Source organism: Amblyomma americanum, chromosome 1 (genome assembly GCF_052857255.1).
Source record: "Amblyomma americanum isolate KBUSLIRL-KWMA chromosome 1, ASM5285725v1, whole genome shotgun sequence".
In the NCBI taxonomy this organism is placed as follows: Eukaryota; Metazoa; Arthropoda; class Arachnida; order Ixodida; family Ixodidae; genus Amblyomma; species Amblyomma americanum.
Window position 1 is genome coordinate 541,843,661 of NC_135497.1, and position 71,894 is coordinate 541,915,554.

At 47.3% G+C, this 71,894-nt stretch overlaps 2 protein-coding genes across 2 annotated transcripts; both read left to right on the forward strand.

Annotated features, from left to right (window-relative positions):
* The first annotated feature begins 1,876 nt into the window (after window positions 1–1,876).
* On the forward strand, window positions 1,877–44,069 carry LOC144116304 (protein GPR107). The gene is made up of 7 exons (XM_077651042.1): window positions 1,877–1,996; window positions 17,606–17,723; window positions 26,172–26,302; window positions 31,759–31,852; window positions 32,094–32,141; window positions 32,435–32,589; window positions 43,193–44,069. Exons 2-7 carry the CDS (start codon window positions 17,703–17,705, stop codon window positions 43,305–43,307), a joined length of 564 nt encoding a protein of 187 aa, XP_077507168.1. The 5' UTR covers window positions 1,877–1,996; window positions 17,606–17,702; the 3' UTR covers window positions 43,308–44,069.
* Window positions 44,070–50,739: 6,670 nt separating this feature from the next.
* Window positions 50,740–52,545, forward strand: LOC144116303 (uncharacterized). Its single transcript, XM_077651041.1, has one exon. The coding sequence runs from the start codon at window positions 50,887–50,889 to the stop codon at window positions 52,396–52,398; it is 1,512 nt and encodes a 503-aa protein (XP_077507167.1). The 5' UTR covers window positions 50,740–50,886; the 3' UTR covers window positions 52,399–52,545.
* The last annotated feature ends 19,349 nt before the right edge of the window (window positions 52,546–71,894 follow it).

Sequence of the window (71,894 nt, forward strand, 5' to 3'; positions counted from 1 at the left end):
TCAGAAAAAATTGCGAGCCCGAGGGGGGCCGTGTCGATTGGAATTGCCCTGTCGACTCATAATTTCGGTCTCAGCTTTGTTACCAGCCAGCGATGATATCGGCTATCGGCCGCGTCTCAGGGAGCCAAGGTCAGCTGCGCGCTAGATTGGACGCTGATTTGGGCATTAGTGATCTTTTTTTTTTCTTTTTAGGCATCGTGGTGTTGTGATGCAAATGTGCGTTTCCTTCGCCTCCCTCTGCGTGGTCGTGTGCCGAAAAAGTGCGGTCATCAAAAGCTGCTCGCTGTGTGGTTGCTACACCGCTACTGCGTCGCACCTGTGAAAGCGGCCACAGAAGGCCTTACTATTTTGGAGCAGTTTTTTTTAAAATATTTATGACAGTGACCAAGCAGCCCAGCATGGCGTAATTGCAAAAAATTGTCATTGCTGTACAGCTTTCATTAAAGCAGACGACTATTGCTTATGTTTTCATTAGTTAAATTTGCTGCGCTGCAAAATTTTTCTGAGAGGTTTTTGTAGCCATTCAGCCGTCAGAACTTCGGATAATTCGGACCTTTTTTCCAGTCCCTTGAGGTGCCATTTAATAAGGTGTTACTTTACTGGGAAACCAATGCATTTTTGGTAACTTTTTTCAACCATACAAACAGTCGGAGACTGCTGGTTGAGTGAAGACATCAATGCCTTTCACCCATGTTTTATATTGTGCTAAAGAATTTAGCTGCGTTTTCATGTATAGATGTCCATAAAGCAAGTCACATTTAATCTTGGATCATATTAAGGTGCACTTCTGATAATTCAAGCAAAAATCTATTGATCCCTTGAAGTTTGAATTAGTCTACTGTATTTGTGTGGGCTAAAACCTGTACATGTCCATGACCATGCTTTGTGAAAGTTTTGTTTTTAATTGAAACTATCATTTCATGTTGCAAATGTGCACAAATGTTTGATCCAAATAACCAGCCAGTTTTCATTACTCATATTAATTTTGCTGGCAAAACAATTTGATAATTACGCGCCACTTCTGATTTGAAATCGTACAAACCATTTCGAAATGGTTGCCCCTTGCCCCGAAGAGTGCCAGCTTTTGGGACCTGCAGGAAAAGAATCGAGAAATTTTCCTGCTGGGCATGGTTGAAAAAACTGAATTTAAAGAAGCATAAAGTTGTGAGCCATTTTAATGTAATAGCGTTAAGGCTGTCGTTCTCCAGAAAATCTGGTGGCATTGATGTCATTGGTGTCGTAGATGTTGTGAGCGGAAAAGCAGCTGGAAACCTGCCCATGGGATTGTGAGCAAACTGCCTACTGTGGCAGGTGACAGTTAAATTAACAATTGGTTGCAAGTGGTTACTCGAAAAGAGCAACTTGGTCTCACAAGCCGCACCAGTGACTATGTTTGAAACAGCCGCCTGCTCGAACAGTGGTGCATCGCTTAAACGCTGCACTGCTGTACCAGGAGTGGTATGAGGACTCCCCGAGATCTGTGAAATCAAAGTAGAGTATGATGAATTTCGCCTATATGGGCATGTAGGCACAACCTAGGCGACAGAGGAGGAGTACTTTAGCAGGAGAGATCTCTAATGCTATCGCATTGTACCCTTAAGGAAAAGTTGTGCGACGGGGAAAGAAAGAACAGCATCCGTGTCTGCGAAGTGATATGCAAAGAGGACCCCAGGCTGCTGAAGGGACCCTTTAACGCTAGCGTGTCATACCCTTAAGGCAGAGCTTAGGTGTCCCATCAAGTTCTGTTTGTTTAGCGCTTTTTACATAGCGCATGGTGGCTGTTTTTGTGCTGGGGGATGCCAGCATTGCTCCCAAGTGTGCACCATTTCCTGGTTAGAGGTGATTGCTACTAGTCGCATCCCCCTTCCCCCCCCACCACCCCAGCATTTGCATAATGTGTGCTCCTTTTCCATGCGGTGCAGATCAACTACCACTTCATCTCCAAGGATGGGTCTCCCATTGAAGCATGGGCCGTGCTCTTTTACATCACCCACCTGTGAGTGCAACCACTTCTTTTTCTAGGCTTCATTTTGAGGGGCCAAATTAGCTACAAGAGCTCAGCTGCATTTGAAAGGTGTTTTTTCTGCTTAAAGGGACACTGAGGACAAATTCAAGTTGGCCTGTGCGTCAATTGTGCCACGTTATATTGGCAGAAAGACTATGCTCACTGAAAACGAAGCTTTTACAATCTGGAGAACAAAAAATGAGATGCACATATCACCAACACCGGCGGCTGCTTCCATAAGAAAAGTGCGGTGACAGCAAGCCAGTTTTTTGTGTGCGAATCCGGAATCTGGGCTACACTACCATTCAGTTCCAAACAGTGGTCACAGAGTTCTTCTTGATCTCGACATCAATTGAGGGCCGGTCTTCCGCCACTCATAGGGTATGACCACTTTGCTCATACCGTCAAACACATTTACAGCATAGACCGCTTATAACGTAGGCCGTGGGAGTCGGGAAAATCCGCATTATAAGCGGTACTGCACTATATCAAATACACCATTTTTAGACTCTTATTCACATGCAAATATGGTCAACCCACCTTTTATTATGTATTTTACAACTTAATGCAAAATAAAGCACCAGAATTGGACACTAAACAAGACGTTTTTTTTTTCATCAATGAAAAAATGCCGTTATCTTCGTCTGGCGCTGAGCCTTCACGGCATTATGCACCATCTCATCTTCAACAGCGATCAGATGCTGGGAAGCTTTCTCGCTCAAGCCCTTCTGCGCGCAGTACATCCTGAGCTTGCTTATGTAATCCAGTGCATCTCTGTGCGAAAGTTCCGGGTGTGCTGTCTCCTTCGTTGTCGTCATCGTCCGATACACTCTCATCGCGGTCACGCACTTCTGCTACAATTGCTTCGTCTGTGTCTGCTTCTTCGCAGACAAAGTCATCGCAATCCTCGTTCACGAAGCCTTCGAACGTGTCATCCTGTCTAACAATGTTCTTTTTCACCAGATCCGACCACACATCATCCGCGTTGAGGCCTTCGTCGACATCGTCGACACAGTGGCTATCGTCGCTCCTCACATCAGGATCGCTGACCACGGCGTTGCGCACAAACCCCGCCTTTGCGAAACACTTGGCGATGGTTGATGCTTTTATCTGCCACCAAGATGCCGTGATCATGTCGATAGCACTCCGCAGGTTTACCTTCATTGCTTCGTTTCGCTGAAGGTTAATTAGCACTCTTTCGCATATGCGCCTTTTATAATGCGCTTTCACTGCAGCGATTACGCCTTGGTCCATCGGCTGGCTCTTGGCTGTTGTATTTGCGGGCAAGAACTTGAGGCTCACTGCACTGAGCTTTAAACTTACATGATGGGCACTGCAGTTGTCAAGAACTAGGACAACTTGTCGCTTTTCTGACACCATGTCCTCGTCAAATTTTTGAAGCCAAGTTGCAAATAGCTCCCGAGTCATCCATGACTTCCTGTTGGCCTTATATGTAATCGGCAGGCACTCTCTTTTTTTGAAACAGCGCGGCCGCGCCGACCTTCCGATTACAAATGAGCGCCTCTTGTTGCTACCATCCATATTGGCGCAGAAGAGAGCGGTAAACCGCTCCTTCGAAGCCTTTCTACCGGAGCAGCGTTCGTGGGACAGTGCGAGTGTGCGGTTTGGGAGCAAATTGTAAAACACGCCAGCCTCATCCGCATTGTAAATGTCCCGCTCCGCGTACTTCGCCAGCATGGTCTCCATGTTTATACTGAGCCAGGCCTGAACAGTAGAATCATCAACTTGTGCGCTCTCCCCGGAGATAACACGGCAGCTTATTCCGTGCCGGTCCTTAAACCGCTGAATCCACCCATTTAATGGGTTGAAACTATCGTGGCCCAACAAGTTTGCAAATGACCTGGCCTTTGCTTGCAGAATCGGACCATTCACGGCCACATTCTGGGCTCGCACCTCGCAGAACCACTTGAATAAAGCGGCGTCGACATCTTCATACATTGATGAACGTATCCGCTTCCTTGTTAGTGATCCACAATTTTCTTGCAGTTGCTGTTTCACCTTGTCCCTGTTTTTCCAAATCGCCGACACTGTTGTGTTGGCGATGCCGTACTTCTGCGCGACGGAAACTTTCTTTAGGCCACTTTCCACGTCTTTAATAATGCTTTGCTTCGTCTCCAGGGATAAAGCTTGCCGTTTTCTTGAGTTGGAAGGATCAGGTGGCATGGCAACTTAGCCCAGCGCGACAAAAGTAGCGCGACACAAACGCAAGACAAGGAAACACGTTTTCCGGTAGCTAGGCCTACGACGCTGACAGCGCACTTCGGTATCACAAGACGACGACGACTCGTGCGCACCCACACAGGAAAAAAGGCAGAAGAGTGTTGCATGTGCAAAGCCAGCCTGTCAAACGGCCACCCCCAGCAAATGGGCCTCCCCAACGTTTCCCCTTCTCGCCCTCTGAATGGGACCCACCCCGTTAAGACGGCGGCGCGGGTGCTCGGTCTGGCTCGGCCCCGCCATGGCCCCGCCATCGCGGCGCTGCACAAAGAAAAGCAAAAGATAAGGCCGGTAGCTGCACTTCTTTCTTCGCACGCTGTACAGTCTCTCTCTCTCCTCTATTTTTCTCCCCTCTTGCGATGGGTTTCGTGGCTTTCTTCTCCCTTTTTGTAGAGGGTGCCGGCATCGCGGTGCCGGGGGGGTGCGCTCTCTTCTCTTCGGGGAAACCGCACTATACCCGGTCTTCCGTGGTGCGCGACCGCGCACTAAGCGGTACGCTGACACATTAAACTCTATGGGAACCATACTGGTGGTCACATAAAGCCGCATTATATGCGGTCCCGCACTATAGGCGGTTACGTTATAAATGGTCTATGCTGTATAACAATACCAGTTATACCATTATATCGGATATAACAATGCCATCAGCTTTACCATGTGTTCTATGGTAAAGTAAACCACTTGTAGCAGTGCTGTGACGGTACATTATCTGTTATAACAATTAAAACTGGTCATTGAGAGTCAACCTTAAAAGAAACAAAAACGGGGAAATGTTACAACCACACCAGCCAAATCACACAGCACCAAAGCACGCATGTGTCGAGCTTACCGATGGACCGAGCCGCTGTAGCGACGCAGCGAAATCAAAAGAACCCATGACACGCACTCGGAGGCACCTGGCGTGCCGAGGATCTTGCATGACGCCAGGGAAGAGAAAAGACAGATGCGTTCCTGTGTGCAGAAGGCCCAGGCAGAGAAGAAACTAAGGAGCCTTGATGGAGCAGTGGAACGGCTACATTTTCAACTCCCGTTGTCCATTACATTCCGTCCACCAAGCCTACAGGACATTCATAGGTGCCCTAGTGAGGCTCAGAGGAGTTTAAAAATTCTCGTGTTGTTATTTTAAGTATTACTTCCAATATTGTTAACTGAAGCAGTAGTAACTGCAAATGGTTTTTTTAAATTATCTCCTACAATAGCGACATTGTGAAGTCACAAGATTGTTAGTCTGGGAGGGTTTCTCGATTGCAGTGGGCCAGGGGGGGCTCTAAAACTTTGTTTGTTTTGAGAAAAAGGAAAGGCGCATAGCTAGTTCACTTTGTTGGTGGACACCTCAAACGTACCATACCTAGTTCACTTTGTCGGTGGACACCTCAAGTGCATCATGGACTAAAAGTTTGCTGCCTCAGTGTTATTTGAGTTGGTGGTGTGCTTGAGGGGTCCATTTTTTTTCTTTTCTCAAAACCAGAGAGGTTTTATATCGCAAATAAGATTAGACTGGGTTTTGAGAAAAGGAAAGGCGCATAGCTAGTTCGGATTGTTGGTGGACATCTCAAATGCACCACAAACGCCGACTAAAAGTTTGATACCTCAGTGTTTTAGTGGATGTTTGTGGCACACTTTAGGCATGCCATGAGGCGTGCCACGAGTCAAGAATTCTTGCACTCTGACGATGCAGTTACGACAAATGAAGACCTCAGGTGATTGTGGCAGCCGTCACGGGCACAGACAACAACGAACAGGAACCTATGCAAGTTGGGGTGTATAATAAAAGCTCGTTAATTCGGCCTACATTAATTCGGAAATCAGGATAATTCGAACTGTCAGCCATGTCCTGGCCAATGTCCATGTAAGTCTATGGTGTTGTACACTCGCTAATTCGGACGCTACGGGTCTCGCACTGGTTAATTCGGACGGGCTCCCAAAGTGAGGCTGTGTCCATGTATGACTGGCGCGGCAAGTGATCCAAATAGCCCTGCTCAAACCTGAACTCTGTGCTGCACAGTCATCCGTACACCTCAGATGTGCATGCAATGGCAGGCATGACAACCATACGGCCATGTCTCGAGATCAGTCAGACCGCGTAGTTTTGGTTTCGCTTTCCTGAGCATCAGCCAAGCTTGTATCAGCCAGCTAACTGAGCCCACCTGCACGCCGTTTCGGGCGCTGACTGGTGCGAGTGCTTTTTTCCGCGTTAGTTTTTTCTCTTCAGTTGTTCCACTGCATCAAAACTGCACGCTCGTCACGTGCCGTTTACTGCTTGTGCGGTGAAGCCTCCTCACACGCGACGCTGCCGCTTGTGAGGGTGCGACGCAGTAGTGGTGGAGCTCCAGCAGCACCACTTTGCGCCGTGAAGGTTGCCGAAGAGGCCCTTGCCATGTTTGGGCAGTTCTACTTCGAGGCCCCTGAGAGTATGCATGTAACAAAGCATTTGTGAAAATGTGAAAAATAATCATGTTGTGCTGTTGTTGGTGAAATATTTATTGACAAAAGTAAAAGAAAATCATAAAAGGAACGGTTGATCAAGCAAGCCCAGGCTTGCTTGATCAGCTTTCGCTGAATGGCAAGGTCCGAGCTGGGCAGAGTGGCCTCCCATTGCTCCTTCGTTCTAGTGAATTTTAGTTGTAGTGGTTTTGGTCCGACGCACCCACTTATAATGTGGTATGTTGTGGGGCATTCTTGCAACCATTGCCCAGTCTTTCACCAACTAAATATGCCGTAATGCAAGCGGTTCCTGTTAGTTTTTTCGAATCATTCGATAATTCGAACATTTTTTCTGGTCCCTTAAGTTTGAATGGCCACGAGCTTTTATAATCATTAGACCGCTCAAGCTTATCTGGTTCTTTCGATCCTCTCATTAAATGCTCTAAAGTCCGTCATGCTTTCTTTTTTTCGGCACAACCCAGTTATAACAATGGCATTTTCATGGCACTTCAGTATTGTTTTAAGTGGATTCCACTGTGCATAGTAGTCACTTAAGCCAGAAAGGGGAGGACTAGAGTTCTAATTTGCAGAAGCCCGTGACATCAGAAGCACCATGGTAGACTCGTCTGTTAGCTAGGAGTAAAACAGGCCGGTTCTTCTCTCTCTCTCTTTTTTTTTTTCTGCAGTAAGTTGGCGGGCATTGTAGCAGACTGCTTCTACCTGGTTATGATGGATGGGCAACAGACAGTAATTATGAAGGACAGAAAACTCAACTTTTAAAACTTGCTACAATGATGCAAACAAGATGTGCATACTATGGGAACAAGCAACACACAGCTGCAGTAGCTAACAGAGCTCACAGCTCACTCACTGTGGCATCATCGTGCTCAGAGCAAAGAGCTGAGGTTTGTCTACTCCACTGCTTGAAGCCTGATTGAAAAAAATCTCAACATGCCACAGTTACTTTTGCCACAGCGCATCTGGCCTCCACAGCACATGCAAAGCTATGTCCCTTTCCTGGTGCGTGCTTCTTACCCTTTTTCCGGTGGGCACTTCAAAAACACTGTCCATTGACACAAGCAGTCTTGCACTAAGTCGGGCATCAGCAGCTCAGACGTTGCACATCACAAACTTTGCAACTTCGCATTGTTAGAATACCGTAAAATGCCGCATATCATACGAGGTTTTTTTCCATAGTAAGCGTCCTAAATTTCTGCCCCGTACTATTTGCGGATCCGAACAAAAATTTACGAAGTTGCTCGAAGTTTTGGTTTCGTTATTGCTGCGTGGCTATGGCTTGGATTCGTTACTCTCGACAAATTGGATTTGTTACTCTCGATGTCGTTTCTTTGTTGTTGATCCTTTGGGTGTGCCGGGGGGCTGTGGTGTGCCGTGTGCCTGTTGATAATGCACGTGCTCACATGCAAGCCACGCTTCGTGAAGTGGATGTTTTTTTTGGGAGCAAGATGTCAGGGTCTCGAAATCAGCACTCAGATGCTTTCAAGCGAAAAGTGATTTAGCTGCGGAGAACATCGGCAACAGTGTGGTCGGGAGGCAGTTTGCTGTCGTTGAGGGAAGCATTCATGGATGGCGACGACAGAAAGAAGCCCTTTTCGCATGCAGCGGAATGCGACGAAGCTTTTGCGGCCCGAATAATGGCGCATTCCCGGAAAATGAACTTGGCCTGACGGAGTTACGGCAACAGCGAGCCGCACATCTAGCTATGAGCGTGGAGCTTATGCAGGCAAAATCTAGGGAGCTTGCAAAAGAAAAAGGGAGACCGCGCTCTGCCTTCAAAGCGAGCAAGCACTGGGTCCATCGCGACATGTGCCGTGCTGGCTTTTCACTACGCCGGCGGACCTCGATTTCACAGAAGCTGCCTGAAGCGTTCAAAGAGCTGCTTGTGAGTTTTCAGCGCCATGCTATTTCTTTGTGCGAGTCAGAGAACTTTCTGTTGGGCCAAATAGCCAACGCCGATCAGATGCCGATTTACCTGGACGTGCCATCGCCCCTCAACGTGCACGAGAAGGGGTCTAGACAAGTTAGTGTCCGGGCCACTGGCAACGACAAGTTGCTAGTTATAGTCACGTTTCAGTGCACAGCAGATGGCCGCAAGCTCCTTCCTTTCGTGATCTTCAAGAGGAAAACACTGCCAAAAAGTGAGGTGCTGCCGAAAAATGTTATCGTGAAATGTCATGAGAAAGGGTGGATGAATGAGGATCTAGTCTCGGACTGGGTAAAGTCCGTGTGCTGTAGGCGACCTGGTGCACCGTTGTCTCTGCCATCCGTCCTTGTGCTGGATGCGTTTTGTTTCCATTTGGCCGACTCGGTCAAGAGGCTGCTACAGTAATCCCTCGTTATAACGAGATCGATTTACTCGAAATATCGTTTTATTCTAAATTTCTTCCGGTCTCGACCCATACGCATGCATTTTGGGTCGCATTACTCGAAACGCACGAAGAGCTTGACCCGCTTAGAGCGAAGTGGCGAGCGGAGGCATCGCCGCCGCGTTGGCGACCCTTTTGCGCATGCAGTGTCAAGTTAATACAGCCAACGAATTAGTCTCAGGCAGGCACAGAACAGGCCACAAAAGTACCAAACCTACGACCGATGACCTGCCTAGTAACGAGTAAGCGAGTGCCGATTGCCCCCAGCTGTTTACAGTGGATGCGAGCAGAAGCGCACCCGAACCGGTCGCAGTCGCGTCGCTGGTGTCCCCCGTGATAGAATCAAAACGAAAATAAAATTTTCATGATGCTTTGCGATGCCAGAAAACCGCGGTCTCTTGGATGCCGAAAAGTGGCCAAAAGACCGCGGGCAGACTTGCAATGTAGCATTCCATGGGGTGTGCTCGGTGAGCAAAATTTTACCACTCTAAAGAACATTTCTGGCGCTGAAACGTGCCAAAAAGCACAAAAGAAGTGTCCCTGCGATTATGAGCCCATTCACGCTTGCGAGTAGCGAGCGAAGTGAGCTTTCGGGAACGAACGTGGCTGCTCCCTGGCTGTCGTAGTCGTCACTAAGCCTAACCGTTTCAGATCGGCCAAAGCGCTGACAAAACTCTTGAAAGCGCGCGAAAACGTCATTCCCGAGCGTTTTCGGTTCAAGCAAGAAGGCTACCCGCAGGTCGTGCTTGCAAGTAGGAACAACGGTGTCGTCGAGCTCCTGTCTGGTCGCATGCTCTTTGCCGTGTTCAACGCGACGAGCTACGTTAACAAATCGGGCAGGCGACTTTGACGAAGCCGGTCTAGAAATCTGCTTGCCGCTCGTCATAATCAACCTGCATCACAATCAAACACCGCCCCTAGCTTTGTTGCACTTTTGACGGTGCAAATAGATCGGTAACATGCCGAAGACACCCTTTGCCGTGTTCGACGCGAGGAAGGCGCATTTATAGCCCGACGTGTTCAGCGCGCGAGCGCGCCTCGCTTGTAGTCAGTCGCTTGCAGTCAGTCGCGCTACGCTGGTTTCGCTGCCCCGGCCGAAGTGCCACCCCCTCTATACTTCGATGCGCCCAGACGCCGCGCGCCGCTCGGAGCATGAGCAGAACAACCACCGCGCCGATCGTTGACACGCGGGCAGTTTGAATTCCGTTCACGCCTTTTTCTGCATCGCCTCATCCGTTTCGTTCCATCCACGGCATTGTGGCTACTATATGACACATGGCTAGGGTGTTATCCGTGCGACAGAAACTTGCTCTCGTGTTACTAGTCCACCACTTGCGGCGAAAGCGCAGGTGCTCGATGTATGTATGAAAGATTGGTCTCTCCACGGGAACAACTCACCCCTGGAGAGACCGGTGCTTTGGCTTCTGTTCCCAAGCGTTCTCTTTTGCCCTGGTGGTCTCTGAAATCCAGCCGTTTGGTGTCGTATACACAAAGGTGTTGTTTGATGGCTTCGATAAACCGTTCCACAACGATATCCGGCACAATTTCAATATTTGGGCAGCTCGCGCCACTCACGCCGCTCGCACTGGCATCCACCATTTTTCTCTGCACGATGTATTGTGGGTCAATGCGGTCCCCGGCGCCGGCACGCAATTGGAGCAGGAGCCAAATCTGCAGCGGGCCCGTCGGGGCATGCTGGCAGCCGCCGGTTACGTTGGCCGCTGCAGTGCGTCGAACTATAGACGGAGCTGTTTCACCAACGCAACACAGCATGCGCGCGCGCGCGCGTGCACGCTCGCTTGCATTACGTCGGACTATATTCGCGCCTTAACAAATCGGGACGACGACTTTGGGGAAGCCGGTCTATAAATATGCTTGCGGCCATCATAATCGGCCTGCATCGCAATAAAACACTGCCCCTAGCTTCGTTGCACTTTTTACGGCGCAAATAGATCGATAACTTGCCGAAAACACGAAAAATCCGAGCGTCGCCAGTGGCGAGTCAGGCTGTCAACATGGCAGGTCAATGCAACCACGGTGTTTCCCCGGCGATTTTCTCGAGCCGGTCATGCTTGATTTGTGCCATCCGAATAGACAAACGGTCTAAAGTGGTAGGGTCATTGAATTTTGTACCTAGACATCTGTCAACGGCGCGGGCGCGACGCTGTGCGAACACTGACACTCGAACCGTAGAATTAGCACAGTGTTGTCGACAACGGTGCGCAGAAAAACTCTCACCAAAAAACTCAATTGCAAACTTCACAGCTGTACACATCGGGAAACCGTTCAGTTTTCACGATCGCTCTGCGTACCTACAGTGAGCAGCTAATCGTTTTTTGAGCACAACAAACACAACCTCAGACTCGAGCCAAGGCATTTCCGTGACCCCCCCCCCCCCCCCGCATGAAAGTGGCCACTGCCTTCGAAATACCCCTAAATACCCCCATAAAAGCGGCCACTGCCTTCGCAATTCGAAATACCCGAAGGTTGAATGCATGGGCGCGGCGACCGCGGCCTCGTGCAATGCTTGGTCAGATTAGAGCAAGGGTTGCACGCGCCCGGTAAGAACTCGAAACAGCCAAAGCTCACTGCCTTTTTTGCACCTGAATAAAGTTTTGCTTCACTGAATACATTGTATTTTTGACTTCCTCGCCGTTGCAGCGCAATTAAAGCTCGACTGCTTTAGATTTTCTTGAGTGGTCGTTTATATCGAATTATCGCTTATAACGAATTTTTTCGCCGTTCCGCTGACTTCGTTATAACGAGGGATTACTGTACGTGACTGTGGCTTTGAACTCATTGTGATTCCGGGTGGGATGATGTCACAACTATAGCCCCTTGGATGTTTGTGCGAACAAACCCTGCAAGGACACAGTCAAGCGGTGCTACGCAGAGTGAATGCGCTCAGGCGAGCCTGCAGTGACGCCAACCGGGTGGCTGAAGCGGGCTTCGCCAGTCATGCTGTGCAAAAGGATCGTGGATGCGTGGGCGGCCATCCCAGAAGATCTTGTGTGTTGTTCTTTTAAGAAGTGCGGCATCTCGAACGCCCTCGATGGCACGGAAGATGGGTGCGTTTGGGATGATTTGCCAGACAAAGAAATGTCCAAAGAAAGCATTGGGGAAGAGGAAAGTGATTGAACTGAAGTGCGGGATGCGATTTGAATAAATGTCTTCTCTGAGCTTTCGTCGCTCCTATTACATGTGGGTAAATTTTTTTTTTTTCCATTTCGCGTCTCTAAAACTTCACTTCGTATTATATTCGGGTTCGTATTATACTTGGGTTTTTACGGTACTTACCGTATACTACCGTATACACTTGTATTAGGGCCGCACTTTTTTCCGCGATTTTGCTGGGGTGCGGCCCTTCCACGGAAGTGTGAAATTTTTGTTCAATTTTCGATCGACGTATGGAAAAACCTGTTTAATCATGCCATATATACCTAACGATGGGATATCTGGCGTCTAGCTGCTCGGGCTCGGCTCGTCGCTGCTGCTCGTGTCATCCGCACATTCATGTATCCAATTGTCCTCAGTGCCGTCCATAGCATTGGAAATGCTGGTGACCTTAAAACTCTGTACAATAATATCCGTGCACACCGCACGCTACGCGTTCAAAATCCAAGAGCAGACCAGTTGAAGTGACGCCCTCCTTAGTCGTCTGGTCGGCGTTTTCTCGTTTTGGCCTGCTGCCATCCATTCAGAGTACTGTCGTCTAAATTCTGCCTTAAACGGCCTCATGCCGGTACTCGTGCTCCGCTCGCAGCGAGTTAACAAAGCGGTGAAACTTGATCACTTTGTCATCATACTCGCATGGATGTCTTTGGCAGACTGTTGTCTGGCGACGGATGCTGAGTTGTTGTCGCTTCATAAATCTCTGAAGCCAACCCTCACTGGCCTTGAAATCTGTAGGTGAAATCTTCATGTGGCGTGCAATTGCAAGGTCCTTGACCAGGAGCATCTTGTTTGACAACGCGTAGCGGTTTTTCCTGATGTCCGTGACGTGTTTCATGAGCTCCTTCTCGAGTGTTGGAAATTTGCAAGGCTTGCCTCTGAATGCTTTCCTAGTCTTGTTTGCTGCGGCCAGCTCTTCCTTTTGCTCGCCCCAGCGATGCACGCACTTGTTTGTCGTCGTGGAAATTCCGGCCGGCTGCACGTTTTTCATTCTGTTCGGCTTATGCGACACCTTGAAGTTTGAACGCAGCATCGTACGCGGTTGAGCGTTTTTTCTTTTCCATCGCAAGCGGTTGTGCTATAGGCAGTCGTCAAAATGAATGGCGGCACAAAGTATATCTATGGCACCGGCAAGAAATGCGACAAGATCTCCCAGATAGTGCCGTGCGCCTGAAGCTCACAGATAGCGCCGCGTGATGAAGCCGCAGGACAGCTATTGCCATCTGGTGGCTCCCGCAAAATGTGTCTGTCGTACGCGAGGCGCGACGACGCTGCCGTTTGCTGGCAAGATTTTTTTTTTTTTTTCACAATTTCAACTGCCAAGTTGGGGGGAGCGGCCCTTACACGAGCGTGGCCCTTAGTCGAGTGTATACGGTATAACTCTGTGTACGAGTCCTCCTAAGCCTGGGTGCGAAAGGAATGGCGCTGCTGTAGTACAAATAGACCAACGTGAATAGGGAATGCAAGATCTCTTTGCGTGTTGTGTACTAGTGGCAAAGGGCATCGCTCTACTGCATCATGAGTGTTACAGTTAAGCCCATTTACACTAGAACCTTATATATTCCCAGTTCATATGCTTTCTAAGTTTATGCACTCCAAATCACGGTCACTAAAATGCTTCATAGAGTTACACTATTTTCTTCCAGTTAATATGTTACTGAAAAACACGACTTCCTGGCTACTACGTTCAAAATTTTGACAAATTGTAGATGTATAATAGATTTAGTGACCAGCCACGCATGTGCAAGTATAGGAGGTGGGGGGGTGCACACAACATGAAGAGCTGGAATGCATAAGCACCCACTCACCGTAGTGGCTTCTCTGCAGTGCTTTGGTGTAAAAGGGTGAATAATTAAAAAAAAAAACTTGGATGACATGTAACCTAGTCTTCAAGTACAATGCAATAGCATTAGAGATCCTTCTCGGGCAAGTACTGCTGCTCTTGCTCCCGTAAGGCTCATTCTTGCACAGATAGTTCTTCGGGAGGCTGCCCATCTCTTGATCACTGAGCTGATGTGCAGTGCCATGAAGGGCAGGTGGCAGTCGCATTGAATTTATTTTAATTAATTTTATTGCCACCTGCCATGACGGGCAGGTTGCATGGCAGGTGGGCCACCTGCCTTTTTGTGACTCAGACGGATGCTGGCTTTTTTCAGGAATGGGACCTCTAATGCTATTGCATTAAAAATTGAAGGACGCTTAAACTTTGCCTTTAAGAGTGGAACACGACAGCGTGTTGCAGCACTGCCAGGGAGTCCACGGAACGGAACGCCATCGCCCGTTCGGTGCGACGTCTTACCCGTCAGACAAATCGCTCTGCTACGTATGGTGAAACGGACACCTGGAGCGGCAAACCATGTGGAAGCGCTGCCAGGCGCCTTGCCAAAACGCGCTGGACTCAAGTTGCAGTCGTAGTTTGTCGGCACATCGTTCTCGACAAACCTGCACGAACGCCAGCATAGCTTCATTGCTTCCGCATCAAATGAACGGGCAGCAAGCCACAAGCTTCGTAGTGAACACACTCTGGATGTGCACTACATTGTTCGCTGCTCACTATGTGATTCCAGCGTGCACGCACGGCCCCACTGCGCCCGAACTAGACGAGTGGGAGGCCTTGCCGTCACGCGATATCTGTTGGGGCAGTGGCGTACATTGCGAGGAGGAGGAGGGATTTTTCACTCACAGCAAACGCCACCGCCGACACCGGCTTTTCTGCGACACGGGGCCTTTAACGCTGTCGCTTTAAAATAGAGTGCTCACGTACGAGGCGGCCATTCCTGCAGGGACATGACATGGAGAAGAGAAGTGCAGCGGCTTCTTCGCAGTGCCTAGGGTCGAGGGGCTGAAGCACCTGATAACTACAGCGATGCGTGTACATACGAGCAGGCAAGGTCTGGGGAACGCAGCATGAAACCAAAGAACACTGCAGCAGCCAGGTGCCGCGGCAGCTTCTCTGCAGTGTATTGTGCAAGGGGGCGAAGCATCCGAAAACGAGGAAGAAATTGCAGTTACTTTCGCCATTGCGGTCAACGCACCAGTTTTATTATAAAGTTTCTTTCGCGCTTAAGACAATGCAGATGCGGACTGAATTCTGCATACACTAAAAAAGTAGCTGTTCAAGACCTCGGGCCAAGGAATTCTAATCGACATTTTTATGAAGTGAAATTGTTTGTAAATACCTTTCTACCTTAGCCGCCAGTTACATTTTTCAAAATTAGGCAATTTAGATCATAGTTTTCCCATCAATTTTTTTTTTTTGGAAATGTATCCGTGAGGTTTTACTTTATACCAAGTGTTGGCACAGGCAGGGGCTTAATTGTTTACATTCTTTTTAGGCTGCCCCACCATACTTTTTGTATACCAAGTGTGACCATTATGTAGTGTTCATTGATTATGTGCTACAGCCTGATCAGCCCAAACTAGCCCAATCAGCGCCGCCGCGGTGGCTGAGTAGTTACGGCGCTTACGGTCGAATTTCGATGGAGGCGAAATTCTAGAGGCCCGTGTACTGTGCGATGTCAGTGCAGGTTAAAGAACCCCAGGTGGCCGAAATTTCCGGAGCTCTTCACTACGGCGTCACTTATAGCCTGAGTAGCTTGGGTACGTTAAAACTCCCATAAACCAAACCTAACTGGCCCGATCAGCCACGCTTGTTAATCGGGACTCTTCTGGCACTAATTTTACCATTGCAATATGCATGAGCCACTAGTTGCATGGCCAAGTTTTTGGTGCCTTTTCACTGCTGTGCCCCCCTTCTTCCTCGGCTCAGAGGTAATGTGAGCAGCACAGGCGTCAAGGTCAGTTGACTGATATGGGCTTCAGAATGTGTGGGAATTTGGAATCCAGCATTCGAAGGCATTGATGAGGCCTTACGTGTTCAGAGTTATTGAAGGGAAGTTTTAATGGCAGCATAAATGTTGACTTGCTGAGACATGTGCAGATGTGGCCATTGTTATTCATTGGTGGCACTGGGTTCTTGTAGGACTCTGCCTTTGCTGGATGGTGACTAGTTACAACTTTTGGGGAGAGCATATCGTCATTATGTGTGCATGCAGTGATGACTTTTCGTGTGCAGAAATAATTCTGTGCCATTAGCATATAGCCTAACTAGTTTGTGTCAGATTTGGGGCCCAGTAAAGAATGGGTACATTTAATGTGTTCCAAACAGACACAGTATACAAGGAACCGCTTTTCATATAAAAATTCTGAAGACAATGGTGGCAGCGGCAGTCAGCCACAGAGGTCGTGCAGTGCTACTGCTTATGCCAGGAACCATGCAGGTGTCCAGATCTGGTGAAATAAATTGTGCATAAAATTTAATCTATCATCAAAAAAAAAATTAGTGGTCACTGCATGCTGTTTGGGCAGTAGCTGATTGTACGGAAGAATTAGTCCCAGTGCAGGATGAGATCGGATTGCTTCTCACAATTGATTTGAGGTGCGATGCAGTCTGTATGTTTGTGACTCATCAGAAGAAGAAAAAAAAGACAGAGTCTCGTGTTTGAAAGAGCAAAGAACTGGTAGCATTGACCACGAGGAGTTTTTCACTCTTTTTTTGTGTGATGTGAGACTGGTTCCCAAAATGGGGACGGTTCACATTGGCCTTGAAGCATGCGCTACTAATCAGTACTTGGTAGACTGCATTCTTGTCTTGTCGACATGTTTGTGTTACTCATATCCTTACCAAGATTGTCATATGGAACGCAAAGGCTGTTGAAGTTCTGATGTTCTTATGCTTCCTTGGTAGATACCATGACCATGTGGCGTGCTCCCACACACAAGTTTGTGGCATCTCTCTATTCGCTGTCCCACATTCTATGACATTCGTTCTATCTGGGCATTATCCCCAATGTGCATTGTGATGGTCGCGTAACCTTTTTTAGTGCTAAGCAAATGCTTTTGGCAGGTGGGGTCATTACAGGTTGGCTGCAATGTATTTCTGTGCTTATTCTTTGCCACTTTTCGAGTAGGACTGGATGACCGGCAAGTATATCGGGAGAGTTTGTACGAGTAGGTTAGGCAAATCGAATTCATCTAGATGCAGTTTCAGTGTACAGGCGCGGCCAAAATTTTATGGCACACACTTCAGCATTTGAAATTTTCTGAAAGCATTCCATAGAGAAAATGTGATAGTTTATTTGGCTCATATGCGAGCGCACCTGCAGCACATGCCAACTTATGTATGAAGTACTTCCTAATTTTCACTGGGTAAGGCACGAGAACTGTTTTATCACCGAAATGTGCTCTGTAATATTATGGCCGGGACTGTACATTTCATCAGCATTGGAAGGAGCTTTTCAAACAATTAGTATGCAATAGTGCCCTGGACAATGAAATGATGTTTAGATAAATGAGGTGGCTTGTTTACCTTTGTGCCCAGGCTGAAGGGTGCCCTGCTGTTCATCACAATTGTGCTGATTGGCACTGGCTGGGCCTTCATCAAGCACATCCTGAGTGACAAGGACAAGAAGATCTTCATGATTGTTATCCCCCTCCAGGTGGGCAACTCTAATGGAGTTATGTCGGCCTGCCTGTGTAGCTATACTGAACCGTCACCTTGAAAACTGTATTGTTACTGAAACATTTCCTGTGCAGAGCCAGCCTCACTTTTGAAGTGTCTACCTCAGAAAAGGATGCAAAAGCAATGCATGTAGAGGACATGGAGGTATAGCAGGGCAGAGGACTAGCTGCAAAAAATTGCCATTTTCTCACCCTTGATTGCCTTCATAGAGGTTGCAGTTTGTAGGCTTGTGTGAAGGTACTTTTTCAAAACTAAATCAGATATGAATAGTGTAGCTAAAAACCGAATCGAGGGTGAATCAAATGGTAATAGAACCAAATTGAATATGTGTCGAATATCTTTACGAACCTTTGCTTCCTGTGTGGTGTGGGGGTTTTAATAGGGGAGATAAATACGTTCTCCCCACTTAATCGCGGCTGACACAGTATGCTACCGAGCGCACGCTGACAACAGCGGGCCTTGCTCTGCGGGAACAAAGGAACGATGCACCGGCCGACACAAACAAGACATTTATTGCTACAGCAACAATAACGCCAGCTAGCAACAAAATACGCTAATGAATCAAGGTCGTCCGACTCACCAGCGAGGTTAGAAGCGAATGTTCGCCCACGCTAGGGCCAGGGATACTCCGAAGGCCGGATGGGACGAAATACAGGAGCATGTCTCCCCGCCACTTCCTCGCCCCACTGGTGAAGAGCAGAGCCGCGTGCAAGACGTCCGCTCGGGCCAACAATCCCAGCCAAAGAAAATGCGCTCTCCCGTGCGCGAGTGCAGCAGTCATGCTGTCCGTGGCGCCCTCTCTTGTTACTTAAGGTAGCTAACCAGTTGAAGTCGCGTGGTGTGCCCCTCCTGCGGCGAAGCCGTGGGAGGGTGCACCGCTGGAAAGCAAACCACACAGGGAAGCTGCAGGGCAGTCCCCACAGCGGATACTCATGCAAGACATATGGCACAAACAGCAAAGTTCTAGCAGTGGTGCTGGGGTACGACTCTTAAGAGGGTTCACCACTGGCAGTGTCCATAGGAAATACAGTAAAATCTCGTTACTACGAACATCAGATTAACAAAATTTTCAGATTTACGAATTTTTTTTAAATCCCCGCCAAAATGCCTATACTTTCAATTTAAAAAACTTTCAGTACTACGAATTTCAAATTACCGAATATTTCAGAATAACGTATGTAATTTAATCTCGCATTCGTTGCAAGGCGCTTCGTTATTACGAAGTTCCGTCGAAGTTCCCTACCAAATCCCTGAAGCTGACGCCTGTCATCATCATCCGAAGCATCAGCTATGCGCTGGGGAACTCGTTGCAATGGATACAGCCCCAGCGGTATCGCCATCACGCGAGTGTCGCGTTGAATGAATATAGGCTAGGCGGCGCAAGCTGCCGCCCGATACAAAGGGTAAGGCCATTATCGTCCATCCAGCGTGTGGTCACATACTGCGCAGTAGTCTTAAGCCTATTCAGCGCAGTGTCACCACGTCGACAGCGAACGTTAGGATCTGCAAAGTTATCGGCGCTGTGATTGTGTTGCGCATTAGCTTTGCTGACAATGAGTTCTCCTGGCCCCCGCGTTAAAAAGAAGCGACGCCAGTTTTTGCTTAAAGAAAAAGCGGACATTCTGTCGCAGCTGCTGGAAAAAAGCAAGCGGACTTGTGCAGGGAGCTTGACATTACACCGTCAACAATGGCAACGATGCTCAAAGATCGGGACAAGATCATAAAACTACATCGAGAGTCGCAGCTGGCTCCCTCAAGAAAACGTCTGCGGCTGGGCAACTAGCGTGGACAGCGACTTACGTGGACAGCGACTTTCGAATTATGTGGATAGCGACAGCGCGGCGGCTACATCCGCGGAGCTCACCACCGAAGACATTGTGAATCAAGTGCGTGAGCAAGAAGAATGTAGTAGCGACGAAGACGATGCCGACACTGGATCAGCGCACGAAGAGGAAGAAATTGTTTCCGGCTCGGATGTCCTAGTCTTTCTAGAGAAGACCCGATCATTCCTCGGGCGCTGCAAAGATGTCCCCGATGACGTGCACAGGAAGGTCGAGGATGTGGAGGCGTTCGTCCTGCAGCGCTTATCGTCTACTCGCCAGAAGAAGATAACAGACTTCTTTAAGCAATAAATTCTAGTTAAACTGTGCCCAGCATTATCGTTTATTATTTACTTACCAACACGTAAATCTGCTGCAAAGGTACATAATTTTAGTTCTTGTGATGCATTACTGACATGAAAATAATGGTTTTTCAGTACTACGATATTTCAAAATAACGATTTAAATTCGGCGGTCCCGTGAAGTTCGTTGTAACGAGATTCTACTGTACATGGGAACTTTCAGAAGCTACAGCGTGTCTAAATATGGTTCGATTTTCATGAGGCTTGTGGCAGAGTTTTCTTCTTCACTCAACAGAGGAAATATTGCGGACAGATTTTATTTCTTGGGTTTCTTTTTTGTTTACAAATCAGAGGTAAATATACAGAAAAATTGTGCTTTTAGATATGTTGGCCTTTCATGTCATCTCGTGAAAAATCTAAGCCAAATATCAAAATATCTTCTGCAACATTTCCTCCCCTTTTCTTTCTTGATTGTTAAGCGGCAATTTTCAACCATATCGAGCCTAGTGTTTCCGTTTTACAGGCTCTGAAAGTTGTGTGTGTATTTGCTGCGGAGATTTGAAATTCGCGCTAAATTTAACTAGTGCGATGTTGCACCATCTGTCGTGAGACTATTTTGTCGCTACTACACTCTACCACCAACCACTTTCTTGTCTGTATTCGTGCGCTCAGGTTTTTCTCTGAACAGGTTTTTTCTTGCTTGGGCTGCATTTCTAAAAGACTTCTTTTCTCTTTTGCTGATGCTTGTGGTGTGGAAAGGATGGGATGCAAGGGCACATCCAAAAGCTCCCCCCCTGCCAAGCACAATAAGGCACTGTTCGCACCAAAACATGGGTGACTCACAGTAAGATGGCTCCCCATTCCAGAGGATGTGGGAGAAAAGAATTGTTCCTTACCCGGGGCAGGGGTGCAGGTGAGGATAATACAGGGGCACATACACCTCAGAGGAGGCCCTCCAGCCAGTAGCGGCGTTTACATGAACCCGACAGGACCGGGTTGAGCGAGTTATCGGGTTGAAACCGGTGACTGGGTTCACATAAACAGGCGCCGAGTTCATGTAAACACGCACTGGTCGAGTTGGGTTGACCTTGCTCATCCCGAACCCCGATTCAAAAAGACGCTGTTGGGTTCATGTAAGTCTATTGTCACGACATAGAGGTTAACCCCCTTTCACTGAGGCACTTGCCAGTCACCCGCTACTTCACGCTATACTCGCGGACATATATCTACGGCAGTGCCACAGCCCATATCAAGGGGAAAAAGGACCGTCTCCTTCCTTTTACTGCTTAGCCTCTGCTGCACTGCAAGTGCGACGTCATGAGAACCGGTCGAAGCCACTTCTGGCCTCAAACTAGTGAAACCAGAATATGTTGGATCGGCATCAAAACGTCGGTTCTAATGAATATTTGGTCGAGTGTCACTCTTTTCTCTGTAATGCTCCTCCCGACCAGGCAAATCTCTGCCAAAATGTTCACGTTATCAGTGCAGGTGCTGTCGACTGTATACGCGGGTAAGCGTGGGTGCACCCTCTCTGTAGAAAGGAGCTCGTGGGTTTCCGAGTTCCCTACTCCAGAATAGACATCTCTGTGGTGTAAACAACGTGATGTCAAAGGGGCATGGCCTGGCTGGCAAAATCATGTAGATTTGCTTCTGACCCGGTTTCGCATGTGTCAAGTGTTCCCCAACCATCTTTCTTCTCCCAATTAGAGCCGCCTCGGTATGCGCCACACCTAGTCGCACCTCCTGTACCATGCTGCCAAAAATTGCATATTTCAATCTGAAAAACGTTCTGAAGGGGCGCTGTATAAATACCGTGTTTACTCGCATAATGCTTGCACTCGCGTAATGCTCGCACCCCCCACATTGGCTATCAAAAATTGGAAAATTTCCCCCCCCCCCCCCCCCCCCCCCCCCCCCGCATAATCATCGCACCCCCAAAATTACTGCCGCGAGCCATCTGCTTGTCGTAGCGATTGCCATCTATTGACTGTGGCCACAACTAACTGCGATGGTTGGGCGCACGTGCTACTAGGCGGCGGTACTGTGCTATCATCCGCTGCCACCGCCGCTACCGCTCATCCACTCACCACCGCTACGACATTTTGCGAAGGTGTCTCCAGCTCTCCGGTGTCTCGTAGGCCTCGTTTGCCTTGTTTGCGTGTTGCACCGTGCTCTTTGTGCCGCTTCGCCATGGGACGCTACGCAAGCTACACAGCTGCTTTTAAGCTAAAAGCTATTGAGTATGCGTTGGAACATGGCAACCGCGCCGCCAGCAGACACTTCGGCGTCAACGAGTTTTGCGTCCGGTATTGGAGACGGCAGCACGACGAACTCAAGGCGACTGGTAAGACGCGCCGGGCCTTCCGTGGACCAAAGACTGGGAAATTTCCTGCCGTCGAATCCTCTTTACTGGAATATATCAAGGCTCGACGAGCGGATGGGTGTGCTGTGTCGATTGATTTGATACGGAACCAGGCGCTCATAATCGCAAGAAAGGAGGGCATCCCGGTGCAAGACTTCCGCGCTAGTAATGGGTGGGCCACACGATTTATGCGGCGCAATGGACTCTCGCTCAGGAGGCGAACGACGCTTTGCCAGCACCTGCCCGCAGCCTATGAAGAGAAAATAGTGGACTTCCATCGATTCATTATCAGGATCCGGCAGGAGAAAAACTTCTTGCTCTCCCAGATAGGGAACGCGGGCCAAACTCCGCTGAATTTCGATATGCCCAGCAGCAGGACAGTCGAACAGACAGGCGCTCAGACTGTGCACGTCAGGACTACAGGTGCCGAAAAACAGAGGTGCACGGTCATGCTAGGTGTGACGGCGGACGGGCGGAAGCTCCCACCGTACGTCATTTTCAAGCGGAAGACCCTCCCGAAAGGAAAGCTCCCCCTGGTATACACGTGCGCGTCAAGAAAAGGGGTGGATGACCGCGAACCTTATGGTGGACTGGGTGAAGACTCTGTGGGGGCGGCGACCGGGAGCGCTTCTTTATCCGTCGCTCCTCGTGCTTGATAGCTTTCGGGGCCATCTTCAAGAGTCAGTTCGGGCGAAGTTCAAGGAACTGCGCACGGACCTGGCTGTTATACCCGGCGGCCTCACATCAATGCTACAGCCTCTTGAAGTATCTTTGAACAAGCCATTTAAAGATAACGTCCGGAGGCTGTACGCAGAATGGATGGCCGAAGGTGAACATGCTCTGACGCCGGGCGGCAAGATCAAAAGACCGTCCGTGGAGCTGCTGTGCAGCTGGGTATCAGAGGCATGGGGGATGATTGATGTAAACATGGTGGCCAGAAGCTTCAAGAAAACAGGAATTTCGAACGCCCTGGATGCGACCGAGGACCACTGATGTGGGACGATGAAGAAGCATCGGAAGATGAAGAAACCATCGATTCCAGTGTCGACACGGACTCTGATGAAGAGTAGAATTGCCTGCAGGACGTACGCAACGCGAGTAGTGACGGGGAGGTTACGCGCGGCAAATAAAGTGCATTAGTAGCTTGAGCTTACGTTCACCCTGTACTTTCGTAACGAAGGTAAGTTACGCTTGAAAGTAATGTTTTCGTTATATTTACAATTGCGGACCTGACAATCCTGATCTTGCACCCATTCATCTTTGCATTTAACACTCCGAAACATTTGCTTGAAAATTTTCCCCGCATAATTATCGCACCCCCAAACTTCGCGTTGATTTTCAGGGAAAAGAAGTGCGAGGATTACGCGAGTAAATACGGTACACAGCAATACAAAAAAAAAACAACAGCGAAGCAGGGCGCACATTGAGACTTTCCCAGAAACAATAGTAGGTATGGAATTTTCGCTTCCAAACCCTTGACGTCATGACAAGTGATCGAAGACAATAGTTAGATTGTCTCCATGGGGGTGTGCTGCAGTTTTTATGTACAGAAGGAGCACACGCGCGTGGCACGGTCAGCGCCCATCTTTGTTTCTATGTAAATTGTAATTTTTATTATTTTGAAAATAAACCACTAATGACAACTTTGTCCAAAACAGTAGGAACGGAGTCGCTTGTGCAATGACAAAATTTCCGTTCAAAGTCACCACGAACAGCAACAGTACAGTCCCAGTGCTTGTGCAAACCACATGTCTCCCTTTTACCCAGCCGCCGCGGTGGCTGAGTGGTTATGGCACTCGGCTGCTGTCCCGAAAGACGCGAGTTCGATCCCGGCCGCGGCGGTCGAATTTCGATGGAGGCGAAATTCTAGAGGCCCGTGTACTGTGCGATGTCAGTGCACGTTAAAGAACCCCAGGTGGTCGAAATTTCCGGAGCCCTTCACTACGGCGTCTCTCATAGCCTGAGTCGCTTTGGGACATTAAACCTCTATAAACCTAAACCTGTAATGGGCAGCATGTGCAGCATTGCATATAAAATGCGGAGATTTAATAAGCTGTATCACAGCGTTTGACATGGATGCAGAGAAGGAGAGTACAGCCGCTGCTAAACAGCGGTATAGACTAGAGAAGATTGACTCTTCCAATCCTGAGGTTGTCGCTTGGCACTTGGCTACTCAACAAAGATAAGAATGAGCGTAAGATGGCGAAGAGAGCAGCGGAGACGCCCAAGCAAAGAGAGGAACGGCTTGCCAAACGGAGATGCCAGACTGCCGAGAGTAATCGACGGCGCATAGCCGCGGAGATGGAGCTCAATGTCTCTCATTGTAAACATACAGTGACCACAACAAGCTCAGCCACGGAAACGTACCTCTCGCTACGTATATCCTGGCATAGCTGAGCTTAGTCACTGCCAATTTTTTATTTTGTACATGTTGCCCCATGCTTTCTATCATTGCCATTTTTTTTTTAATTGCATGGCCGCTCACAGGTGGTCTGATATTTTGGTAGCGCAAAGCCAGCACATCAAGAAATTTCTAAATTTTCTTGCACTCGCCAGCGTCTCCGTCGTCACAGCGTGACAAAGTGTAAATAATTGGCTTATGTAGCAAGAGTGTTCAGCAGCTGCCTTCGCCACCTCTGAAAGTGTCAGCAAAAAAAGACATTTGACATAGCATCAAACTGCCGGTGCATTCATCATGTGATCGTTTCTGTAGCGCGCACTCCAGTTCTTAAAATGCTGCCATAGCACTTTGTTTTCAGCATTAGTGAGGTTGCAGTATTTCTCACAAAGTAAGCAAGGACTGAGCTGAGACAGCCGCAACCTAGACACATATGAATATGTTACAGACCGCTACACTACATCTTCCAGAGTGACATTGCAGGCAAGTTGCGAGCAAAATGAATGCACAGGCTGGACTCAATTCCAAATTCGCTGTTTGATAAAAAGCAACGAGAGAAAGTAAGCACGTGGTTGGTCAGAAAACAGCCGTTAGCAAGGTTTACTAGTGGCCGCCGTCGATCACACAGGCTTTTAGTGCCTCACTGTTGCAGCCAAGCTTTCAGGCGATAACCAGTAAAGTAGCGTCCATGCTAAGCCCAAGTACCAATCCCCAGGAAGCAGAAATACCAAGCGAATGTGAGGCTGTTGACCAGAAAACAGCCGCTGCGAACAGGGCTGACACAGCCATTCGTGCCCCTCTCTGACAGCTGTGCCACTAGTGGCGCGCGCTATCCCTATATGAGACTGGATGGAGTTTCGTGACCAGTAAAAGCATATTGAAGGACTATGCTAGTACTGAAACTGTCGCCATTTTCACTACCTCTGCTCTGTGAGAGTCGACGTGAGCAGAGGATGGCTGCTGGAAAGCTACAACAGTCGACCATGTCGCACGTTTCGGGGAATTAGCTATGAATGCGAGAGGCACTAACGGATGCCGATTTCCTGGCTTCCATCTTTTCTCTCTATTATATCATCTTCTGTGGCATTGTTGGCAAATGCAAGATAAAGCGTGAACCGTGACTCTAATGCTTATCGTGCCACCACTAGTCACCCGTGTATTCAGACATAGCTTGGCGCTTGTCAGTTAGATATATCCGTCTCATAGCAAACCGCATTCAGTATGCAAAGAAATGCTTGTGTTTGTTGAAAATAATTAGGAGCAGTTCAATATAGCCAATATATATCTTTATAATGAGGTTTGACTGTACACCACGCAGCGTTGACCCGCTCGCTGGCCTTTCTCTCACTCTCTTAGTTCACTTTCACTTCATTTTCTTACTTGTCTGGTTGTCTTCTCCCATTGTGGTTTTTGGAGCTCTGTGTGAAGCTAAGGGGCACCTTTGCGGCGGCAGACGTCCAGTGAAGGGGGTGAATGGGACTTGTGATGCAAGTGCTTCTTTGTCCCCTTGAACTAACGCTCTTCCCTCTCTCTGTGGGTGCAGCTGCTAGCCAACGTGGCCCAGATCATCATGGAGGAGAGCGAGGAGGGTGAGTCCCAGCACACCACCTGGCGGGAGGTGTTCATCCTGGTGGACCTGCTCTGCTGCGGAGCCATCCTCTTTCCGGTTGTCTGGTGAGGCCTCCTCCTTTCCAATCCCTCCCACCTTGGTGCAGTGCAGGAGGGTTTTTAACCCGGGTGTTGAAAATTTCTGATAAAAGTTCTGAACCTCCAGGACATGACTAATGTTTCCATCACTGCAAAACACTGGGAGATTATTTATTGTTGTTTTTTATTAATTATTAGAGGCTTGAGCATCTGTCTCGGCTGCGGTAGGTGGTTGACTTTAAACCCACCGCAGGCCCTCCACGAGTAAAAATGGGTAGAAGCGTCCCCCGGCCTGGCGCCTGTCTTCCTCAGGGGTGTGCACTCGGAAGAGGCTCCACAACCACACTGCGTTCTTATGGGGGGCAAAACTATTTTTGAACACCATCAGCCTGCAAAGGTGGTTCGTGATTCAGTTGAGAGGTTCAATAGAGTTTCATCGAGTTCGATGAAGTTCAAATAAGTTCGCTCTACAAGAGTTCAGCAGATGAGAATGAGTACAAGCGTCCTCCGGACGGCACCCAGCTTTCTTAAATGGTGTGTGCTTGGGAGAAGCTCCGTAAACCCTGCTTCGCCCCTTGCAGGCCAAGCCCAATTTCGTATGGCCAACATGGTCAATATGCGAGCAAAGCCTCGGATGTGCTGTTACTGGGCACGCACATGCCTTAGCACAATGGCCTGTCCTCCTCCGTGAGAACAAAGCAGCCCTTCCACACATGCAGAGAAGGCGGCGACTGCAATGTCAGTGGTCTAACTCCCTCAGCGCCACGATGTCTCTGCGACCACATCTCGCGATGTCGTCGCGAGATACGCACACCATTGCTGCAGTTCTTTTGGTAGAACGCACAACTCTCGCCGAACCTTGATCCGCTGGCACACAGCAGCATCAGCAGCAGTCAGATTGTTGCGGCATAAATAAATTGAGCTAATTTTGGTGATTTTTGAATGTCTAATGATGATGAAACTTTGTGCAAATGTGTTGGCGCATGCAGTACAGTGAAACCTCGTTATAGCAAACATGTAGAAAATTGTATTTAGTTTGATATAGCCAAAAGTCATTATATAAAATTTTGACAGAAACGCACACAATACTGGCGAAATTTAGTCAGTGAAGGGACAGCAATTAAGGCGGTCCTTATTAGAGTAATGGAGAGACTTCTCCCAGGTTTCAGCAACATTTCGAAGGCGCTCGCAGCTATTCCAAAGGCAGCAAAAAAATCAAGCACATTAGGTTGGCTTTCCTGCAGAGCACCACAAGTGCAGGTTAAGTGCCAGTTACGGTGGCTTCCCAGCGTAGATGAGCGTAGGATTGTTACTGCAAGCTTACAACCACCTGTACTGCTACTTCCAGTTCGCTATCAGTGGATATCAGAGGTGTGAACCATGCTGACTGCCAGCCTACAATCCTGCATGTCACTGTTGCCGAGTGTGTGATAAAAGTGCAAACCTTGGCGCGAACGCTTGCTTCATCACCTCCGCGGTGGCTCAGTGGTTATGGCGTTCGGCTGCTGACCCGGAAGATGCGAGTTTGATCCCGGCCGCTGCAGTCGGATTTCGATGGAGACGAAATTCCAGAGGCCTGTGTACTGTGCGATGTCAGTGCACGGTAAAGAACCCAGGTGGTCGAAATTTCCGGAGCCCTTCACTGAGGCGTCCCTCATAGCCCGAGTCGCTTTGGGACCTAAAACCCCATAAAACCATAAACCATAAACCACCATTCACTTGTGTAGTGCGGCAAACCCTGCCACCTGGGCAGTTTGATAGTCAAACCCGGATATATGGAATTCTAAGGGGATCAGAAAATAGTTCGATACAGCGGAAATTCGATGTACAGATAGAGGCTTACCGATTGCAAGTCATGAACTGCAAAGTCCGGGCACGCAGTGTGAAAGCACTTTATTTGACGGAAAAAAAATGGCTAGTTTTCGACTGCTTTTTGCTGTCATTAATGAAGTTTCAAACGCTAGTCTCGATCTTCTCGAGGCTGTCCAGGTGTGACAGCCTGGTACCTTCCATCTCACTGCAACAATGCCGAATGAGACTGAACACTGATGCCAGTTCAGCGGCTGTGCACAGGCGCATATCTTCTGGGACACAGTTGTCCTTGTCGTCGCTGGAATCGCCTTCTTGGGCGCCAGCTATTCCGGCCACAATGTCCTCATCAGCGAGGTCAGCTACAGGCTGAACTTCGCTGTCAGCGTTGATGAAGTCCTCAACGGTAAGTTCCGACGGGACGACGCCGTGAAAATGGGACAAGTCGTGAAATGCGCCCTCCAAGCATTCATCGTCATCATCCAAAGCTCCAGGGCATTCATCTCCGGCCACTTGAAGGCCTGCCTTGCCGAAACAGTTGGCTACCATGGCCTGTTTTACGTCATTCCAAGTGCCGGTAATCATCTGGATGGCACCGAGCAGGTCATCTTGAGATCACTTCCCATGCGGAGGTTTATAAGGAGCCGCTGAACAAGTTGCCTTCTGTAGCCTAACTTGAAAGTCTTTATGATACCCTGGTCCATGGGCTGCAGTCTCTCTGGTTTTCGGCGGCAGAAACTTGAGTTAAATTTTCTGCAGCTTGCAAGTCGTTTGATGAACCGAGCAGTTGCCTAACAGAAGGCATACTTGGCGGCTCGACCTGCCCAACTCGGCGTCCCAAGCCTGCAGCCATTCAGCGAAAAGTTGGCATGTCATCCAGGCCTTTCTATTACAGCCGTAGCGAACGGAAACCTGCTTGCAATTCTTGAAGCAGCGCGGTCACGTGCTCTTTCTGATAACAAATGGACGCTGCTTGCACGAGCCATCTTTGTTTGCTGCAAGCAGAACCGTCACACGCACTTTGCTCATTTTCCCGCCGTGACATGAGGTCTCACGAAGATCGAGCGTCTTATTCGGCAGCATTTTCTAAAAGAGACCTGTTCCGTCTGCACTGAAGACTTCGGCAGGCGAAAACTTCGCAGCGATCTTCGGCCGCTCCTCTGAAAGCCACTGCTGCATCTCCTGGCTGCTGACAGCCCCACTTTCACCTGAAATGGCTTTTCCCACAATGCTGTGGCAGTTTTAAACCACTGCAGCAACCCAGTGCCACTGCAAAAGTTCTCTTGGCCAAGAGCCGTGGCAAACCATTTGGCCTTCTCTATCCACAGGAATGTTTTTCACTGACTTCGAGAAGCCATGCACACAGCACCTTTTCAACTTTATCAAAAGCAGCAGGGCGCACACATGCTCCCGAGTGACTTTGCTCACCTGCTTTGAGCTTGATGTCCTGCTTCTGTTTTAACAGCATACTTAGAGTGCTCCGCGGAATGCCGAATGCGTGTGCCACTTTTTGCCATTCTCAACGCGCTGGATCACTCAAGCTTTGTTGCAAAGTCCACATTCTTTCTCTTCTTTATGTTCGTAGATGCCATAGGTCACTAGGTGACAGCAGTTACGCACGCTACAATTGGCGCGTTGAAACAATGACAAGCACAAGAAAAATGCAACAGGTCCCGCATTAGCCGATGGAGTCGGCTGGCGTCGGCCGAGGAGGCACAAAGGGAATGAGGGAGAGAGGGAGAGAAAACTCAGCGGAAATGCGCCGTTGGTGCTAGTTGTGCCAGTCACGGGGCGCTGCGGGCGCAACCACCGCCTGGCTCGTGGCCTCCGAGATCGGCTCTGGCGGCGCGCACTCTCTATAGCGAAGGCCACGCCTGGCTCTTTCGAATTCTCTCGTCTCCCTCACCAGTGAGGAGGCGTTGCCCTCACTTACGACCGGTTTCCTCTCTTTCCTGGAGGTGGCATGGCTTGCAAACGTCGCCACTTGCATCTGTGCCGCGCGTTGTGCGACCGGAGATGCGAGTGTCTTTGGGGAAAGCGCACCTCCCAGGGGCCCAGCGCGGCGGTCGAAATATCGAACAGCCCATGAAACTGGAGTTCGATATACTACGCAACTGTCCTACACTTTTGCATAGTATTTTCAAGGGGATAATCTTTGTGTTCGATATAGCCAATAATTCGAAATATGCATTTTCGATATATCCGGGTTTGACTATATATCCATTTCATGGCCAACCGTGTTCGATATATAAAGCAGAAATTGCATCTGCTTGTCAAAAATATTTACGTAGAGTTCGATATAGCCATTAATTCAAATATCCATGTTCGTTGTAGCAAGGTTTGACTGTATACCAAAAGAAAATTTCAAAATTGCTTCATCATCATCTGCAGCAATAGACCATAGAAATTTTGGGTTGCTTTGTTGTTAGGGTTAGCATTTGCATGAATTTATCTTTCAGCATGTCTCTTATTCCTCTGACAGCTGACACTAGGGCCTTGCTTTAAGTACCCGCATTTACTCATGTAGTTAACCCACTCACATAATGAACCCACCCCCCACTTCTGTCTTTGAGAATTTACTATTCGCTTTACTTAGTGCACTCCTCAGTTTTGCACCATCCGCTGTGCAGGCCTTGGCAGTGCACCACGATGCTGCGTGTCATGTCGATAACAAACAGCATGTTTATCTTTTTATGAGAGTTCGTGCAAGGGTGGCGTGCTCAGCGAACTTAGCAGGGCACCAATTAAGACTCTGTCCTGGCAGTGGTGGCTTGCTCGATGCGCTGTTGTGCACCCAGCTGCGCCATTGTAGCCAGTGAGGGCTCTAGCATCGGAGAGCAGCCGAACGGTTTAATCCAGAATGCTATAAAATATCCTCTACACTTAAATAGGACCTTCAGACCTCCACGTGATTTGGTGAGCTTGGATCTGGAGTGAAAATGCTTAACCCCTCTTGCACCACAGCTAATGCTTAAACATTCGCATTACACACCCGTCACCTAATGTCCTGGGTGTTTTTTTAAACTTGCATAAAAAACTCCTCCTGATCTTCGGAGCATGTTCACTTTATTTCGCCGCGCAGTCGGCTATCACAAGATCATCTGATCGCACCGTGGTACAGCAAACGCCTTTTGGAGCGAACGATACTAAACACCAGTGAGACAAACGTGGCGGACTGCGTGCTTTTGTTGATTAGTATAGACGGGCTGGTGGGCAGGTGGACGGACATATCATATAAAATTTCGACTCTCACAAGAAAGTCAGTCTTAGCTTTTTTTCGCCGCGTAATGAAGCCGGTCAACTTGGGCTTTTCTGGAAAAAAAAATGGGTTCATTACACGAGTAAATATGGTGTGTTAGCAGTTTATACAGTTCTGCAAGCAGAAATGCAGATTATTCACATTTTTTGCACACTGTATCACAGGTGATATGCCAGACATTACGGGGTCAGTGGAGCTCACAAGTTTGCTTCCTCAGTTGTAGCAGCCTGGCTCTTGTGCACACTTTGCTGTTTTTTTTGTGTGTGTGTGCATGCATGGAACTCTGCCCTGTAATCGTTTCCTGGGGTGCCTAATGGCAGGGAAAAATGACCCACTGAAAGTCACTGTGGAATTGCTTTTTGAAATTGGTGCAGAGGAATGTACTTGTCTTGAATTGCTGTCCGATTTCATGCAGGTCTATCAGGCACCTACAGGAGGCATCACAGACGGATGGCAAGGCAGCCATCAACCTGGAGAAACTCAAGCTGTTTCGGCACTTCTATGTCATGGTGAGGTTGCAACCTGCACCAGCCTGCATATAGGCAGAGGTGATAGTGCAAGCGTACTTCGGCAGAAAATAGTGCAAATAAATGTGAATCCCTGGGGCTAAGCTTTCTGACAGTGCACAATTAATTTTTTTCTGAAATCACAACATCACATGAAAAGTATGGTCTCAGTCCATTGGAGCACGGTGGCAAACAGGGTCGTTTCTAGTCCCTGAAAAGCTTTTATTTATTTTTTCTCTTGCAGATTGTGTGCTACATCTACTTCACCAGGATCATTGTGTTTCTGCTGAAGGTAAGATGGTTTTATGTTGTAGCATGAAAATTTGGCCAAGCAAAGAACTGCTATTTGCCAAAAGCCACCTCAGCGCGAGACAAAAGATGCTGAGAAAGAAGACTTGACGGGGACATGCAAGTCTTAGTGTCTTTTCTTCTTGCACTAAGGTGTCCTAACTGTGAGTGCCAGTTAGCCCGGCAGCAAGTTTTGTCCTACTGCTGTAATTGCAATGCACAGCCAGATTGATTTTGCACCCATCTGTGGGGCAGAGCCCAGTGTGATCGCTTTGGTGAAGTGCCTGCTTTGCACAGATCACGGTGCCATTCCGGTACGAGTGGCTGGACGAGCTGTTCCGCGAGGGGGCCACGCTCATCTTCTTTGTGTTGACGGGCTACAAGTTCCGGCCCACCCAGTCCAACCCCTACTTCCGCCTCTCTCAGGACGATCAGGAAGAGATGGAGGAAGTGTGAGTGCGCTCTTTGATATGCCACCGAGCTGGTCTCATCATCATCCCTCGCGTCATTCGAGAAACCCTTTTGCCATTTGGCTTCGCTAGTGGCACAGGTGAAGCCGGCATATGCGGGCTAGCATATCAAGAATGACCTGCAGTCTGCTAAGCCATTGCTGATTCAAGCAGTAGGGCTTGGGGCTTTTTGAAGTAAAATAGCACAAGCACATGCAACCACAGGAGGACAAGAAAACAACACTACACAGAATGGCACTGTTCTTTGTTGTTTGCATTGTTCTGTGCTGTGTCCTTTTCATCCCCCTGTCGCCATCTGTGTTCAGGCTATTTTACTGCAAAGTATGTTCTCAACCTGCTAGCCCAGTACCAAGATTGACTGGTGCACTTGGGACATGTCATTAGCAAATGGAAGTGCAGCCTGTGTCTCATTCAGCTGCAGAACTCGAGTTCACCTTTGTGTTCTAGTAGTAGCAGTGGCCGCCCGCCCATTTCACGTGAAGGCATTCTACATTTCTTAGCTAAATATCTGAAGTTGACAGAGTACCTTTTTAACCTCTCAAGGTACCTCAAAAAGTTTTGGTTAGAAAGCTACAGATGAGCAGTTCTTAGACAGAGGCCCATGACTGGTCCTTGAAGGTATTTGTAATGTCACTGAAGATCTTCTTTGAAGACCCTTAATCTCATGGATGAATGACTAGGTGTAGGAGAATGGCATGTGCATATTAAAATCATGTACCATGTTTGCATAGATATGCTGAGAGTTTCTTCTTCCGAATCATCTGCTTCAGAATCCACCTCGTGTTGCCGTTTTTACTCACGTAATGAATGCACTTTCTTTATCCGAAAAATTTTCTTAAAAATACGGGGCTGCATTCAGTACACAAGGTAAAATAGTCATAGAAAAGTTTCAGTAAAAATGGCACAAAAAATATGCTGGTGGAATAAATGTTTCATCCATACGACTCACATTCTAAGCAAAACAAAACACACTCTTCAGCACGGCTTCCATGCTGAAGGCAGCACAGAAGGTAGCACAGTCGGAGGCTATGGGGTCTTGGGGTTGGTGTCTTGAAATGGTAAGCTTTGGCTCTGTGGCCTGGAGGACCCCTCCTGGTCCATTTTGTGGACTAGTATCTTGGAGGACAGTGATGCACAGTAGGTGCTATAGTTGTAGTCAAGGATCAAGGATTGGTGTGAGGTGCTGTATTTTAATCTCCAGTAGGACATTGCTTTGGTTGCAAGGGTCAGGCGGTGATCTTCGCAATGTGCTCCTGTTTTCTCCTCAACAGTGCTATGCAAGGTGATTTGTTGAACTAAGTAGATAGGAGCATATATTGGGCATTTCAGCTAAGTTTATACAATTTTTAAAAATAGGCTTTTTGAGTTGGAAGAGCGCTTTTTTTGGCATAGCAGTCCAGCAATGTAGCACATCAGAATGCAGCTAGGACGTGCAACTAGCAAACTGGTTAACTAGCCTTGAATAGTTAACTTTTTAACTATTATGTTAGGCCCCTTAATTATTCAGAGGCATGTAGCCCACCATAAGTAACATCCATAACAGTTTTTAGAATTTCGACAACGCAGTTATTCTCAGCGCTGTGACCCAACAAATGTTGGCTATTTTGACGGGTTACATGCACTGTAGAGGTTGCTTTGCCTGCGAGCTTCTCCAAAGCGCATGTATTTTGGCGTGATGTAGCCAAAATTTGTTGGGCCGCAGCGCCAAGGGTAACCTCGTTTTCAAAATTCTAAAAACTGTCATGTATATTAGGTACTTACAGTGGGCTGCATGCCTCTCGATAATTAAGGAGCCTAACGGTAATAGTTCAAAAGTTAACTATTCAATAGTAAAACCTCGTTGATACGTTTTTTTTAAATGCGAGAAAAAAACGTATTATCCGGGAAAACGTATGATCCAAACTCACCTTGATTTCCGAAAATCAAGACTCGAGAACGATGTGCAAGGGCATTTATTTCCATTTTCACTGCTTAAAGTAGTCGACCAGCGTTCGCTGATGAAGGGTGCGACCATTAGAAAGGTAGAGCTGCTTTTCTAGCTCACGAATGTTCTTATCTGCAGCGCTGTTCTCTTTGTCGCGGAAAAAACTCCGCAGCGCATCTAGTCCGGCGGCGGCCTGGGCGAAAGTAGTCGGGATGTCCTCTTCGTCGTCTTCGTCGCTATCAGACGCTTCGCCGCCTCGTACCTCGGCCACTATTTCGGCTACGCTTTGCGGCTCACAGGTCAGCACGTTGTCGTCGACGGCAACAAACTCTGAAAACAAGCCATCGGCACCGGTTGACCGAAACTCTTCGTCGATCTCTGCATAGTCATCGCTGGGCTCCTGGGTCTCCTCGGCCCCTGGCACGCGCCGAAAACCGCACTTGTGAAAACAGTTACGCACAGTATCGCTCGTAACGCTTTCCCACGAACTGACCAAGTAGTGCATTGCGTCTAGCAACGACAACTTCCCCGGGTCCTGCTGTCGTGAGACACGAGCCAGGAATCGTCGCACAATGCACTTTCTGTACAAGTGCTTCACGTTTTTTATAATCCCAGCGTCTAAGGGCTGTAGATGACTCGTTGTGTTGCTCGGAAGAAAAATGACGCGGGCGTTTCGAAGAAAAGAAGTGTCCTTCGGGTGGGCCGCGCAATTGTCTAGAAACAGCAGCCCGTTCCGTCCTCTCGATCCGAGTCGTCCGTCGAGGTACCGAAGGAACATTTCAAAAATGCTGCAGGTCATCCACGCCTTTGTGTTATTTTTATAAACACAAGGCAAATGTGCAATATTGCGCAAACAGCGCGGGTTCTTTGCTTTCCCAATTACCCAAGGCTTGAGCATATCGCTCCCATCTTCATTGCAGCATAAAAGGACCGTCACGCGGTCTTTGCTTACTTTGCCGCCGTGACAATCGTCGCCTTTCAGGCACAGCGTTTTGTTCGATTGTACCTTGAAGAACAGTCCCAGTTCATCGTCGTTGTACACGTCTCGTGGATCGTGTGCATTAAGGGGGGATGAGGGTCTTGAAAACTTTTTTTTTATTTCTTAACATATCTTCCTGAAAATTGGCATGCAGATATATCTTTGAATGCTAATCCCAAATATATATTCAGATTTTATATATCTCATCTAGAAATGAAGATATGGCAAAATAATTTATGCCACTTAGGTCTTTTCTTACGGGCCATTATGGTGGTTTCTTAATTAAAAAAACTAGTTTTAAAGTAATGCTGTCATTCCTAAGGGCCCATTGCACATCCTAAAGCTAAAGAAATTTTTAAAAAGTCATCACATAGGTCATGAATGAATAACAAAGTAGGAAAGAAAAAAACAATGTGGGAGTAATTAGCTTAGATCTGACCTAATTGCTAGTCTATTGGGTTTAATGAAAATTGGAAAGCTTTAGGATGTAGCTGAGGTGTTGCTGAAAAAAATGATACCTACTTCAATAAAATCAGTCGATGCAAACATTATGAAAAGTTCCGTAAGGCAAAGGCATTTGATCAAAAAAGCAAAGCTGAGAAAATTGCATTCAAAGTTTTGCTTACTCTGCCATTTTTGTTTACTGATCATATGGAAAAATTTAATGCTTTAGCATGCCGCCCAGTCATTGCTGAACACAATAACACCAAATTTACAGAAATCTGTTCATGTAAAGATTATGAAAACCTCTGTATTGCATTGGCACTTGACAAAAAAAAAGCTCCGAAAATCACTTGCTATTTTCTTTGAATCTGCCACACATTCACAAAAGTCCTGGGCAGTAGTCCTGGGTGCTGTCAGGCTTGTGCTTCTTGGCCATCCTCTTCTTCACCTTTTCAGCATTGGTGTGACCCTTATCAGACCTGCACAGCCTCTGTTTTATCTTTTTCAAGGCTCCTACCAATGAGGCAGCTCCCAGGCCTGTAACCAAGCTGTGCTGCAACAGCTCTGCTGGTTGTTGCCATTCCTTGGTTGAAGCGAGAAACTGCTTCTTGCGAGGTTAAAAACAGGACAGTGAGGAGTGTCTAATGCGAATGTTCAAATGTTCAAGCTTCAGCTTAGAGCGCACAACGTCTTGGCGCTCTGCCAAGTTCGCCGAGCCCCCCCCCCCCCCAGGAGCTCTCCTCAAAATATATATATATATTAAAAAAAAAACAAATGACGTTATCAGCGGCGGCAGCGGCTTGGCGCGCTGCCAAGGTCCGCGCTGCGCGTGCTTGTCGAAGCGTTGAGCACGCGAGCTCGGTTCAGCCGCGTCCGTCGGCACGAAGCGGCGTGCGCAAACGCCGAAGTCGACGTTAGGCTTAGGTCAGCCGGCTCGGCCGCTTCCGACGACACGGAATTCGAAGCGGCTTGCAGCGTATCAAAAGTCGATATTTTCCACGGGCTTAGTCCAGGCACATCCACCGGCACTGCAGAGACTTGCGGCAACACCGAAGTTGACGGCGATCGGCATTGTCCAGCCGCGTCCACCGGCGATGCTGGCGTCAACAGGGTTTTGTTCAGCTGCGTCCACCGGCGAAGCTGTTGTTGGCGAGCTCAGTCCAGCCGCATCCACCGAGGGTACAGCAGCTTGCGGCATTACCGAAGCTGCAGTTCTCGACGATGCAGCGCTCTACTTATTCCATGCGCGTCTCTTTTTGCCGACTGTTTTTCGCGTGCTTGCTTTCAAGCGCGCGTCTCGGGCCATCGTGACACACGGAACAAAGACACCAGGCAGGCAAATACACGCAAAAGCACGAAATTCGGGGCTAAAAGAAGCGATTCAATAGCCAAAATGTCTACAATAACGATAAGGAAAACGGCAGAACGAAAAATACTAGGAAACAAAGAGGAGCGCGAAAAATGACGGGCGTGCAGGCGAAAGCAGACGACGGGAAGGAGCCGAACAACGCGGCCGCGGGGGGCAAAGCATGCGTCACGGCCAATCAGAGGGCTGCGCCTCGAGGAGCGCCCGTTTTACCCAATCGGCGGCTGTCTCGCGACGCATTCCCCCTTGCGAACGGGTGCTGATAGCTCCGCTGTGCGAGGGTCTACAGCTTGCCGAGAGGCGCCAAATTGGAGAGCGGGAAACCAGCTTTCAAACGAGACCAAGATGGCGCCGATCGGTTCGCGTCGCGCGGAGCTACGGCAGCTTGAAAATGGGGCAAACCTTCGCGCTTGGCGTTCAATTTCGGCTCACCGACGTTTCTAAATTGCCGTTTTTTTCATACTTTGAGTTGGAATTCAGCTAAAATATTTTGTAGAGGCATAGTTGGGACATTAAAGACTTCAAGATCGCAATTTTTGAAAATTGCCATTTTTGACCATTTTTCGCGATTTCAAGACCCGCGTCCCCCCTTAAAAATTCCGGGCAGCAACGAAATCCAGTTTTCGATGTCAGCTGGATTGACGCTTGCAGCTTTGCCGTTCACTTGCCGATACGCGATGGCATGCCGAGCTCGAAATCGGCTAATCCAGCCATTCGAGGCGGTGAAGTCATCAATCCCAAGCACATCTGCAATTTCCATTGCTTTCTCGCGAAGAATACTTCCGTCAAAGTTGACACCGGACGCTCTCGCTTGTTTGAACCACTTCAGAAGTGCTTCTTCCAGCTCCCCATGCCTGGCTCCACGGGCCTGCTTTGTCCCTGCGCCGAACACCAACGCGTTGCCTTCGATCTCCTTCCGCTTCGACACGATCGTGTTGACAGTTGATGCTGGCAGTCCGAGGTCATTTGCAATGTCGATTCGCTTCTTTTTGGGATTTGCGTCGACGACTGCCAAGATGTTCAACTTCTCCTTCAAGGACAACGGCTTACGCTTACGAGACGCCATGGCAGCCAGCAAACGACGCAGGAAGAAGGTGGAAATGAGAATCGGTAGCTATTCGTCCGACCGCAGGGTGGTGGGAACTGATGATGATGGTGTCTGGGAGCTTTAAAAGTAGGCAATCATCAAAATAAACCCGCGTCGACCAAAACAAAGTTGCATAGTCAAATCTGCGGTAGATTAGGAGATAAAAATTTTGACGGGCTTGTGCGTCCCGATTACGCAACCAGAGAGCAGAACCACCCTGTTTACCGGCTATAAAGCAACCAGAGTGGCGCTCGCTTGACTGGCGGAAACCAAGCGATATCGCGAGCGCTTCCTGTTTGCTGCATATAGTGAACGTACTAACCCTGCTAGGAATCGGAGAGACTGGAGGAGTAGGTGGGGCAGCGCCGTTGACATGCCACCGCGCCGAGCGGAGAAACCGCCGCGGCGGCGATTTACGCCATGCTCACGCAAGCATGGAGGAAGAAGTCGCGTGTGCCTGCTCTCAGCCAACTCTTCTTCTTTTCGTCGCAAAACGTATTGTTTCGCTAAAGTCTGAACGTATTTACCGGGAAATCGTGTGATCCGGGAACGTATAAACCGGGAAACAAATACACGTAACTCTATGGGGCATTTTTTCTTGCCCTCGATTTTGATCGTATGAACCGGGAAATCGTACGAACCGGGAACGTATCAACGAGGTTCTACTGTATTAGCTAACCAGCCCGCTAGTTCGCACTTCTAAGCTGTATTCTGATGCACTACACCGCTGACAATGCTGTGCTAAAAAGTGATCTTCTTATTCAAAAAGCCTATTTTTAAAAACTTTGTTAAGTCTTAGGTGGAACACCCTGCATATGTGGACACAAGACAGTCATACCAAGGCATTTGTTGATGCCATTTTGAGTTTTGTAGAGCTGGGTTTTCATAATGTAATGAGCCCCAGTCTAAGGGTGCGGCCTGAATGATGAGCTTTCAAAATAAAGCGTCATTCCGTAGATAGGTGTTTTTTATTTATTTATTAAAGAATAAAAAACAGTCACAGTTAGTTGTATGACCTTCTGTCATCCCTGTTTTTGTCTTGCTTTGGCTCAGATGTTCACAAGCAAATAGTTGATTTCTTCTGGCCAATTAGTATAAATATGCTTCTGACTGGGCTAGCTTTTTATCTGATCTCTGTTCCATCTCTACCAACAAAAGATGTACAGTTTGTACTCACGGCATTTTCAGCTTCTTACATCTCTGAGCAAAAGCTGCGGTCTCTGCAGCAAGACTCACTGTGGGCGACAGAACTGGCCCAGACAGTCATGCACTTCATAAAAGCCATGTCACACTTTTGCCTGCTCAGAGTTGCCAGGCTGGCTGTTTACTGGGGATGTGATGTGCCCATCCTAGCACCCTTCTTTTTTGCAAGCCGCAGGGCTGCATCATCAGCTTGTGTAAGTTCTTTGAACTGCGGCTCCGAGCAGGCTAGATGCGGAGTCCACGGCTTGCAATTCAGAATTGGGATCATGCATGCTCCCTTCGACGTCAAACACTGCAATGGAGATTGAGTTGAGGTGGTAGCCATCTCAGCAACAGACATGCCGTTCACAGTGGTTGGCCTTTGAAGCTTCGGGGACTGTATACTGGAAGCGTCCACTTAGTGGACATGTTTAAATAGGCGTTGCTTAAACTCTGCATGCTCCATTGCTCCATTAAGGGGGGATGAGGGGATCGGAACAAACTTTTTCATTTTTTAGCTTAGAGTGATGAAATTTGGCAGACAGGTTTGAAATAGCATCAAACAGACAGCTACAAAGTTTCACAATAATATCTTCAGTAGTTTCTATTTTATCATTATTTATATATTGCTCACATGTTGCTTGCTCGTGGAAAGCCTAGCGTGACAGCAAAATGGGTTATGGGTCTGTAAATATTTTTAATAGTTACTAAGAAGTATAGTCTAAGTCAAGATTTTCTTAATTTTTTTTAAATTTCTCTGCTCTTCTTCTAAAAGGCATAGTATGCACCTTCTCTTTATGTTTAGAATGTATCATGCTCCCATTATTGTGTAATAAAAAATGGTGAGCCTAAATGGTAAATCTGAGACTGTCTTGACATAAGGCACACTTCAGGAATTGCAACAAATCAAACAGGATTAAGATTCGTGCTCCCATTGCCGTGCTATGCTTTCCACGAGCGAGGTGATAAGCCCAAAACAAACTTTTGAGAAAAGCCTCAAAGTTCCTTACTGGCACACACTGTCTAGAATGCTCCTGCAAAGCGATTCGCGAACTCTCAACACTTGCAGTTCTGCACTTTCCGCGGACACAAATCGTGTTTTCAGGTGAGCTTGAATAGTGCGACGTTCACTGGGCGAACAGTTAACACTGCGATGAGCGGCAAGGACAGCCGCCGGCGCATCCGCGGCAGCGAGCGTGCGCCCGCATTGCAGCTCCGTCGAAGCGCCGGAACTCGTCGATGGCATGGGACTGCCTTCACTGGCGGTTGTTGGCTGCGGAGACATCTCGGCGTTGAACAACTTACCACGGAAGCGCGTCTCCGATGCTCTGCAGTCGGGCGGCGATGACCGCTGCAAGCCCACTCCGTGATCTGTGCTGGACGAACTTGCGACGGGACGCTCGCGTACGGCAAGACTCACTGGCATGTCGATCGTCACCGGTGAAGTAACACTGCGCCCGCGCTTCGACGGCGAAAGATCATGGTTCGTCTCACTATCGCTGGCCGGTGCTCGACTCGGCGCAAGATCCCGCAGCACATTGGGCGAGAGATCGCACAGCACGTTGGGCGTGTACTCCGCCGATTCTGAACGGGCGCTAGGCTCAGCCGAACCACCTGCTGACAATCGCCGCTTCTTCCTTCCTGTGACGGGCTTGCGTTTCCGTTTCCCGTAGGCATGCTTCGTCCAGTACTTCTTTTCGAACGTGCGCGGATCTATTGCACGTGGTCGAAGCCCTCGAAACACGAGAAGGAAAGGCCAGAAAGGCTTCCCAGCAGCGGACAAAAGCAGACGCTGCTTGCCTCAGCCGCCATTATGCCGCGGCGTCGGCCAATGAGGAGGCGCCTTACAACGCGCCGCGGCGCAGAGCCAATCGGGGCGCGGCAGCCATTGGCTGCTCTGTGCTGCCACCCTCCGGTTTTTCTTTTTTTGTGCGCTTGCTGGCTGGCAGTGGAGGAAGGGAAGGGCTGGGAAAAAGAGTGAAAGAGTTGGGTTTTCCAACGATACCAAAGTGGCGGCGCTCCGTGGCGGGAAATCTGAACAGTCGCGCCTTGAACTTCGCGGCTTTTTCGCGATTTCGGGTGGATGTGTGGTCTCCGGCACCGACAAATATATTCATTTTTAGTGCTTAGAGTTTGTTTTTCGGTGAAATATTTCAGTACAAGATAGAAATGATGCTGTAGATTCTGAAAAGCGTACTTTTCAAAAATCGATTTTTTTCGCGAAAATCGCGTTCTGATCCCCGCTTCCCCCCTTAGAGCAAACAACGCTGCCGGTGCATTGGAATGCATTAGTTGCATAGAAGCCGCTATACTGCCTTTAAATCAGAGCCCCTTGTTTCTGCTTTCAAACGCTTTAAATATGAATCGCAAGTACTTATTGCATGTACAGTTGAACCCCGCTACAGCAAAATTCATGGGGTGCGTGAAAAATTTGGTGAAGCGGAAATTTCGTTGTAGCAAAATCAGCCCAAAAGAACTAAGATCTGACTGCACTATTCAAAAATATCATTTATTTCCAAAAAATTCGGTCATCTTGGTTTGCATCCTTATAGTGGACATGAGCGTCATGGTGCGAGTTTCACACTTGGCCAACAACCGCATCGCGGTGTCGTCGTCATGCGCACCAATGAAAGCACAAATGGTGTCAAATGCGTCCATCACATGCAATGCAGATGGCAGAGCTGGTGCATCTTGCACGTTGCTCTCATCTTAGGACGAGGCATCGTTGTAGCGGGCCTCTTCAATTATTGCTTCATTGCTCAGCTCCTCGTGTGATACCAAGTCCACATCAACAGCGATGTATTCATCGAGGTTGACATCTGCTGGCACGTTTCCGGCACCCCGAAGTGCTGCCCACGCTGCAATGGCCTCTGAGAATGGAGGCTCTGTTAGGACACGATCGTCATCCGTTGAGCTGAACGTTGATTCAGCGCCATGTTTAAGGCCAGTATGTACAAAGCAGTTCTCAGTTATGGTCCACAGGACGATATGACAGACGATATCGAATGGTGCCACCCATTCACACTCGACGCGCTACGGGGCTGACATCGATTTCAGCAAGTGTGTTCGGTGAAATTAAATGCCATGAACGTACGGACGGGTAACGTTATGCTCATTTTGTCGTAAAATAAATGTTAAGCCCATCTCCACTGAACAAAAATTTCGTTGAAGTGGAAACGCACCTGAAAAGATAATTCGTTGTGACGAGAACTAGCATGCATTGCTTTCTATGGCTAGCTGATGGGGAATCTGAAATATTTCGTTGAAGCGGTGTTTGTTGTAGCGGCGGTTCGACTGTATAGCAATCGTTTTTACAGGATTCACTTTTGCACTACATAATCATTATTGCCATTGCAAGTGCAGCTTCAACCAAGATGACATAACATGATAAATGGGTAATCTGGCATCATGCAGCCATCGTCTGCATTTGGGGCTTGAATCAATCGGCGTGGACCGAAGTGCGTATGTCCACTGCGTGGACACTTCCAGGATGTGGGCCCTGTCTCAGTTGTTCTTACTTCTTTTGGCGAGATATTGGTAGATCACAGTGCACACCCTAGCATCGCAGCACACTTGAGCACGGCCACTGAACGTTGATTGCAGGCTGACACAGACGGGGCTGACGGAGAATGTGTCCAAGACGCTGCGGAACCGGGACATCCATGACGAGAAGGGTCTGACGGCCACCAAGCGAGAGAGCAGCCACGAGTACGACTGAAAAGCCACACGAACCTTCCTGCTGACTGTGTTTGCTGCCTGTTCTTAGTGTGCACTTGCTCTTTCCTCCTTGTGCTTCATGGTTTTGCTTAAAAAGATTGTGCCTGGGTTTACCAATTTTTTCACATTATTGTTATTATTATTTTTTCCCCATTCACAGTCATTGTCTGCCATGTTGCAGCAGCTGGAGAGAGAGGATGATGAGTGTGTACATGTAAGCGGCAAAGGTGAAATGCAGGGCACTCTATAGTTCTCTGGGGCTTTTCTTTTTCCCCTAAATGTTGTATGCTAGGAAAGCACATTGTTTGGTGTTCACAGATGCACTCACCATATCTTCTGGTAAGCTGTTGTCTAGTTGTTTGCTGCTTGCCTTTTTAATCTCCTTGATTACCTATATATATTGCTGTACTATATAGCTTATGTGGTAACATTGGAGCTTGACAGTGTATGTGGTTCACTTTCTTTTTTTTCCCCTTTGTTTATAAGTTAAACCTCTATGTGCAAATTCATGGGCTGCATTGTTTGAGGATAATATACAGTGTAGCAAAGCATTGGGTCCTTGTAACACCCCTTGGTTGGTGCCCCTGCCTGTCTGGCCGGCCAATAATGGAAAAAAAAATAAGTATGCGCTTGTTTCTCGTAGTACACGGCTAGACATTTATGTGCGACGTCTGCCTTGGGCACCGACACTGGACAAAGGATCTCACACTCCCTCTCATCTGTGTTGAGTTTATGTCCAAATAAAGAACACTATCGAAACAGTTCTTTCACTATTCACTAGAGTGGCTGCTGTTCGGAGCGTCAGTTGCCACTTTATTTACTTGGCTGCTGCAGTCTGCATTGTGGAGTGTGGTCTTAGAGTTCTGAGAAAAATGGTGGGTGTATTGCAGTTGAATACATCAGGTCATTCTAAGGTGCCAGTATAAATGCTTGTCACACGTGTACTCTCCGCTGAGCATGTGTTTCTTGGTACGTAGTATCCCAAGTCTGTTATGTGGGCTCAACACGCCTGTAAACCACAGTCACATGAACAGAAGTTAATGTAGCAGTGGTTTTTCAGGTTTTTCTCAGCAGGACCAGTGGAGAAGCAAATGTGTCAACAAGAACTGAACAAAGAGAAAATGCCAAAACACTGGCAGGTTTTTTGCTGGACTTTGGGGCCAAGATCTACAATCATAGTGGAACTGTCATTTGTCTAGGTAGTCCCAGGCCTTTGCTTGCTGATGCATCCTGTAATGTGGCAAGGCATGCTGTCTCACTCATACACTGCTCTGGCCATATAAAAGTGGAGACAGAGCAGCTGTTCTGCAGGTTCAGCAGCCTTGCTACCGGTTTTTCTATTTTTCCCTATGTTCTGGTATGTGTCAAGCTTGAGTGTTGGGCACTGCCACTGCAATGTAATGTCTGGCTTCTTTTTTGTTTTTCTTGAAAGACAGGACTTGCATGTCAAAACAGTGTCTGTGTGGTGTGTCCTTTGTTTTACATGAAAGTCCTTATCCACAGCTACTATAGTCTGAACGGCTTCTTCAGGTTAAGTTCACGAAAATACCTGGAAAACCTTATTGCCATCAAAGAGTGCCAAAACTTGAGCTTCTTCCGTTGCACTGTAGCACTTGATTGCAAGGCTGGTTGAGTCGGTTAACATTCACATTCAAAAGTAATGCGAAAAAGCAGGATGTAGCTAAGAAGACAAAGGACAAGCACTGACTGTCAACTGAGGGTTTGTAACAGCAGCAAGAAACCAAGAAAATGGTCACACCTGCTCTTCCCACATAGGAATTGTCAGCAACAAAACATCAGTGTGCCGCTTCAGGTGATATTCAGCAAGGCGGAAATTTGGGCAAGTTGGTAAGTATTCATCATTTTGCTCACAGCGTAACAAGAACGGGACACGAGACGAAAGACTAACACAAACAAGCGCTGACTATCAACTGGTTTTTTATTGAAGAAACGGTGTATATATGCAGACAATGAAAGATTTATCAAGACAACAAAGGTTATCTGAAAGGCACATGGGAGGTCAAATAACTCAATTCCCTCTCGGATAATGCAATGGAAGGGCTACTGATACACATCGTACCCTTGTGGTTAATATAGAAGGCCTCCATTAACTTGCGTGTTAGTTTATCGCTGTGCCTTCCAGATAACTTTTGTTGTCTTGAGAAGTCTCATTGCCTGTATATATTCGTTCTTCAATAAAAACCAGTTGATAGTCAGTGCTTGTTTGTGCTAGTCTTTCGTCTCGTGTCCTGTCTTGTTGCGCTGTGAGCAAAATGATGAATTCAGTTGATATGCCTCAATGAAGGCCATTTCGCCTTCTAATACCCCTGTCACACGGGACTTCTTCTCAACCTTTGCCGTAAAGTTGTCTTATTGCACTAAAGGAGGAAAACCGAAAAGGAGCAGCGACGCTGCTACACGGAAAATCCAAAGGAGCTAGAACGCGGCCTCCGTGAATGCCAAAAGTCACCGCTGTGTGTGCAGCAGCGCTAGTAACATGAAATTAAAGCAGACGGTAGCACTTCAGCTAAGAGTGCTTTCGTTTATGTTGGAAAAAGTAGCTATCACGATAATAAACGAGCGTCCTGATGATGAGAAACGGATATTTTGTAACAAAGTTTCTTTTTTTTTTCATCGTTCTCTGTCCGACCACGGTAGGCGCACTTTTCCGTTCGGCTCCTCGTCGTGTTCGAGAAGCGTGCTTTGTTGCTTGTGTCTTTGTGCACACAAGCAAACAAAACACGCACACAACAAAGAGCAAACGAAGAAAAAAGAGCAAAGTGAGATGCGCAAGCACGTGTGTGTCGATGTGGCTGCTGAAAAGCGTTCAAGTCCTTTCTTAGCAGTATAGATGTCTTTAGTCATAGCCTCCTCTATGGTTAAGTGCACTGTAACGCAAAATTAACCATTAAATAAGATAAATTAGATATTTTTTTACGGTTTCAAAACAAAATTGCGTCAATTTTTTATTCTTTGAGCTCGCTAGCTGGCGCTGCCATCTGGGTTGCTCCTTTAAGCAACTTTAAGGCCGCTGACGGCCGCCTTTATTGCTACGGACCTTTATCGCAAAGGTCTCGACGCTTTGCCGTGTAGATGCACGTCACGCGCCTTTGGGGCAAAGGACCTTAATTTCTAAGGCCTTACAAGTGCCCGTGTGACAGGGGTATAAGAGATTTGATGCAAGGGGAACTGACCCATTTGCCAATATTAATCACAGTGAAAATGGTTTCCCTGATATCCTTGGTACCGTGCTGGTCAGAACAAGGCCTGAGGATTTTTTGACACGTAGTGCAGTTCCAGTGCTTGCAGTGCACTGACAGACTCAAGCAAAATGTCTTTAAAGGACACGGGAGAAGTCTAACCATCTACGAATTACTTGATCAGAATAGACTGCAGTTTTTAGACAACTTGACTAACACCAGATCACACGTGCTGGATGTATTCACCACTAGCCTAAAAAGACCTGTTGCCGTATCAATCTACGCATTCCAAGACGGTGAAACTTGCCATTGGTATGTTCTGCTTGAAGGGAGCCTTGAAGAAATGTGTTCATCTGGTACATGACGGCCTCAATAATCAGGTTGGTAGGTTGCTAAAAGCTGGTTTTCCTATTTAAGTCGTTGCAGTGGCGGAGAAGCTCCTGCAGAGACTGAAGGTCAGAGCACCCCAGGAAATTGGCGGTCGGGAAGAACCCGGATCGGCGGTTGCCCCCTATATTCATAGGGTGTTCCACAACCTGAAGAGTGTAGACAATTGCTATGGTGTGCCGGTGGTATTTTCTGCCCCGTGCAAGTTGGCCTTGCTGTGCCCCCGGATTGCCTCCGCAGAAAGGTGTGCGCGAGACTGCATGAAGCTCCACACCACCCAGTTTGTCAGGTAGGTAGGTAGGTAAACTCTTTTATTGCGCCCAAAAACAGGGGACCAGTCAAAGGACCGGTTGCGCTGACTTAGAGGAGGTCGGCGGGGATCCTTTGGGATGCCGCGGCCTCCACCGCGCGCTGGATAAGCCAGCGTTGGTCTGCTGGCTTGGAAGTACACAGGAGAGACTCCCACGTCTCTGGGGTGTTTGCGTTGTCTGTGTTGTCAGGTGCTCAGTCGGGGTTGTATACAACAAAATCCCCCTGACCTGTGGGAAAGTTTACATCTGCCAAACCGGCCACTGTTTAAATGAACGACTAACGAAGCACCAGCTTTCGATAAAGACTGGAAAAGAGTCCAAATCGCCGTTGCACTGCAGCGTATGCCCTTCGACTACCCACGATAATACGTACCTTCCTTTGCTGGGAAGACCTAAAATTTTGAGGCGTAGTAGTGGCCAGATGTCACGCGAGCTTGCTGAGGCTTTTTTCATCAAGAATATGAATGATAATCGTGTCAGCGACACCTTGATGAAGTATCGGAAAAAGCAGGTTGCTAGCATGCGCACAGTAAATGTTTTGGGAGATATGACGATAAAGTATGGTATGTTCTGAATAAATGCAGTCGCGAGTCTGCGCCGTCTTGTCTGTTTTTCTTTTTGCGCAGTGCCCTTGCTGAACCTTAGATAGTTACAGCTTAGCGTGATCCACGATCCGCTACTGTGATTCACTTTTGCGGGCACCCAAGTACGCCCCGATTAGTTCTGACGCGGCAAGCACGCACACAGGGCCATCTGGCAGCCTCGGCACGTTCTGTGCATGCGGAGGGGCGCCTCGTGGGAGCAGATCACGGATCACGCTACTTGAGCTATAACTCTCTTGTCCCGACACCAGCAGCTGCGTACCAGGGATATTGTGGAAGCCTTTTTCTTTGCCAAATAACCTTGGCATAGAAGCAGAAATAACCGACAATAAGGCGTATCAGTTGGAGTGTAAGAATATTCAAAATTTCGAATACAAATTGAAAATGTGTGTTACTCGGATCTCATTCGATTCGAGAAATTAGTACTGGAGAATTTTCGAATATTCTAAAGTGCGCGAAGTTAGCACCGACTTGAAGTCCGACCGTGGCAAAACGACAATATCTGGCCAAATTTATTCAAAGAGCGAGTTTAAAAGAGTCAGGAAAACAGCACTGAAGCAGCCTCTTGGCTTTCTTCTGTGTCGTTTATCACATGGACAGGTAGACGCTAATAGGCTGTGACCTCGTGCGAAATTCCGCAAGCGGGCTTTCTCCACATATGAGAAATGCCACTTCCAATGGCGTAAGTCCACGCAAATTTCAGGGAGGTACACGGCTCTTCAGCTCCCCTCCGGCCTAACAAGTGCAGATGCGGGTATATCCCGAAGTACCGACAAAGCCGTTGCGGTCAGCAGAAGCCTATATTGTTGTCATGTACAAAACAAGATGGCATGTACTGTGTGCAACTCCAAAATATTCTCAAATGTCGCTGTGAATATAAAACAAAGTTGGTGCCTTTGAATTGCATAAAAGTCTGTACATGTCTTTCTCATTAACAAACATAATGAGATGTAGGAGCCAGTAAACTGGATTACAGGTAGAGGAAATGCAAGAACCAATTTGGAGGGTCACATGGCAACGGCTCGTGGCTTAGGCTAGGAAAAAATACTTTGTATAGTCAGGAAAACAGGATACGATGGCCATATTATCTGGTTATCTCGAACAAACAATAACATCTCAAGCAGAATTTGTAAAATGGGTTTCCAGTATGGGAGCTATGATGTAGCGCAATAACATGAAATAAAAATTGATACAATTTCAAATCAACATTGAAGAGTTATTTTCACTCATCAGTCATGTAGAATGACTGAATGTAAAGGTTACCAGTTCCCAAACTAGCCAGCAAAAGTGAGCATTGCTAACTGCTGATGTTTATACCACTCAACAAATGTTGAATTTTAGAGTGTGCTATTAGTTGCCAACTATCAGCATCATCAGCAAAATATACCTATTCACTGCCAGTCTGGTTCTCAAACAAAGAAATTAACCGAGGCATCGATAGGCATCAGAAATTTGGAAAAGACCAACTTGATGTTAGGCTGAAGAATGCCGAAAAAAACCAGAAAAGCAGTGATGGCTTTTGTCTTTACTGGTGTCTCTTTGCTGCAACTTGAAGTTGACGGCTTTTTTGTTCAAGATGAACCAATGGCCCTGTTAACACTGTCCTGAATATATAAAAGCCATATGCACAAACATGCATTTGTAGCATTTTCACTGAGCCACGTTATGAAGTCGGCGTGTTGCTTAGCTGAAGAGACGATAAGAGAGAGAAACCAAGAAAAATCTGACACAGATAGGCACAATAATGCATGCTTAGATTTTCAGTGCACAGGTTCAGTTGGCTAGACCTAGCTTGTGCACAGTGTGCAAGTTAGCGTAAATGCAACTGTATACCATCCGACAAAACTATTGTGTAAATCTGCCCCACTATTACTTGAGATAATCAGTGAGGAAAGTTCTTGCACATAAGAGAGCATTGTGTTGGTTTGCCGAGCTGAGCAAGCGACTAGGCACCGCATTATAACAGTTTATTTGAACATTTATTATACCTAAATAGTACTAAATGACAATACTTGAGTGTTGAGCTTTTACATGATGTGCCAAGTAGAAACTTGAGTTTGTAATTTACTAATAAGTAATTAACCATTAGCATCCAAGCACAACCATATGGCTACAAAGGAAAGCTTTGTAGCTCTTTGTGGCCTTACGGCTGCACTTGGGTGGATGTCAGTGAGTGATTACTCCCTTATTACAAATATTCGCCTTGGGGGAATTACCTAAATCAGTGGACGAACATCATCATTTACTGTGTGTATTTCTGCAGTGACCAGCTCAAAGGACAAGAGGTTAGTAAGCCTTGTGAGGTAGAAGGCCATTCCTGTGTTCAGCAGGAAAAACAAAAATCAATCTTGAAATGCAGCGGCATGTGCTAACCGAGGCAGAACAGCACTTGTGTGGCTCATGCAGAAGGAACCATGAGTCAGATTAGTTGGTATGTGACGGTAAAGAGTTTAAAAAAAAATCTGCAGTTTCTGCACGACACGAAGAAATTTGAAGATTAGCCTTTAGTGCTGAGACACTGCAGCTTCAACAATAGTCTGAGAGAATAAATCAAGGGCTCAGGTCTGAACTCATTCTAGGACTCTAAGTTTGGTTTGTGCCATTAGAATGCCCAAGGTGATGCCACACAGGGGATCCGAACGCAAGTAACTTGGAAGACGGCGATGCTAAGTGCATGTTATGGTGTAAATATTTGAGGTTGTAGGTGGGCGTATAAAGATTGAGTTGAGACCATGCTACATTGCGAGCCATGTTGATGGCGGAATGTTTGAGTATAAAGTGAATATACCTTTCTTGGTAAGGCCTTATAAGTAGGCGAAATGTAGTTATGCTGGCAATAAAAAAAATATTAGTGCATTCTTAGTAACATTAGCAAACAGGCCATTCTAGAGCATGCAAAGTGTTGTTTTGGAGAACTGAAACACTGGTATATATTGCAAGATGGCAGACCACATATAGCCATCAGTGAAGGCATGTAACAAAACACTGAAGGGTAACACAATGGCAAGACGGGCAAGTTGGTGATACATACTTAAGGGAAAGTGATGCATACTTAAGGTGGGCTCGGTGGCTGTGCCACGATGCGGTCGCTTAACCCGTTCTGTCTCGCTATGCAGGTGATCGCTCCCCTCTGGATTACCACGCTTTTCCCCGCCCCTCTTGCTGCCTGTCCACCGGATATCTCGCCGGAATGGACGCCCGCTCTCAACCGAACCGATATGTGCCAGCCTTGCGCCATCACCGCTTCGCCCGATCGTGCGCTGACCTCACCAGTGCACTGCACCCTCGACAGACAGTTGGAAACACCATCGCCATCAACATCCCCTCCCGCTCCAGCTTTTAAGCAGCTTCGGCCACCGGCGTCGCCTTGTGGGCTCGGTGGCTGTGCCACGATGCGGTCGCTTAACCCGTTCTGTCTCGCTATGCAGGTGATCGCTCCCCTCTGGATTACCACGCTTTTCCCCGCCCCTCTTGCTGCCTGTCCACCGGACATCTCGCCGGAATGGACGCCCGCTCTCAACCGAACCGATATGTGCCAGCCTTGCGCCATCACCGCTTCGCCCGATCGTGCGCTGACCTCACCAGTGCACTGCACCCTCGACAGACAGTTGGAAACACCATCGCCATCAACATCCCCTCCCGCTCCAGCTTTTAAGCAGCTCCGGCCACCGGCGTCGCCTTGTGGGCTCGGTGGCTGTGCCACGATGCGGTCGCTTAACCCGTTCTGTCTCGCTATGCAGGTTAGTAAGCCATGTTGTCTTTACGCTAAGAAATCTAGTGATTACTTTTTGATACAGCTGCCGAGCCCGCAATGCTGCCTTGCCATTGTCACTGAGTGTTCTGATGTCATTATTTCCTTGCTCTTGTTGTCCGGCGACATAGAGACTAACCCCGGCCCTGCCTCACTCGAAACTGTAGTTACGGAACTTAAAAAATTGTCCGCCGGTCAGTCGACATTAATCGCAGAAGTTACAGACCTCAAAAACCAGTTACTAACAACAGACAACCTTATTTCTGATCTAAGCAGGCGCATCAGCGCTCTTGAAGGTCATTACCAAGCCATTCAGTCACTACGCACAGAGATAGAAGGCCTAAGCACTCACACCACCCAGGCAACTCGCCAGCTCTGTGATCTCGAGGATCGCATAGACGAAGCAGAAAACCAATCACGAAGAAACAACCTCATATTCTACAACATTCCGGACCCTGACCCATCTGAAACGTGGGCCGACTCTGAAAAGCTACTAATTCGCCATTGCTCCGAATTTTTGGACATCACCCTCGACCCCAAAACAATAGACCGCACTCACCGTCTTGGGCGCCACGAACCTGATCGCTGCCGTCCGTTAATTGCCAAATTCGCACTTTTCAAAACGAAGGACGAAATTCTAGCTAATGGCCGCAAATTCAAGGACACTGACTACTCCGTCGGTGAAGATTATTCACGCCGCGTTCGCAATGTGCGCAAACATCTAGTTACATTTGCCAAAAGCAAGACTAACCGTTTTTCTTTGCGATACAAAACCCTGTTCATCGGTTCCCGACGATATATCTTCGACGAACCATCGCAATCTGTAAAAGAGATACCATAGCGGTTGCTGCGCCGCCAGCCCCCAGCCGCTCATGTACCTACCACCCCCCAGCCTAATCTTTCCTTTTCGGCGATTTTCACAAACATACGTAGTTTTCTTCCGAAACGTGAAATCATCTCCAATCTTGTGTGTTCATCTGCTAGTAACTTGCTGATACTTACCGAAACATGGCTCACTAATGGCATCACCGATACTGAAATTCTTGCTGACTTACCGAATTTTAACCTTCTTCGCAAAGATCGCACATCCGCTCGAGGTGGAGGCGTTTTCATCGCAGTTAGCAATCAATTCTCGTGTACAGTTATTAATATTCCATCAGACCTTGAGATAGTATGGCTACTTTGTCGCGCTGCGCCCCAAACCGTACTGCTGGGAGTTTGTTATAGAGCGCCAAATACCAACTCCGATTTCTCTCGAATTATTAACGACGTGATCAGCCAATTAACGAGGAAATACCCAAAAGCGCATATCATTCTTTTTGGAGACTTCAATTTTCCAGAAATCAACTGGCAGACACAGATAGCTGTCGGCAACAGGGAAGCGAATGATTTTATCGACGTCTGCCTAAACTTCAACTTAACTCAAGTGGTATCTGAACCGACCCGCGGTGCAAACATCCTAGATCTAATCCTGACTACCCACCCGGAAGCCCTCTCATCTATCACTTATCTACGCGAAATCAGCGACCATAAAGTAATCCACGCCACATTTGAGTTCCACCCATCACGACGCCAGAATCAAAACAAAACTATTCGCCTCTACGACAAAGGAAACTATGAAGCCTTTAGTCTTGAATTAAACCAATATCTCACAACATTTGAAGCATCTTTTCACGATAATTCAGTAAATGACAATTGGTCCCGTTTTAAGAAAAAGGTTAGCGAACTAACCGATAGATACATCCCCAAAATAAGCTTCCACTCGGACCGCCAGAAACCATGGTATACCAAAACGATAAAAAGACTCGACAATAAAAAGAAGCGCCTTTTCCGCGCGGCAAAATTAAAGCAATACGACGAGTGCGCGTGGGAAAAATACTATACAGCCGAACGCACCTACCTATCAGAAATTCGCTACGCAAAATACTCTTTCCTTCACAACGACCTCCCCAAATTGTTGACTTCCAATCCCAGAAAGTTTTGGCAGGTCATAAGTGAGCACCCGGCACATACCATCACTCTAACTAAAGAGTCTGGAGAGGAAGCTGATGACATTGAGTGCGCTGACATTTTTAATAACGCCTTTTCATCTGTGTTCACTAATGAAATTCACCCACCAACTGCAACTTTCGCCGTCAATATAGAGTCCAGCATGCCTGCTATCGCGTTTTCTGAAGCCGGCATTACCTCGCTCATTCAACACCTTAAAACTTCATCATCGGCCGGCGTCGACGAAATTAACTCCAAAATACTGCGCAACACTAATAATATTTCTGCAATGTACTTATTGTTATTGTTTTCACAGTCGCTTTCTACAGGTTCCATTCCGGATGACTGGAAAGTGGGAAAGGTCATTCCCGTCTTTAAGTCCGGTAACAAAGATTCTCCTTTAAATTACCGTCCGATATCATTAACCAGCATACCTTGCAAAATCATGGAGCACGTCATCTATTCTCAAATCATGGACTTTCTTGACGCTATCAACTTCTTTCATCCCTCACAACACGGGTTTCGCAAGGGTTTGTCATGTGAAACTCAACTGGCCGTCTTTCTTCATGACGTTCACTCTAACCTCGACCTAAATTTACAAACTGACGCTATTTTTCTAGACTTTGCTAAAGCATTTGATAAAGTTCCCCACAGGCGTTTACTGCTAAAACTAACCATGCTAAAACTGCATCCTAACGTCTTATTGTGGATCGAAGAATTCCTTTCTAAGCGCTCCCAGTTTGTTCTCGTTAACAGCCAGAGTTCCAACCCTCTTCCAGTAACATCAGGCGTACCCCAAGGTTCTGTACTTGCTCCCCTCCTATTCTTAATCTACGTAAACGACTTACCCTCAAACCTGGTTTGCAATGTTCGTCTGTTTGCAGACGACTGCGTTATTTACCACACGATTTCCAACACCTTTGACCAATCACAGCTGCAAAACGACATTGACACAGTGCATGCCTGGTGCGATGACTGGCTAATGTCGCTTAATCCTAATAAATGTAAACTCGTATCTTTTCACCGCCGGCGTAACCCCCATATTTTCTCTTACTCCGTTGCTAACGTTCCACTAGAATCTGTATACTCATACAAGTACCTAGGTGTCACCTTGTGCCAGGATCTCTCCTGGCGCTCTCATGTAACGAACATCGTCGCATCAGCTAACCGGTCATTGGGTTTTTTGAAACGTCATCTACGGCACGCCCCTCAAAGTATTAAACTTCTCGCCTACCAATCACTCATTCGACCAAAACTAGAATACGCATCTGCTATCTGGAGCCCGCAACAAGCATATCTCATCAGTTCACTAGAATCTGTCCAAAATCGCGCCACGAGGTTCATTCATTCTGCCTATTCATACGACATCAGTGTATCGTCACTTAAACGACAATCAGGTTTATCAACTCTTGCCCATCGTCGTCGCGTTGCTTCTCTTAGTCTGTTTCATAAGTTTTTTTACAGTTCCCTCGGACAACCACCCTACATCACACCGCCCGCTCGCATATCTCATCGCACCGGCCATCCACTGCAAGTGTCATGCCAACGCACCCGCACCGTCACTTTTTCCGCATCCTTTTTTCTTCGCACTGCTAAAGACTGGAATGGCCTTCCCCACGACGTTGATGCCATCACCTGCCAATCAAGTTTTGTGAACAATTTAAATATGCATTTCATAAATATCATGTAAGCAATCATATTCAACCCATATTTGTACTCCCACCCCTTATGTAACACCCCCAAAGTGGGGTCTTTAAGGTAATAAAGTGAAGTGAAGTGAAAGACTGGAACAAGTGAAGAAAACAACAACACCAGGTAGCGCTGGTCCTGTTGTTTTCTTCACTTGTCCCTGTCTTTTGTGCTATTTTCCCTTAAACTGAAGGGTAAGTCATAATGTGGAGAAAAAAAAGCTGAGGCCCAAGGGCAATGCCTCCTTGGGGGACGTCCAAGATTGCAGGATTGCAGGAAACGCAGGATTCATAAGAATTGGCAAGGAAAATCTGCCCATGGCTGGCTGTTTAAGCTTGGATCCAGTTTAGAGCTATTGGATACAAGTTCAAGCACGAGAAAACCAGCCTTACATAAATAAGCGAATCACATGCTTTTTCAAAGCCATGAAAAAAAAAAGCATCAAGGGGGATGTTGCAGTCAAAGTGCATGTCGTGAAGAACAAGGGCAAGCTGGCTATTGCAGGAATGTTTTCTAAAAGCTTGCCAGTTCAAATAAAACAACTTATGGGCCAAAACCATCTAGTAGGGCAAGAGTACAAAATGTGTTTGGTGATTTACACCACATGGCAATGGCATAAATAAGGCCATAGGTGCTGGGTAATGATGGGTAAGAAACAGAGGGGTCAAGCTAGGATGAGGCAGGAAGCTATCTGCACAGCATGCACTAGATATGCGTACACCCCTTCTGTTGATGCTTTCTGCAAATTTCACAAAACTGGATCCGAGTGTACTGTCTGGTGAACCGCTGGTAAGTTGGCATGTTGAACCTGCGCTAAGAGACGAGGACAACAAAGCAAGAATTGCTACAGGAGCCGTATTCTGTACCGCTCTCTAAATCGCTCTACGGCACCTCTCCCTTTCTTCTTTCAGTCCCTCCTGTATCCCTTCCCCTACGGCGCAGTTCAGGTATCCGCCGATATACGAGACAGATACTGTTGTCCACTTGGTGTGCCGGAGCCACCACAAGCAGTAATAAGTCCGGCTCCGGAGAGCAAGATACGAACACGTTTTACTGGAACGCCATGTTGTTTTCTTCCCCCCTGTGCCCCTACATCAGTTGCCAGACGAGTTTTCTACGTCGGCCAACACTCCCCCACACTTGGTTTGAGAATCACACCACTGACACTCACATCACAAGTTCAGTCGGTTTGGCAGCCGCCAGATACGAGTGGGCCGTCCGGGTTGACCTTCGGCTGCAGGGGTTGGTGCTGAACTTGACTGTTGTTCATGTAGGTCCCACCATTCACTCTGCTCAGTAGGGCTACCGTTATCACAACGACGAACCTGGTCGAAATGTCGGGTAACGGGTCCTCCGGCTGTGTTGAGCTTGAGCATCCTGCTTCCCAAGACATGTTGAACCGTACCCTTCATCCAACGCTGGCCAAGACCGAAGTTGCGGAACAAGACAGTCTGGCCATGGACCCATTTCCCTTTTGTTAGCGTGTGCCTTTCAACGTTCGGCTCTTGTGGTTTCTGCAGAAGCAGGTCCAGGCGTCCTTTGGGTCAATAGCTCAGGAGCATTTCAGCTGGGGATTTGTCCCTACTTCCGGATGGTGTGCGTCTGTGGTCATGCAGCCACCGGTTTAAGCGAGCTGAGAGTGTTCCACGTGTGAGTCTCCTGAGACCGTCTTTGACTGCCCTCACCGCTCTTTCTGCAAGCCCATTAGATTGAGGGTGGAAGGGCGCTGTACGGATGTGCCGTACGGCATTCTTCATGATGGAATTCTTGGAATTCGGCACTGACGAAGGCACTGCCATTATCAGACACCAGACAATTGGGCAGACCAAATCGTGCAAATATGCTCCTTAAGATCTCAATGGTTGCTGTAGTCGTTGCACTATTTGTTGCGACTGCTTCGATCCAGTCTGAATAGCTGTCCACAACAACCAACACCATCTTGTTTTCAACTGGACCAGCATAGTCTATGTGAACACGTGTCCACGGCTGGGTTGTTGCGGGCCATGCCGCTGCCTTCTCGGAGGGTGGCATTGATGCCGTCTGTTGGCAGATAGGGCAATTCCGCAGGAGCTGTTCTATGTCTTGATCAATTCCTGGCCACCACACAAGTTGCCTTGCCAAAGCTTTTGTGGTACTGAGTCCGGAATGTGCTTCGTGCAGTTCCAACAGGAATGCTCTTCTAGCTGCCTCAGGGATCACTAGTCGGTCTCCCATGAAGATGAGTTGTCCATCTGCAGTGAGGAAATTCCTACGTCTCCAGAATGGCAGTACTTGGTCATGGTTAGACTGTGGGAGTTTCTTAGGCCATCCTCCCAGTATGTATTCATGAAGGCATTGCATGAGTTGGTCCTTCCCAGCAACGTCTTCGAGTTGCTTCCTTGAGACCGGTGCCGTGTCCAAGATGCTGGCTACTAGTGCACTGTCTTGTTGGTCAGGGTCTTGCATCTGCAGTTCAGTCTCACTGGCTGGCATAGGGAGTCGACTTAGTGCGTCTGCATTTTGGTTGCGGGATCCGGGCTTATACTTTATGGTGTGTTTGTAGGCACCAAGGGTAATTGCCCACCTTTGAATGCGTGATGCTGCATGATGCTGCAGTAGTAGGAATTGGTCTATTTTCCTCGAAGAGTCCAACCAGTGGTTCGTGATCAGTCTTCAACGTGAACTCCCTACACAACAAGTAGTCACGGAACTTTACCACTGCAAACACCAGAGCCAGGGCTTCCCTTTCCAACTGAGAATAGTTCTTCTCTGCCTTTGTGAGGGTGCGGGACCTGAACGCTATTGGCCTTTCAATGCCATCGATCACATGAGATAGCACTGCACCAATTCCCTCTGGTGAGGCATCACATTCTAGCACTAGTTCCTTCGTGGGGTCAAAGTGCACGAGCATATTAGAGTTAATCAGAGAGTTCTTCACAGCTTCAAATGCTCTCTTCTCTTCAGATGCCCACTTCCATTTGCTCTCTTTCTGTAGCAACCGGTACAGAGGTGCAAGGAGACGACATGTTCGGCAGAAAACTGCGGTAATAGGTGATCAGGCCCAGGAAGGACCTGAGTTCTTGGACATTTCTGGGCGCTGGTGCTCTCACGATAGTGTCCAGTTTCTTTTCCGCTGGATGCAAGCCGTGTCGGTCAATTTTGTGTCCCAGGTAGGTCACTTCCTGTGCTCCGAACACACACTTGTCTTTCCGCAACCGGATACCATTTTCTCGAAAGATTTCCAGTACCTTGTTCACAGTCTTCCCATAGCTATTCTTATCCTCTGCAATCAGAACATCATCTAAAAAGACTTGCGTGCCCGGCACATTTTTCAGAAGTTCTTCCATCTTCCTTTGGAATATGGCAGGGGCTGATGCAATGCCATATGGTAGCCTATTGTAAGCAAATAGACCTTTGTGAGTGATCAGTACAGCAACTTGCTTTGCTTGATCGTCCAGTGGTATGTGGCAGTAGGCTTCACGTAGGTCCAATTTTGAAAACCCATAGCCACCCTTGAGAGAGGCGAAAATGTTTCCCATTTTTGGGAGTGGGTACTGGTCGACATCACTCTCTGGGTTGACAGTGACCTTGAAATCCCCACAAATCCTCAAGGTTCCATCTGCTTTTACCACTGGAATGATTGGCGTTGCCCAGCAGCTGTGGCTGACTGGAGACAAGATCCCTTGCTGACACATTCTGTCCAGTTCCATTCCTACTTTTTCGCGCAATGCATAAGGTAGTGAACGGGCTTTCAGGAATCTTGGAGTTGCATCTTTTTTCATGGCAATGCTGGCAGGAGGTCCCTTCATCAGTCCTGTGCCCAGCCCGAAGAGGTCTTTGAACTTTTCTTTCAGTTGTTCTGTGACACTTGAGATTTCACAGTCTGGAGTCAGGATTGTGCTTACCGCTTGGTCGGGCAGCAGATGAAGTTTTTGGATCACATCTCTACCACACAGTGAAGGTCCTGGGCATTGCACCACATACAGTTCAGCAGTTGCATTGCAGTTCTGGTGCTGCGCTGTCATGTGAAGCACCCCGCTGATAGGTAGCTTCCCCAAGTAACAATGGAGCTCTGTTTGTGGGCTTCAGGGCTGGCCACTGCTTGGCATGACAATGGTATATTCCTTCAGGAATTATGCAGACTGGCGAACCCGTATCCACCTGCATGTCGAGATTCACTGGTCCCCACTTCACCGTCTTGTAGACCGGCTCGACCGCAGTACCTTCGCTGGTAACCGTGTAAATATCAAGGACTGGAGTGCAGCTACTGTCGCCAGCTTCGGCACTTACCGCGTTGGCCTGAAATTTCGTCGGCCTTTTCGCTTTTACCCTACCGAAACACCTTGTAGCTAAGTGCCCTTGCTTGTGGCGCTTATAGCAAGTCGACGTCTTATGCGGACAGTTGGGAGCATCGTGTGAGCAGTCGCCACAACGAATGCACGGGCGCGGCGTCTTTGCCTTTGTGTGTCGGTATTGCGGATTCGTTTTCTTCTTAAACGCTGTGGCGTTGACTTCGTTCGCCGATTCCGTGGTGCTCGCGTGGGGTAGGCGCTCAACATTTTGTATCGCCAATTCCGCCGACGTGGCGATATCTACTGCTTCTTGGAGAGTAAGAGACTTTGGCTTAGCCAGAAGTACTCGTTGGACCATCTTTTCTCGCAACCCGATGACAAATCTGTCACGCAGGTTTCGTTCCAACGCGCTCCCGAAGCCACAGTTGTCTGCGATCTTCCGAAGTTCTGCCAGGTATTCGCCTACCTTCTCGCCGGTTTTCTGTACGCGGGTTTGAAACAGGTACGTTTCGTAAATTTCCGACGGTGCCGGGTTCAGGTGCTGCTTGAGAAGTGCAATGATGGCTTCATAAGGTTCGTCCCGCGGCTTTTTCGGCGCCAGTAGGCTTCGGAGACGACCATATACCTCCGGGTTGAGACATGTTATGAGAATCGCGCGCTTGCGAGCGTCGTCGGTGATTTCGTTAGCATCGAAGTAAGACTCTAGCCGCTCGGAGTAGTTTGTCCATGTTTCCGCATTCGAATCGAACTGCGGAGGTGCCGCGAACAATGGCTGAGCGCCCAGTGCTTGCGCCATGCCACCTACTTGTCGCGCCGGTTCTTGCGTCTCACGTAGAGTCGTCGGCTTGCCTTGGTGGGTGTCGTACGTTCATTCCGTCTTCATCCCATCTTCGTCGCCACTTGTTGTCCACTTGTTGCTGTGCCGAAGCCACCACAAGCAGTAATAAGTCCGACTCCGGAGAGCCAGATACGAACACGTTTTACTGAAACGCCATGTTGTTTTCTTCCCCCCTGTGCCCCTACATCAGTTGCCAGACGAGTTTTCTACGTCGGCCAACAGATACTGCGCCATTTCCTTTCCCCCAAAATCAATTATTTTCAATCGCTCTGAAGTTTAATAGCGTGACGTCAAAATGATGGCACCGCAAGACGCCGACCGCGGGATCAACCAATTAGCAGCAGGGTTGCGGTGGCTCAGCCCCGGAAGTGTTTATTCGCAAGACAAGGGATCGTAGGCTAACGTTTTCCCGTAAAAATGCAGTGAATAAAATAAGTATTGTTTTATTTTGCTAAAAAACTGTATTTGAAACTCAACAACACCAAGCGGAACAGGAAGTGTTTGCAGTTTTGCAATTAAATTTGCTTTAGCGTAACATTTATTACCATGAGGGCGCGCTGGCAGTAGTATCGTTCTTAGAGACATGTAGAGACATGGAGCAAGCACCCTGTAACCCAGACTACGCATGGGAATATTGCAATAGAACAGCGTGCAGCAGAAAGGGGGTGGAGTTGGGGCATTTATTCATAAAAGTATGAATTTTCAAAGGGTTAAATTGGGATGCAAGGAACATTTATGGCTAAAAGGAACAGTGGCAGGCAAGCAAACACTCCTTGGCTTTGTATACCTGTGGACAGGCATAATGCCAAAGAGGAAAACAGGAAAATGTTAGAATGTATTGCAAGCGACATTGATGAGCTAGGAGGACAGGGCAAGGTAATTATATTAGGCGACATGAACACACATACAGAAGACCTGGATGGGTACACGGATTCGACAGGAAGCATTTTTATTTATTTATTTTTATTTATTTATTAATACTGCAATCCCAGGAAGGGATTTTCGCAGGGTGAGCATACAGAAAATAGGTAAGTACAAATATTAAGAATAAAAAAAGTACAAAGGCCACAAATTAATAATAAGCAACAAAACACAACAGCAAAAATGAAAGGCTCAATGACGTAACAAAACAAAAAAGTACACTAAGGTTTGGGGCATATAAATACACTACTATCAAGTCATCAGTGAGCATGGTCAACAGGGAATTAATTAAATGAAGAAAGTGCACCAAAACGATCACAATATTAAATTCAGTTCGAAAATGGGAACCGGGAATGCATGACAGAGGACATTATTGGGCACTGAGGTTGCCGATGAATGATGTTACAGATAGCTGTAAGACTTCGTCGTTAGTAAGTTGATTCCACTCCGTTACTGTTCGCGGAAAAAAAGAATAATTAAAGCAGTTATTACGCTGGGTGAAAGGGGTGATTGTAAGATTGTGACGTTGTCTTGTAGAATAACCTGAACAGAAAGATATTAGTCCATCAATGTTAATTTTAAAATGACCTTTGACCAATTGGTATAAGAACTTTAGTCGAGAAACGCGATTCCTTTCGGTTGTAGGTATTAAAGCAGCCCTGTTTAAGAGGTCACTTACTGATGTGCGTCCATAGCTATTGTAAACAAAACGTACTGCTTTCTTTTGTATTTTTTCAATTTTATTTACGTTTGTTTTGGTGAATGGATCCCAAATTATTGCCGCATAATCTAATATTGGAAGGACAATCGATTTATACGCTAGAAGCCGAACTCGGGGTGTGGAAAGTCTCAATGCACGCCTAAAAAAAAAAGTTTACGGTTTGCATTATTTACAGTTTGATCAATGTGTTTAGTCCAGTCAAGGTTGTTAGTAATCCATAGCCCTAGATATTTGTAGTGTGAGACTTCGGAAAGAATGTTGTTGTCAAATGAATATTGGAACATCAGTGGACTTTTCTTGTGAGTGATTCTCATATACACGGTTTTTTGAAAGTTGATAGGCATCTGCCATGCATCACACCAGGCACTAATTTTCTGAAAAGCCTCATTAAGTTTTACCTGATCTGACATATTATTAATTTCGGAGTATAGCACACAGTCATCCGCGTATAGTTTAATATTAACTGGAATGTCTTTCACGATGTCGTTAATGTAAATGATAAACAAGAGTGGCCCAAGCACTGAGCACTGAGGGACGCCAGAGTCAACAAAAACAGTTTGAGAGGAATGTTCCCCAAAAGAGACATATTGCTGACGGTTATTCAAATATGCTGAAATCCAATTAATGATTTTGTTATTTCCGAGTGTGCTATTAATTTTGGAAAGCAGCTTTTTGTGAGAGACCTTATCAAATGCTTTGGCGAAATCCATAAAAATGGCATCTGTTTGGCTACCATTGTTAATAGCTTTCGCAAAATCGTGTATAGTCTGAACTAATTGGGTACAAGTAGAATAACCTTTCCGGAATCCGTGTTGGAAATCTGTAATAAAATTGTGTTGTTCAAGAAAATGGGAAATGTGGGTGTGTATTATGTGTTCCATAATTTTGCAAGCTGTCGATGTTAATGAAATCGGTCGGTAATTATTAATGTACTGTTTGTTTCCATTTTTATGAAGTGGTTGGACTCTGGCCGTCCTCCAGTCGCTCGGAACTTGTCCTTCGTTTAGAGACCTAGAAAAAATTATAAACAAATACTTGGACACCCATTCTGCATACCTCGTTAGGAATGCATTGGGTATTTTATCAGGCCCAAGGGATTTTTTTACGTTAAGATTCAAAAGCATTTTAGTTATACCCTGCTCACTGATGACAAGATCAGGCATCGGAGGTAAGCATGTTTCGAACACAGGTTGTATGCCATTATCATTAGTAAAAACGGATTTGAAGTGTTCGTTAAAGGCGGTTGATATTACTTTTCCGTCATGTGTTAATGTGCCATTGATTTCAAATGCATGGGAATCCCTAGATACTGGTGAGATTGTACGCCAAAATTTTTCAGGTGAGCTAGTTATAAAATTAGGCAACAAACCGCCAAAATAATTTTCTTTATCAAGTGCTACTTGTCCTCGTTGTTGACGTGACAGAGCGGAAATTTTATCCAGCAGGCCTTCAGGATGGACAACTGCTTGCCTTTTCTTTTTCAACTTTTTTAATTTTCTGCGCATTTGTATTGAAGTGCGGGAAATCCAGGGATTGCCACGTTTTATCTTTTTAACAATGATTGGCACAAAACGGCTAATACATCATAACCAGATCCTTGAAAGAAATCCACAGATCGTCTATATTTGCGGTAGACCTCGAAAAGCAATCAAAATGAAAGGATAAGGTATCGATTATTGATGTGTCATCAGCGCGTGAGAAGTTGGGAAAACATGACTGCTTTGGATGCCTGTCAATAGCGGCATCAGATAAGGTAAGGAACACGGCCTGGTGATCGGAGATTCCTGGGATTATTTCGCATTTTGTTTTAGTACTAATAGATCCGCTTACGAAGAAAAGGTCCAGTATAGATTTAGCGCTGTCGTGTACCCTGGTGTACTCGTCAACAAGTTGGGATAAATCAAATGCTAATGCTATGTCCAACATGGCATCACCTGTTTTGTCGTTATGGTTTTTGAGGGACATCGTGCGCCAGTCCATATTAGGCAGATTAATGTCGCCAGCTAGAATTATCCGATCGCCAGGTTTTAAATATGTGTTCATGTAAGTTTTTAAATCATTTAAAACCGATATGGAAGAAGAAGGGGGCCTGTACAACACACCTATAATGTACCTGATTGTACCACAATATGTTTCACTGAAAATGCACTCTACATTAGGCACGTCAGGCATCCTTAAAACTCGTAATGATTTCTTGTATATCATAAGACGCCGCCACCTCTTCCAGTACGGTCTTTCCGGCGTACATTGTAACCAGTAGGCACGAATTCACTGCCGAAAATTGCATCATGTAACCATGTTTCGGTTAGCACAGCAATGTCTGAATTGTTAGTAAAAAGGAGCCCTTCAAGCTCGGTTACTTTATTGATTACACTTCTGCAGTCAATGTTTAAGATTTTCAAGGATGTAGGATCATGCTTTTTCTGTCAGTTATTTTTCTTATTGACCAATCTGACACGCTCTCCTTTCTGGGCATCCCAAACAAACATAACACTATCAATGCTAACTTTATCGAAGACCAGCTTTACCTTAGCGCCATTTGCTTTTTCTTCCGCTGCGCTGTCCCACAAAAGTTTACGCAAGTCAGGCACGCGCTTTGAGAAGTCTTCCGAGATAGAGTACGACGATCCTTTTAGTTTGTAGGCTGCTTGTAAAATGGATGCCTTTTCCCGATAGTCAAGAAATTTTATGATAACCGGTCTAGATTTGTCACTGGATTGACGCCCAAGCCTATGAAGTCTTTCTATACCTGTAGGTGTTATACCTATCTTCTTTATTATTATGTCGTCTTTCACTTTGTTTTCAAGTTCTTCAAGCGTCTCGTTTCCTGACTCTTCTAAACCGTAAATTATAAGATTATTACGACGGCTTCTGTTTTCTAAGTCGTCCACCTTATTCATCATAGAAAAGACAACTGGCTGTCAAAATCTGCTATTGTTTTTTCTATTACGCTTACTTGTTTTGTCAGCGTGCCTAGCTTGGACAACTGCTGTTCAATGCCATCTATTCTGTTGTTTAGTGTAACCATTTGCTCTTTTATTTCATTCTGACCGTCGATTATTCCTTCAATAGTTCCTTGCACTTTCTTTTGGCCATCTAGCAGTTCCGACAGCAATTGCTTCTCAGTTGGTCCCGGGTTTGTCTCAATATCGCCCGAAAGAAGTAGGTTAGTAGGCAATAAAGCAATGTCTGCCAGAATACATTTGAAACACTGTGGGCAGGGCAGCAGCAACAGAAACCGGTTGTCACTACGATAACAGAACATGGAAACGTTTTTACTAACCTGTAGAGCAAGACAAAAATGGTTGCTGAGCATGTTGCCGATACTGCTGCTGGCCTGCCCACTGAAGAAAGTCGATGTTGCTCGCTCTTTTAAAGGGGCTTGCTGAGCCATGTGATGTGACGTCACAGTTGTCGAGATGAAGCGATTCGCTGTCAGTTGCGGAACGGAAAGCAATGTAATCGCCGGGCACCTGGCACGAGCCAGATTTTCCGATGCCGGCTCACTGAACACATCCACGTCGATTGCCCTTGATGCGCAGGCGCTAGGCCACCGTTCTTTCCCGCGATGCGAGGGCTCGTTGACCAGGTCAAACGACGTAGCCACTGGGTCGCAGCCACGCGGTGGAACTGGTCCGCACAGAAGGGCCGCCAAAACCTGTAGAGCAAGACAAAAATGGTTGCTGAGCATGTTGCCGATACTGCTGCTGGCCTGCTGCAGGACGTGTGGCAGGCAAGATTTAGTTGTATGCAACAGTACCGAGAAGTGTGAAAGGCTCAACATGGGAGGCGGGGAGTCTGCACTCGAGGATAGATTATGCACTGTCACAGAGGATGTATAATAGATTAGGGGTAATGAGCATAGATGAACATGGTTCCAGAAGTCTAGGTTGTGACCACAAGCGTATCAAGTTGAGCTTCAGAAGAGAAACCAATGTAGGACTGAAGCGAGATGAACAATCAGAGGGGAATTTTTACTCAGAAAAGCAATTGGAAGCAGCAGCCAAACAAATTGAGAAAGTAATTTTTGAGGATAGTGAAACAGAATGGACTTATACCCAATTAACTCGATTACTGGAGCTAGAGCTAACTAAGGTGCGAGTAAAACTAAAAGGGAAAAGACGCAAACCCAAGAGTTGGTGGGATGAGGAGGTCAAGAGGGCGATAGAGAAACGTCAGGAAGTGTCCAGGGAACACTGATATTCCAAGAAGAGCGGGGAACCAGAAGTTGAAGTAGAGAGAAAATGGGATACCTTCATAATGTGTAGAAGGGAAGCATCCTATTTGATTAATGAGAAAATTAGAAGAAAGGGTGCCCAATGGAGGTCAAAAGTAAATAAAAAGGACAGAAAAGCAGCTCAGAAATTCTGGAAGCATCTTAATGCAATGAGTAATAAGACTAGGCTAGAACAAAGGTTTATTGTTAGAGATCAGGGTATTCAACTAGAAGGGGATGAAGCAATAAAACACATAGGAACAAGCATGACAGAAAAATTTAAAGAAAGGAATGTTGTACATAATTTATCGAAGGAGGATAGACCGGTTACTGCAATAGCTTCACTTGAGCAAGGAGAGAGGGAAAGGGCAGAGAAGAAAGTTCCTAATGGCACATGAACAGGACCACATGATATTCCTGTTATATTAATAAAGAAGCTTTCACCAAAATCTAAGCAAACATTAATACAGGTAGTGAACAAAATGATAGTGGATGGGAAAGTCCCCGATGAATGGCAATTAAGTAGAATGAACATGATATATAAGAGAAAGGGGGACAAAGCTGACGTAAGTAACTATCGTCCCATAACAGTGACATCTGTGGTGTACAGGGTGGTGATGCAGAATATAAAGGACAAATTGCAGGCTTGGGTGGAGAATGAGGGGGTACTAGGGGAACTACAAAATGGGCTCCGGAAACAAAGGAGGTTGGAGGACAATCTATTTTCATTGACGCAGTGTATAGAGACTGCTGAAAAGGAACACAGGCCCCTATGGCTAGCATTTCTGGATATTAGGGGAGCTTATGACAACGTTGTTCAGGAGTATTTGTGGGACATACTGGGCACATTGGATGTGGAAGATGGAGTAATTAATCTTTTAAAAGGTATATATAAAGATAACAGAGTGCTCATAAAATGGGAAAAATGTATCAGGGCCTGTAGAGATACAGCGGGGGCTTAGGCAAGGATGTCCTCTGTCCCCTTCGTTGTTCATGTTGTACCTGCAAGGGTTGGAAACCAAGCTAGAGAGGAGCGGACTAGGCTTCAACCTTTCTTGTTTCAAGCAAGAGAAATGGCTTGGACAGTCATTACCGGGACTAATATACGCGGATGATATAGTGCTAATGGCTGACAAGGAAGACTTGCAGAAGTTGATGGACATATGTGGTACAGAGGGAGATAGATTGGGTTTCACGTATAGTAAGGAAAAATCTGTAGTCATGATATTTAATGAAGAGGGCGGCGAGCATGGAATACAGGAGCTCATGCTGATAGCAGTGGATGAGTACAAGTATCTTGGGGTGTGGATAAATAACAGTGCTGAGTATCTGACAGAGCATGAAAAATATGTAATGAATAAAGCTAGTAGGAATGCAGCTGTCATGAAAAATAGGGCACTGTGGAATTACAATACGTATGAAGTGGTAAGATCTGGAAAGGGCCGGGTGATGGTCCCCAGCCTGACTTTCGGTAATGCGGTCCTTTGCATGAGACCAGATGTTCAATCAACATTACAAATTAAACAATGGGGAGTCGGGAGGTTAGCTTTGAGAGCACATGGCAATACACCAAATCAGGGGATACAGAGTGATATGGGATGGGCGTCTTTCGAGAGCAGAGAAGCCAGCAGTAAGATAGCATTTGAGGAACGATTGAGAAAAATGGGGGAAAAGCAGTGGGCTAGGAAAGTTTTCAGATAGCTGTATATAAAACATGCTGGCACGAAATGGAGAAAGCGAACTAGAAAATTGACAAGCAAATATGTGGACAGCAGTAGGGGGCAAATCAGCAATTATCGGTTAAGAGAAAGGTTAAAGAAACAGAGAGAGCTCTGGAAAACAGGGATGCTGACGAAATCGGCACTGGGAACATACCGGACCTTTAAGCAGGAAATTGCCAAGGAAAATATCTATGATAATTGTAGGGGAAGCTCTCTGTTGTTTGAGGACTGCAGTTTTGCACCATGAGATAGACACGTTGTGCGTGCGGAGAGGAGGAGGCACACTTGATACTTTTCTGGAAAGGGCTTCACCCTACAGTGGAAAGCAGCGGGGCTGATTTACCCAAGGCATTGGGGTTTAAGGACAGTGAACTGAAAGTAGATTTTAAGCGGGTAGAAGTAACCAAGCGAAGGTTATATGATTGGTGGCTAAAAGCAAGACAAGAGTAAAATTTCACAAGTCATGGATAGGTGGCTTGAGCCACCGCCCGATTTGAAGGGTTCAGCCGTATTCATCCATGCACCCATCCATCCATCCATCCATCGCGTGAACATGGCGGCCTGAACGAAAACAGCTGATTCCATGGCTAGTTCCTGTTTTTTTTTGCGTGTCGTCTAAAATGAAGTTACTTTGCGGATGTCTTAAGTGCGCGGAAAAAGCAGTTTGAAGGCAGTGGAGTTTCCGGGTTCGAACCCGACCGCGGCGGCTGCGTTTTTATGAAAAAAAAGAAAAAAACGCTAGGGCGCCCGTGTGCTGTGCGATGTCAGTGCACGTTAAAGGGGCTATGCAACGAATAAAAAGTCACTTGTAAATGTTTTCAATGCTTAGAAATGATGCTAAGAAGCATTCACACCAAGTATGAGTCTTCAGGACTGAGCCGGCAATTTATGAACTTTTAAAAACCGTGTTTTTCAAAATTCGCGGGCCGATTGGTGTACTCGTAGTGACCGATTTTGGAACTAAAATCGTGGAACAAAGACGTTCCAGTTCCAGTTCCAAAAACATTTTATTTCTATCAGAAATGGAGGCCCTCTACTCCCTACCCCTGGCGCGCAGGCCTAGGGGCAGAGGCCAGGGCCTCCGCGACTAGATGCAGGCAAAGAGTTGTTGGCTCTTCGCGGCCTCTGCCGCCAGATGGATGACTTTCTTCTGGGTCGCGGGGTCCTCGCTTTGCAGAAGGGTTTCCCAGGCTTCTCTACTATCTATTCCTTCCCTCACCCCTGGGGAGTGTACACACTGCCAAATTATATGGTCGAGGGTCCCCCTCTCTCCACATTTTTTACATTTATCTTCTATGCCATCGTCTTGTAGGACGTGTGACGCCCATACCGGGTTTATGAAATTTCCGGCCTGTAGCCTTCTCCAGGTTACTGCCTCTCTGTTCCCGAGCTCCTTGTCCGGAGGAGGGACAGTTCTTCTCTGCAGTCTGTAATTCTCTATGATTTCTGTGTATGTTTGTAGTCTCTCGTCTAGTTCCTTGCAATCTGGCAGTTCCGCTTCTGCTCGGAGGTAGAGATCTCGAGCTAGAAGGTGCGCCGCTTCATTGCCTGGTACTGACGTATGAGCTGGTGCCCATATTAGGCTAATTTTTCTATCCATCTTTTTCCCCGTTAGAATCCGCACCGCTTCTGATGCGACTCTACCTCTTCCATAATTGTAGATGGCTGTTTTACTGTCACTTATTATATAGTTTGCCTCTGTTCCCACGCAAGCAAGCGCTATTGCTACCTCTTCTGCTACTTCCGAATTGCGGCTGCGTATCGTAGCTGCTGATATTGCTGTACCCTTGACATCCACCACTGAGGCTACAGCTGCTCCCAGTCTACCGCTCGACGCATCCGTGTATGCTACCGTCTCCTTATTCATTTCGTTGAAGCGTCTCATGAGGGCTTCGGCTCTCTTTTCCCTTCTCTCACTGTTGAAGGTGGGGTGCATGTTTCTCGGAAGTAAAGACGTCACTGTACCATGACGTCGCCAGGCCAACACACGCTCTCATTCGCTGGAGCCACGGCAGCCACGAAGTCATGGGCACACTTCCGGTAGCCGTGAAAATCGTCTGCTCGTGCCGCCGCGCGACCCTTTCGGGCAAGCGAGAGCCAGGGCATTGCCTTCGCGCATATGGTTTCAATTTTCCTCTGCCGCGTCCTTCTGTCGGGAGTTCCGGAGCCACTCGCACGGCTCTTCGTGCGCACGCATGGGGCTCGATGCCCATCGTGGCCGTAAAAGCGAGCAGTCGCACCTCGAGGTCCGGGTTTATTACTGCTAATTACCACAGATGACAAGCAAAGAAACCCGACGCGTGCCGGAATCAAGGAAGGAGAAGAGACCGGAGAGATGCCGCCGACGCTGCTGCTGGGGGGCTAGGAGCGACAACCGGAAGTTGCAAAATAAACGTCAGCGTATGACGTCTTCATGGGCGGGGCCCAGTCCCAGAGCTGTTCTCTTTATTTTTTTTTGTGCTCCTCGTGTACGAGTTGAGGGGAGAGAGGAGGAGCGCAATTTTTAATCGTCTATATCTTCGCTGTTATTGATGCTAGCTCAAAAATTCTTGCACTGGGGGGACGAGTGATCGAATGCCTATCTCTCGTCTGCTTTACGCAATGTCAATTAATTTATTGCATAGTCCCTTTAAAGATCCCCAGGTGGTCGAAATTATTCTGGAGCCCTCCACTACGGCCCCTCTTTCTTCCTTTCTTCTTTCACTCCCTCCTTTATCCCTTCCCTTACGGCGCGGTTCAGGTGTCCAACGATATATGAGACAGATACTGCGTCATTTCCTTTCCCTAAAAACCAATTATTAATTATTATTAAAGGCAGTGAATGCTATGGACCTGCCAAGATCCACTTACAAGGAGCGGTCGGCTCGAAAATCGTCGAAGCTGACGACTGTGTTCTCGGTCGGCGCCTACTATGGATGACTGAGTGACGACTCGTTGTGTTTATTTCTCTTTAGAAAATACCATACAACCCTGAAGCATCACACAGAAGCAACTGCCGACAGACAGGTACAGCTGCTGATAGCTTGCAATCTCGGTGCGGGAAATGAGAGCCGACACGGCCTGCCTCTTCTGCCTCAATCACTCTTCTGCCTCGTAACCAAGTGATGCCGCCCACATCGGGCTGAGCACTTGATGTTCCGTTGGTGTTTATGTTTGCTCCGTTCGGTTGATGTTCAGTGTTGCGGTACTTTTTTTTGCCTGTGCAAGATGCAGAAATTGCGATGTTTATGCTCCACTTAGTTTGTTTAGAGAGAAAGGAAGCACTTGATTTGATAACTTATTGTCACCGAGGAGGGAACAAGCTTTTTCCATTAACGTCATTTTCTGATCTTCTAATAGATCCGGGGTCAACCAGGCAAGAAGATGCTTGTATGGCTTGTGTAGAGGCTAACTGCAACAGGGCAGAAAGTTGAGCAAGTTTGTTCACATTCGCTGGTACACAGCGCTTGAATTGCTGACCCACCGCTTGGATTAATAGAGACATGAGGGCATGAACAAGGAAGGCGCAGTGAACTACTGTTTAATCATACTGTTGTGGCGCGAAGCGCCGAGGAACCAGGCAAGACTACATCGACGGGGTATCGGGAATGCCCCTTTATTCCGATGACTGTCATTGATATACAGATGAGATGAATGATGGGTAGCGCCTCCTATACGTACACAACATATTCCCCCCTCATAACACAACGCTAAGTAAATACAACAATGAACTCAAACTATACACGCTTCACAGCACATGGCACGCTCCAGTCTTTCGGTCTCAGGCAAACTCGTCCGCATAGCGTACTGGCGGTCTTCTAGTTCGTTGCGGTCGAGCGGAGTATTGCTGGTCAGGCAGCTGAGGTGCAGACTCCGTTGATGTTGCCGATGCACTTCCGGGGCGAGCGGAGCATTGCTGGTCAGGCAGCTGAGGGGCGGCGGACTGGGCCACACCACCGGGGCCTGCCGGGTTCCACACCGCTGTACCCGCT

Excerpts from the sequence above, each read along its gene's own strand:
- LOC144116304 (XM_077651042.1), top strand. The coding sequence starts at position 17,703 with ATGATTGTTATCCCCCTCCAG. Across the intron at positions 31,853-32,093 it reads TTCGGCACTTCTATGTCATG|ATTGTGTGCTACATCTACTT; the intron begins GTGAGGTTGCAA and ends TTTCTCTTGCAG. Across the intron at positions 32,590-43,192 it reads CAGGAAGAGATGGAGGAAGT|GCTGACACAGACGGGGCTGA; the intron begins GTGAGTGCGCTC and ends CGTTGATTGCAG.
- LOC144116303 (XM_077651041.1), top strand. The coding sequence starts at position 50,887 with ATGCGGTCGCTTAACCCGTTCTGTCTCGCTATGCAGGTGATCGCTCCC.